The sequence below is a fragment of the Hevea brasiliensis genome, unplaced genomic scaffold (genome assembly GCF_030052815.1).
Source record: "Hevea brasiliensis isolate MT/VB/25A 57/8 unplaced genomic scaffold, ASM3005281v1 Scaf1, whole genome shotgun sequence".
NCBI classification, from domain to species: Eukaryota; Viridiplantae; Streptophyta; class Magnoliopsida; order Malpighiales; family Euphorbiaceae; genus Hevea; species Hevea brasiliensis.
Window position 1 is genome coordinate 7,867,336 of NW_026614585.1, and position 65,007 is coordinate 7,932,342.

The 65,007-nt window shown below is 32.5% G+C and overlaps 2 protein-coding genes and 1 pseudogene across 4 annotated transcripts; 1 reads left to right on the forward strand and 2 right to left on the reverse strand.

The window, feature by feature from the left end:
- The first annotated feature begins 31,154 nt into the window (after positions 1-31,154).
- LOC110633990 (uncharacterized) lies at positions 31,155-34,140 on the forward strand. Its single transcript, XM_021782851.2, has 6 exons — positions 31,155-31,576; positions 32,349-32,548; positions 32,697-32,837; positions 32,909-32,989; positions 33,628-33,752; positions 33,867-34,140. The coding sequence occupies exons 1-6, from the start codon at positions 31,354-31,356 to the stop codon at positions 33,913-33,915; spliced, it is 819 nt and encodes a 272-aa protein (XP_021638543.1). The 5' UTR covers positions 31,155-31,353; the 3' UTR covers positions 33,916-34,140.
- Positions 34,141-35,007: 867 nt separating this feature from the next.
- LOC110633991 (type III polyketide synthase B-like) lies at positions 35,008-36,872 on the reverse strand (annotated as a pseudogene).
- Positions 36,873-37,724: 852 nt separating this feature from the next.
- LOC110633970 (5'-methylthioadenosine nucleosidase) lies at positions 37,725-55,859 on the reverse strand. 3 transcript variants are annotated; one of them, XM_058141315.1, is made up of 7 exons: positions 55,807-55,859; positions 55,595-55,686; positions 50,103-50,209; positions 49,695-49,769; positions 49,187-49,261; positions 46,601-46,806; positions 37,725-38,037 (listed from the first exon to the last, which is right to left on the reverse strand). In XM_058141315.1, coding segments are annotated over exons 1-6 (510 nt in total). In that variant the 5' UTR covers positions 55,809-55,859; the 3' UTR covers positions 37,725-38,037; positions 46,601-46,647. The 3 variants fall into 3 exon arrangements, 2 of the variants coding, with proteins under 2 accessions (XP_057997298.1, XP_021638522.2); XM_021782830.2 differs by lacking the exon at positions 37,725-38,037 and having other exon boundaries at positions 46,402-46,806; XR_009146419.1 differs by lacking the exons at positions 37,725-38,037; positions 55,807-55,859 and adding an exon at positions 49,382-49,512 and having other exon boundaries at positions 46,748-46,806; positions 55,595-55,796.
- Between the last annotated feature and the right edge of the window lie 9,148 nt (positions 55,860-65,007).

Here is a 65,007-nt window from a genome sequence, read left to right on the forward strand (position 1 = left end):
AGCCTAGTAAGTCACATACCTACACAAGTAAATCACCAAGTAAATTATGATTTAATTGATTAATTAAAGAGTTTAATTAAGTAATTAATTAGGTTTGGTTTGCAATAAGATTGCAAAGTCCCTAACATGACTTGAAATCAAATCTAGGTTGTTGGATGTATAATATAAACAAAATGGTAAAATTAATTAATGAAGATTAATTAATTAATTAATTTGTATGAGATATAAATTAATTTGAGGGAGAAATTACAATTTTGGATTGAGAGCTCAAAATTGTAAACAAGGGCAAATGATAATTTTGCACATAGTGACACGTGGCACCATGAGATGGTGACACGTGGCACCATGAGATGGTGACACATGGCACTCATTAAGATGTACCATTTGTTTTCATGTGACAGAAGACTACTTTTTGATGATTTAACTGAAGCTTGACACTTGTCTTGATGAGATTAAGACAAGTATAAAGCAAGACTGAATCATGCATTGACAAGTGGCACTACATTTATATACTTTGTCTTATGTATATAAATAAAAAAAGAAGAAGAAAATTAATCTTCTTCTTCTCTTCTTGTTGGATGGCACAAGGGCTCTCTTTCCCTCTTCTTCTTTTTCTTCCATTAACAAGTGAGAAGAGTTTGCTTCTCCTTGAACTAAAAATACTAGAAATTGTTTCTGGTCCATATATACATCCATATACCTGCACCAAGTGCAAAAGCCCTATTATTTAAGTGGTTGACAAACAATCAAAGAGAGATTTGGGGCTGCCAAAAGGTGTCTTGTGGTGCTTGTGGTGAACAAGCTAGAGGGGCTACACTTGGAGCTCTTGGAGACAACCAAAGGGATTAAGACATTTGATTCTGTGCCTTGAAGGTTAGATATCAATAATCCCTCTTATAGTTCGGGTTTAATGAGATTCAATTCTAAACCTCAATACTTAATGGCAAATGAACCTCTTATGCATGCTAAAAGTGTGTTTTAACATGCCTATGGGCATTAGAAGTTGGCTAGTTGCATAAATCATTTGATAAATTGCATGAAACCCTAGTTGAAATTTTAAATTCCAACCTTCTAAAGGCCCTAAATCACGCTTCCCTGCCTTCAACTGGTATCAGAGCCACTATATTTTCCATTAAGATTGTTTTTGGGACTTAATTATGTGATTGGATGAGGTTTGGGTGCATTTGAATGAGATTCGGATGGAGAAAACCCAAGCAAACCCAATTGCCAAAAAGAACACAGCCTGGGCATGTCCCAGACCACGGGCCGTGTTCTGGAACTCGATGATCATAGCTCGGGCATGTAGCGATACATGGCCCATGCTTTCTCGCACCACGGCCCGTGTTTCTTTCTGCCCTATAGCGACACGAAACACGGCCCGTGTAAAAACGCGCCCAGGGGCGTGTTTTCTTCTGGCAGAGGAGTGTAACTTTACACAGCCCATGTAATTACCTGCCAGGGCCATGTAATCTTCTGCCAGGGGCGTGTTTTGGCTAAATTTTTTGGTTTTTAAGCAATTATTGTGTAATTTGTGACCCAAAATTAAGCCTAAACCTAATTACATGGTTTAATTAGGATTTTTAATCACACAAATAATGTTTTTCAAAATTGTTTTCATAAAAAATTAAATTTGGGAAGGATTCCTAAGTTTAAGATTAATTTAACGTGTATAATTATATTTAATTATTAAATGTTCATATTCACGATAGATGATCATGGACAAGAATAGACCAATGTGATTGGATTAAATATTTTTATTTTTTTTTTCTTTGGGATGTAATAATTAATTTTATTCATAGTGGCATGTAATATAAGTGTTATGTTACTTAGGATGTAATTTCATTTATTTAAAGTCCAAATTCTTATAAATTCACCTTGGTATGCCAAGGGTTACAATGTAATTGGATTGCAAGAAGAACAAGGAGGTCAAGAGCATTGGTAGGACTAGTGGGAGGAGATCAAAGTCAAGATGTTGGTTATGTACTCCTTCAGCATCTCTTGTAATATGAATGAATGAAATACACCTAGGAATGCCTTAATTCAATTCTTGGTGACTCAGAATTGAATCCGTTAGAAAGTCCATGATCATGCCATTTTATATGATTATCCATGTACGCATGAGATATGCATGGTTGAATGCAAATATGTGATATATGCATGTCAAATTGGATAATATGCAAAGTAAGACAATAATAGTAATTAAGCCGACCACAAAATCTTCAAATTAAATAATTAAGTTAGTAATGGTATAATTATGGTAATTATATCATGGCTCTCCATTGAGGTCATTGCTTAAGCAATTTTAAACACATGTATTATTAGCTATGGAAACATGGGAATAATGCATTTGTTTTAAGAGATTTCCTTTAGAGTAATTGTTAAGCATGAGATGTTGTAAGTATGTGAATGCTTGGTGGCCAATAATGGATGTGCCTGAGGTCATCAAAGTTAATTTACATGCTTGCTGGCTCAATGGGATCAACTTAACTAATGCAAGATAAACCAATAATGGATGTTCCTGAGGTTTTGAGCATTAGGGGCCAAATAAATGATTGAGCCTCATATGAGATGTGATGGGTAAGGAGTTGCTCACTTATAGTTTTATTGTGATTCCAATAATGGATGTGCCTGAGATTAATCAATAAGACTTTAAGAATTCAATCACCCACTAGAAATCCATCCAACTAGAATTTCTGTTTCCTACTTTGGAAGTGTAGAATTTGCCAAGTTAGTAGGAGGACCAATTTGATTAAAAGATCATAATCATTTTGGTTAATTACTTGATACATTTACTAATTGATCTTGTTATTTTCTGTAGTTTATATTCTGATAATAATGAGCACTCAACAACCACCACCATCCAATATCCTTGAGGGCATACTTGATCATAATAGGTTGATAGGACCTAATCTTTCTTATTAGCTTAGAAATCTTAAGCTTGTCCTGAACCTAGAACACATAGGATATGTTTTAGATTCAAAAATTCCTGGCCCCTTACCTCCAAGGGCCACTCCAGAGGAATTAAAAACCTTGGACAAGTGGGTTGTAACACCCTCCCGGTAACCACTCCGTACATCCCCCCTCTAGGTGTGGTGGTGTGTCGGTCGGGACAAACGTCGGAAAAAAAAAAAAAAAAAAAAAAAAAAAAACATAATTAACTCAAATATATATAAGAAACAAAAAAAAAAAAAAAAAATAAAAAAAAACCAACCAAGCAAACAAAAGCCCAAGCGTGGGCGATGGTAGAAGGAGGGAAGGAGGGGTCAGGAGAGAGAGAGCTAGAGAAAAAAAAAAAAATAAAATTTTAAATTGGGAAAGAGAGGAGTAGAGGCATTAGAAGGTTTAATGCCAATTAGAAAAAAAAAAAAAAAAAAATTCAAAATTTTTTTTTTTTTTTTTGTTAAGCGAAGCGGAGGCATTTGCATTTTTTTTTTTCGTTTTTTTTTTTTTTTTTTTGGCTTGTCCAGTTGATAAAAAAATAAATAAAATAATATAAAATAAAAATAAATTAAATTGAAAAAAAAAAAAAAAAAAAGAAAAAAAAAAAAAAAAGAAAAAAAATGAAAGCATGGTGATGAAAATAAATTATTCACAATTTTGGACAAATCAATCAAAATCATAATTTACTAAAAAAAAAAAAAAAAAAAAAAAAGACTAAAAATCAACAAAAAAATCAGCATCTTCCCCTCAAAAAAACAGCCATTCCCCTCCCTCTCCCCCCATCCCTCCATTTCCATGCTTCCTCAAAATTTCATGCCATTCACCCTAAAAAAAAAATCCCCTTCACACCAAAAAAAATCCACACCCTTGCAAAAAAAAGAAGAGCCAAAAGTTTAGGGAAAAAGTTTGGGCAAACAAGGAAAAAAGTGCATATTAAAACTAAACTATTAATTATACACTTTAAAAAAACTTTTATATGTTATGTTGTGAAAATGAAATGATAAAAATATGAAATGAACAAAATTGTATAAATGAATATAGAATTCATAATAATATATAATTAATGTTTTAATGTAGGAATAAAATGGAAAAAAAGATATATATATATATATATATATATATATATATATATATATATATATATATATATATATTGAAATATATATATATATATATATATCTTTATATATATATATATATATATTATATAAATGAAAGCTAATATGTTTTAAATTTTAATTGTAGGGAATTATTGAATTGTTGTTAAATTGCTAATAAAAAAAGTATTGTTAGCATTTTTGATTAATATTATTGATTTGATGGAAGGATTGATTATGGAAGGAAGGAATGACAAAAAGAAGGTGGGGAATGAAGGGAAGGTGTGTGCTGGAATGGTGATTGAGTATGGTGTGTAATTAAGTCCACCAATTGTTGTGGCAGTCCAATTTTTGTGTTAGTTTTTATTGGTTTGTTTTTGTGGACATGATATTGATTTTTTGATTAAGAAACATTGCCAAAAAAAAAGGATGAAAAAAACCAAAAAGAACTCAAAAAAAGAAACCAATGCAAAAAACTGGCAAACTTTTAGTACTGAAACTTAATTTAAGATTTGGTTAATTTTTTTGATAACTTTTATTGAAATTTTGACAAAACATACAACACTAAGTTAACAAACAAATTTACACAAACACAAAACAAACCAATCAACCCAACCCTTAATTATGGCCTGAACCTATTACTGTTCATGCACTATAGAGTTACTCTCTGCTCATGCAGTGTAGATGCAGAATGCATGAATTAGACCATATCTAGCCAGCTTGGAAAAACATAAAAAGAAAAAAAAAAAAAAAAAAAAAAAAACAAAAAAAAATCTTCAAAATAAAAAAAAATTTCACTTTCAACAGTTTATTATTCTTCACATCTCAACAGTAAAAGTGAAAAATGGAACAAATGTTGACTTGAAAAACTGAAACTTGGTTAACCAAACTGAATTTGAGCACACTTAATGTTATATGTTATGCAATGCCAAGTCAACAAGTCAATGTTTAAATTTTATTCTAACACAAACATTTTGTTGATGAATGAATTTTTTGACACCAAAAATTTGAAAAATAAAATTGAATATAAATAAAATAATAAAAGAAATAAATACCTAAAATTTGAAAATTTTAAAATTTTTAAATAGAATGGATTAGGATAGGAAGGGGCAAAATAATATTGGCATATGCAAATGATTTTTTTAGCCATTATGACTTTAATTTCATTACATTTTACATTTAGATTTATTGATTGAGACTATTTATTATTTGTGTGTTTGATGCTTGTTGTGGTAGATGGTGTGTATTTGTGGCCATGGTATTGTGCCGTGATGGCCGATATATCCGATATGAGTAGAGGCAGTACGAGTTACCCGTTGAGTGTAGGTTAATATATGAAAATATGAATGAAAAATGATGAAATGAAATGAAATGAAAAATGAAATGAAAAAATAATAAATAAATAAACATGCATATTATAATACAAATTTATGAATAAATATATTATTACATTATTTATTATTATTATATTATTTTAGCGTTATTTTATTTTTGCTTAGCGTGGCGCGTTGCCACGCAGTCTGATACCAGATCCTACTCCGTTGACAGTTCCAGTAGTCCAGATGAGTGATTACTGTGATTCCATTCTTAGGACTTCTACATTTGACATTTGTGTTGATTTTTTGATTTTTTTTTTTTTTTTTTTTTTTTTTTTTTTTTATTTTTTTTTTGATTTTTTTTTTTTTTTTATTTTTTTTTTTTTTGTATATTAGATTTTGTTTATAATTTTATGTGAAAATATGAAAATGATGATGAATGGAAATGATTATGATAATTATGAATATGAGAATGATTTGAGATGATGTGAAAATTGTATTGTTGAGAAGAAGATTTGATTGAGAATATTGAAGTTTTATATTATGAGATTTTTTGGATATTGGAGTTTGAGAAAATGGAATTTTTTTTTTTTTTTATTTTTTTTTTTTTTCCATTTTTTTTTTTTTATTAAATTTTTGATAAAATTGATAAATTTTAAAATGAATGAAATTTTTATAAAATGGTTTAAATAAATATAAATTCATAAATTATATATAAAAAGCAATAATTAAATTAATTGATTTTAATATATTTTGATTGTGTCATGGAAGGAGCATGATATGAGAGCCAGGTATTATATGCTGGCTTCTATGACTAATGAGTTACAAAAGTAGCATGAAAACATGCAAAGTGCAAATGAGATCCTTCTTCACCTATAAGAGTTATATGGTGAACATAGGAGGAATGCTAGGTATGAGATATCTAGACAATTATTCTGAATGAGGATGTCAGAGGGATAGAATGTAGGAGATCATGTCCACAAGATGATTTGGCTCATTGAGCAGTAGGAACATCTTGATTTTCACATGGATTTCCAACTATAGACAGATTTGATACTTTAGTCCCTACCAGAGTCTTTTGGAAATTTTGTGACATGTTGGTAATTGCCCAAAAGAATATGCCGGGCAATAAAAGAAAAGAGGTAGCTTTGGTTGCATTTTCTTCTTCAGTTGGAAAGTCCAAGAAGAAGGAGGGCAATAAAAAAAAGAAACCTCAAGTTCCTAGTCCTTTCAAGAAGATAGCCAAACGAAAGGGTAAGACCAAAGCTGACAAAGGAAAAGGAAAGTGTTTCTACTGCCAGAAGGATGGGCACTGGAAAAGGAACTGCCCAGAGTATCCAGCGTCTCTGAAGGACAAGAAAGATAAGCCTTCAGAAGGTATGTCTATATCTTGTTATTTAGATTCTGATAATGCTCTTAGTTTATCTACAACTTGGGTTTTAGATACTGGTGCAAGTTCTCACATTTCTTTTGATATACAGGAACCAGCAAGCAGTAACAGCTTGCAGGCACGGGATGTTAGACTCCGGATTGGCAATGGCTCAACTGTTGAAGCGTTAGCCACAGGGTCTAAATCTTTGTACATGTATGGACATGTTTTGTATTTAGATAACATTTTGTATATACCTGATGCTTTTAAGAACATAATTTCTGTATCTAGTTTGACTATGAATACAAATGATGTTTGTAATATTTATTTTGGAAATAAATATATTGGCTTGGTTTATATGCATAATGGACTTTATTATTTGGATAATAATAATAAATACAAATCTAATGCAAGCAATCTAAATGAATGTAATGCCATAATGAAAATCAACTCCAGTCCAAAACGTCTTTGGCACTTAAGATTAGGTCATATTGCAGAAGATAAGATTACAAGGCTGAAAAAATTAGGGATTTTATCTTCATTGGGTTCTGAACCTACTCCAACTTATGAATCCTGCCTTCAAGACAAAATGACTAGATCACCTTTTGTTGGACAGGGGTTAAGAGCTAAAGATGTTTTAGAACTAATACATAGTGATGTGTGTGATCCATTTAAAGAAATGGCTAGAGGCGGTTTTCAGTACTTTATTACCTTTACTGATGATAAGTCAAGATATGGGTATTTGTATTTGATGAAATATAAACATGAATCATTTGAAAAGTTCAAAGAATTTAAATCTAAAGTAGAGAATCAAACAAAAAAAATTATTAAAACTCTTCGATCAGATCATGGAGGTGAATACTTAAGTACTGAATTTGATGAATACTTAAAGGAACATGGAATTTTTTCCCAGCTGAATCCTCCAGGAACATCACAATTAAATGGTGTATCTGAAAGGAGAAATCGTGCCCTATTAGATATGGTACGTAGCATAATGAGCTATATTGACATGCCAATCTCCTTTTGGGGATTTGCATTAGAATCAGCTTTACATATTCTGAATAGGATTCCATCAAAGTCGGTCTCTTCCATGCCTTATGAGATATGGCATGGAAGAAAACCAAGTCTGAAGCATGTTAAGATTTGGGGTTGTCCAGCTTACATTAAAAAGCTAAACATTGATAAATTGGAAACCAAATAAGAAAAAGGTCAATTTATTGGATATCCAAAAGAAAGTTTTGGATATTATTTTTATTTGCCTACATTACAAAAGGTTGTGATAAGCAGAGATGTCATATTTCTTGAATAACAGTTTATTCAAGAAGGTGGCAAAGGAAGGCAAATAGAGTTAGAATTAGAGTATTCTGACCAACTAATAGATCAAATGGATATATATCCATCCAGTCAGCCTAAGCCTATTGATAACACATCTACAATAACTCATCGCAGGTCAACCAGAATATCTCACCCACCAGAAAGATATGATTTTCTTCATGAAGATGAACAAGAGTTATTTGCTCAAGAAGAAAGAAATCATGGAGATGATCCTTTAACATATGAAGAAGCTATATTAGATATAGACTCTTCTAAGTGGATCAAAGCTATGAAATCCGAAATGGATTTCATGTATAAGAACCAAGTTTGGGATCTTGTAGACCCGCTTAAAGGTATTGTACCTATAAGTAATAAATGGATTTTCAAGAAGAAAATTCATTCCAATGGAAAGGTAGAGACCTATAAAGCAAGGCTAATTACGAAAGGGTTTTGCCAAAGGCAAGGAATCGACTATGAGGAGATTTTCTCGCTTATTGCCATGCTTAAATCCATTAGGATTTTATTAGCAATAACTGCATACTAAGATTATGAAATTTGGCAAATGGATGTCAAAATAGCTTTTCTCAATGGAAACATTGAGGAAAACATTTTCATGGAACAACTTAGAGTTTTGAATCCCAATATCATTCCAAGGTGTGCAAGCTAAAACGATCCATTTAGGGGTTAAAACAAGCTTCGAGGAGTTGGAACATCCATTTTGACGAAGCTATTAAATCTTTTGGTTTTGTCAATGTAGACACCACATTTTGGTCGACCCTCAAATGCAAGGTTTTTTTAAAAGTTGAAACTTCATTATATTATCCGTTCTCGACCTATGACCCGAGCACAGGTAGCTTTTCCGAACTCACCAATGGTTTGTCTTCAGAATAAATCGATCTCACATTCAAGTTAGATTGCTTTTCGATCTCTTGGCCTTTGTCCGATGTGTCTGAATCGATATTGGACCTCCGGACCATTCAATCTTGAATGTTATTATTTTTTGATCCCTCTATGTTCAAATACCTCAAAATTCCAAATCTACACATGATATTGTGATCAAGTATCAAGTATCTCGCTCGAATTGTCCGAACATTCCTCAAGTAGAGCTAAGGTTTTATCCGATCCCTAAATAATGATTCCGACCTTAATAAGCTCAAGTCATTTTCAATTCTTTACAATTCTATCAAATCACTCTTCAAATGTTTTAAAGTTTCATTTGATATTTGGTCACGGCTCCGTCCGATCTCATATTCACATGTAATGTTTTTTCGATCTCTTGGAGCGGCTTGATGTTTTATAATTAATAATCGATCTCGGGTTTAATGTTCAACTGCATTCAATTGATTAAGTACTCAGGCAATTTGGTTTGGATGTTTTCCGATCTCATCAAGAAATTAAACATGAAAAGACTTAGATTCATTTCAAAATAAAATATACAAGTCATTCGGCTGGAGGATTTTCCCTAACCTGCTCTCTAGGTACATTATCAGTTCTATCATTCTCTCTCTCTCTCTCTCTCTCTCAGGCTCCTCCTCGCTCTCCTCTCCACCTCCAGGGACAAGATCCACCATCCAGGAGAAGTCTTCCTCAAGATAGCACCTCACGAGCTTGGCCAGAAGATCGCTATGAGCATTCACATAAGCACTAGCTTCTCTTGCCACGGCCTCTTCTTCTTTCACTTTGATCTCTTCGCTAAGGCGAGTGACATCGGTAGATCGACAGGCCCAAGCATCTTCAAGTTCCCACTCCAGTTCAGCTATCCTATCCTTATAAGACTTGATCCGATCTTCAATTTGGGCGATGTGGTCCTGAGCAGACGAAAGTTGGGCTCTGGCTGAAGCTGCATCCTGGACCACCTTTAGAATTTCTTGTCTTAAGAGATGGGCCTTTTCCCTAATTATATATTGGTTCACAATGCTCTCTACACTTAAGCTCATCGTCTGAGCCAGGAGATCGTCAATGCTATTCGAAACCAGTCTATTCCGATCTTCCTGAAAGTAGATAGTGGCACCCAGGACCTTGGCCAAGTCAGGATTCCCCCAAACTGAGCGATTCTTTTCCAGGGAGTGGATGAGGACCTGAGCACCACGAGAAAGGGTCCTTACGGTTGGTCGAGAAGATCCTCCTTCTGCACTTGAAGAAACCAGCGGAGGCTGTTGTTCAACTGAGGAGGGGAAGGAGTGATCTTTACCTCTGGGATTGGCTATTCTGGAGGTCGGAACGAAGAGCCAGGCATTTCTACCGAGTCCCGCCTCGGCATCTAGGAGGCAACAGCAGTTTTTATTTCTCGCACTTTTCGGGCGACCTCCCTTTTTTCACTTACGGCTCTCCTTCGCGCTCTCGCCTCCCGCCATACCTGCACAGAGAATAAGTTAGTGAGATCACCAAAGTTAGGAGACTGAAAATTTAGGTTGTACCGATCCTGGGTCCGAGGTCAGAGAGCTATAGCTCATAATCCTCACGGGCGATCATTTGCATTAGCCACCACTTCAGTCCGGCCATAACCGCATCCAAACATGAATACTTGTGAGTGGCTGCTTGACCCTTCAATTCCTTTACCATGGCATCCTCGTACTTATTAAGGGCGATCTTCTTTGGAACTGGAGGAACCAGGTACTGCCAACTGCGCGGGATACCCTCAAAGCCATTCGGGTCCTTACTCCTCAATATGAAGAACCGATTTTTCCAATTCTTCAACGAAGAGGGGAGATCGGTGAAAAGCCCGCAGTTCGGCTTGGCTTGGAAAAACCAATATTCATCGTCCTTCCATCGAGTGAGCCTATGCAACTCAGCAAAAACCTTTGCTGTGGGCTTGAGCTTTTTGGCCCGGCATAAACCTCTGAAAGCCACTAGAGTTCAGATGCACTTGGGCTACGCAAACCTGATGAAATTTCAGGACGACTCGGTAGAATCCATTTAAGGAAAACCGAAGCCCGGCTTTCAATTGTTCCTCATAAACTATGATTAGGTTAGTTTCTTTAAAGAAATGATCAGCTCGGAGATCGCTATGACATTTGATAAGCTCAAAGGAGTTAGTTCGAAGGTTGTATTCTTGGCTAATGGACTAGAGATCGATCTCCTTGAGAATCGATGGCAACTCGTCTACGGGTAAGTTCTCTTTCCCTGAAGAAGACGCTTGTTTTGATTTAGTTGCCCGACTATGGGCTGGGATAGAGGTTGTAGAAGGTTCGGGTCGCTCACTTGGTCTGGCCACCTCACCTTCGTCCAATGTCCATGAAATATGAACGAAAGGAGGACTAACAGCTCTTTGACCGTCGGTATTGCTCATTTCAGAAAACAAAAGTGAAACCAATCAGAAAAAGATCAAAATTCTTACCAGAGTATAAATCGACGCCGAAAAATTCTAAAAAATAAGGGAGAGTGTCAAAGTCGCTAGAGGAAGGTTTGAAAATGACATAAGGGAACAAATGGCTAACCTCGTCCTTATTTATACCCGCCCAAGCATTAAATGCTCATGAAGCCCCAAGTGACGTATCGGTTAGCGGAACCAGGCTGTTTCAATAACACGTCAAAAGAAGATTCTAGAAACATAGTAATAGGTCAGACAAATGAGATCGGTTAATGAAGGTCATCAGATCAAATAGGGTTCCGAACCAACGGATCGGCAAATGGCGATTCGTCTAGGGATCAGATTGAGCACATTTATCATAGATCAGAATAATAATCAATGCAATAATAAAACAAAAACATTCAAGTAAAATTTCATTTCATTTCCAAAAGATCAGATTACATCATTTGGGCGATCTCTCAAGATTAGATTACATCATTTGGGCGATCTCTCAAAAGATCAGATTACATCATTTGGGCAATCTCTCAAAATCAGCACTACATTCTAACTTAGACCACTCTTGAGCCTAGAATGTTAGCCTATGTCAAAGCCTAGTCTTGTGGCTGAATCAAAAGATGTGTTTGATCAGAAAGCCAGCAATAAATACTAGGCAGATGTATAGCTCAAATGGAGTTACTATGAATCTCATGATATTGAGCGGCGTCATTGTCGATGTCATTGACCAGAACCGAGCTGTGATCGAGACCCTCGAGATGGTGAGGAGCCAAATGAAATTCAAGAGGCGGTCACCAATATTAAGATTAAAATTAGCTATCCTCTTGTCAGAGATCGGTTTGCAAGCCATACCGATGGGCTGACCTGAGATTGGAGGGGTAGTTAGTTTTGACCTTGGTCAACCAATTAGTCTAGTTCGCTCACCGTCATCAGATGACACCCTCATGAACCTCTGATCACTAGAATTGCTCATTTTCAGGAGATCAACAAAGGAAGCATTCGAAAAAAGATTAAAGTGGTTGTCATGAGAAGAATTCTTTCTGGAAAGGCCAAGAATTGAGAAATAAAACATTGAAGATTCACCGGAGAAAGTTGTGAGTATGCAAAGGAAAATTCGTCAGCATATATATAGGGCCTTGGCATTTATTACATACAAAACTCAAAGCGGATGCATCAGTAACTGAAGAATTTATTGCTTTGACCGATACAGGTCAGATTGAAAGGAGAGATCAAAAAATAAGAGAGATCGGGAAGTAAGAGGGATCAGATGCAAGAGATAGAGATCGGAATAATAACCCTAAAATTGGTCAGTCACAATGGGAAGATCGAAAAAGCGAGGGATGACCTATAGAGATCAAAGAACTTAGGGAGTTGAATAACTTCTGATCAAGACCTTTAATTAGCTCCCTTCACCGTCAGATCCGAGTTAGTTAAAGCATTGTAGACATTATCTAATCCTCATCACACATCTCATTTGTAAGGATGCACTCCTAGCCGCCAGATTCCAAACGGTTAAAGTAGCCTAGTACATCTCGATCTATACCGTTGATTATAATTGTAAGGATGGATTTGGAGCCTTCGAATCAAAAGCAGATGACAGATTTAGTACTTTTTGTTCCCAGCCTTTGGATCCATTTTGTAAGGCAAGCCCCTTGAGCATTAGATTAAGGGGTGAAAGGACAAAAATTTTGAATGAAATCCCGACCCTCAATTTTGATTCTCTTTAATTCCCAGACATCAGATTATGTCCTTTAGAATCTAGGCCTTCCATCTCCTCCTGATGAGATCCTGACCCTCCATTTTGAGCACCCATTCCCTATAAATACCTGTATGCAATACTGTAAAAAGAGGGTGGTGATTATTGTGAAAAGACTCTGAACTTTGATATAGTCTTATAGCCTGTCATTAAAAGCTCTCAAAGCTTTGAGAAACTTTAGAAACCAGTTTTCTGAAGTATCTCATTTAAAAGAGCTTTAAATCCTGTGAGTCTCATTTTTAGTATCTGTGCATTGCCCGACGAGCTCAACTTCACCCCACTTCATCCCCATCACCTCGGGTTAGCTCAAGTTTTTCGGCCATCTCAGTCTTCAGCTCCCTAGGATTTGCTAATACTAGTGTTGGCCCACCCATCATCCTAACTTTTTACAGGTAAGCATCTAACCTGTCGTTTGTTGAATACCCTGGATTCGTTTTCTTAAGTTTTTTTTAAGTGTCTAGTCATACTGAGTCTTACAATAGGTTGTTTTAGCTCGTAATCATTATCTTTACTTTTTTTTATCATTCATGAATTTCATTTTAATTGTCGCCTCATTTTTATTTCCCTAAAAAATGAATGATCAAGTCATCGACAACTCGTAAATACTCTAAAGAGTATAGGTAGAAGTGCTGAAATGGTAGTTTTTAGTCCAAATGAATAAAAACAATAGGAAAGGGAGTGTAACTCGAGTAATCATAGAAAGGGTCAGAATAGGTTGGAAGGGGCGAAATGAGAAAATAAGTTATGAGATAAGGTCCTAGAGCGAGCTCAGACGATAAGACAATCGATCGAAAATCAAGACAAAGTCTGGACCTCGGGCAAGCAACCAAAAATGGACGGAGTCTAAAACCAAAGAGTTCGGATAAAGCAATCATGCGGAAGATCGGTAAGGAGTTCGGCTCAATGCCCGCCATCCAGTTATAAAATCCCATAGACCTGGAAAAGCCTTTTACAAGGATTTTCGTGTCTTTGATAATTCTTTCCAATATGAATGGGGTCGGGAGAGAGCCCTTACCCGAATTCCCAGTTTAGAATTCTAATAAAACACCGTTCTTAAAAATATGGGAGATCGGGAGAGAGTTCTTACCCGAATTCTCCACTTAAATTTTTAACAAAATATATTAAGAGTTCGGGAGACAGTTCTTACCCGAATTCTTAGTCTAAACTTTTAATAAAATATATTAAGAGATCAGGAGAGAGTTCTTACCCGATTTCTCAGCTTAAATTTTCAACAAAATACATTGAGAGATCGGGAGAGTGTTTTTACCTGAGCTCTTAGCTTAAACTTTTAATAAAATATATTAAGAGATCGGGAGAGAGTTCTTACCCGAGTTCTCAACTTAAATTTTTAATGAAATACACTAAGAGATCGGGGGAGAGTTCTTAATCGACTTCTCAACTTGAACTTTAACAAAATATATTAAGAGATCGAGAGAGAGTCTTTTCCTGAATTCTCTAACAAAAATTCTAATAAAATGTCTCAGATAAGGAGGGAACCCTTTCCCCTTCTAATCCTAATACTTTTATTATAAAACCCTTTATATGTTCTAAACAACGAGTCTGCGGGAGAGTTCTTCCAAAGTATCTCGAATATTATGTTGAGGCCCAATGGAGAGTCCTCCTCGAGGCACTCATATTTATTAGGCAAAATTTCCCAAAGACTATCACAACTTCAGTATTCATATTAATCCACAAAATACCCATTATAAAACACCTATTCACTAAAGGGTCATCTTATGTACTCGTGTCCTTGAGCGACCCGTAATAGTGAAATATTAAACATTCCTTTTATCCATTACAAAGGATTAACATCATCATTTTACCCCCCCCCCAATTATTAATTTCAATTTATAAAGAGCACATCATTAAATCTGCTTACCCTCATCGAGGGACGAGGTGGGGTGCCTAACACTTTCCCTACCCGTATATGGACTCCGAACCTAGAATCTCTATTTTCAAAGTGGTTCTTAATTTTACAGACAGTTTTCTTTAATTTTCCTTAAAATTAAAGTGAAGACTCCTCACTTTTTTCCACTTCGGTGAGAATCATCCTGCGATCACAAAGTGCTTGCGACAATAAAAAATGAGGATGATCCATGTGTTTATAAGAAGGTTAATGGGAACGCCATCACTTTTCTTGTCTTATATGTAGATGACATATTATTAATAGGCAATGATATAGGCATGCTTACAACTGTGAAGGTATGATTATCAAATACATTCTCCATGAAAGAGTTAGGGGAAGCAACCTATATTCTTGAAATTCACATCTATAGAGATAAAGCAAAAAGAATAATTGGTTTATCCCAAAGTCTATACTTGGAAAAGGTATTAAAAAGATTTAACATGCTTGATTTCAAGGGAGGATTATTACCAGTAACGCATGGTATTCATCTTTCTAAGGACATGTCTCCTAAGACACTTAAAGAAAGAAATAAAATGGCTAGGATTCCATATGCTTCGGCTATTGAAAGTTTAATGTATATAATGTTGTGTACTAGGGCGGATATTGCATATGCTGTTAGTTTGACTAGCAGGTTTCAATTTAATCCAGGCTATAGTAAGTTTAACTTCTTTAACAAGACAGATTATAGTATCAAAACTAAAAAAAGAGACATTCATATTACAAAGCCCTTTGAAACCATAAAGCTTTTAACTCAGTCTTCTTTAAACAAGCATAAAGCCAAAGGATACAATTATGTCCACATAGTATTAGTACAAGTAGGAATAAAGCCTTTAACTAAAGAAGGTCTAAACACCTCAATTTTAATTGTCTTAAGAGATGCATGGTTTTACGACTTTTAAGATTCTTTGCTTAGTTCTGTTGAGTATAGTTTATGCCCTGGTCCAATTTCTTTTGAGTGTTATCCAAATTTAACTATACCTTTAAATGATAAGAATTTGCTTGATAGTCTCATTTTACAAATAAAAACTCATAATTACGAAATGCTTCCTGGATCTATTCTTGTTGCTTTAATTTTTAATGTTTATTACAAAGCCATAATGACTACTTTTGCTTCTAAAGCTCTTATTCACAGTCAGAAAGGAGAAACCCTCCTCTGCCAAACTAACCTTACTAAAGCCAATGCTATCATTCCTAAGTCTATCAAATGGAATGAAGTATCTTTCTTGGAAGAATGGATTTTAGAAGGGGCCTCAAAACCCAAACTGGTGTCTCCCCAAGCCCAAACATACAACTTAAACAAACCAATTTTACGAATTTGTTTAAGTTGTGTGTTTAGGCTTGAAGGACACACTGATTTGGGTTTTGAGGCCCCTTCTAAAATCCAATCTTCTGGGAGAGATAATTAATTCCATTTGACAAACTTAGGAATGACAGCATTGGTGTGTGTATGTGTGTGTGTGTATATATATATATATAAATAATAGATTTTATTTGGATTAAGGTGAGACTGAAAATTATAACATGGTTAATTTTTATATTCATAAAAATTTTATTAATATCAAAATGATTCTAGTATGATGAGAATGTTGGGTATATTTAATTAGTGCTTATTTTAATTCTTAAAGTTTTATAAAGTTATTTTTTTAATATTTCTTAAATTTTTTAGTATTTCATTTCATTGTAATAATTTAAGAATTACAAGTCTTAAAAATTAGTAAAATTTTTAAAATTATATTATAAAAAATAAAATTATAAATATATTATGCAGCACAAGAGCATAACGATGCTAATTAAGTGTAGCTTAGGTCTGTGCTCTCTGGCTAGTTTAATGACAGGTAGTTAACGGTTAAGCACTGAATGTTGACACCTATATTCAATTTCACAAAATAAAACTGAAAGTTATAATTATTTTTAAATAAATTAAAATCCGTAAGTATACTCTTGAGCCTTTAGCTATTTACATAAATCAAAATAAAAATAAATTTAAATATTATACTATTTAAATAGAGAGTAAATATTTTAATTGTATATAATTTAGAGGTCAAAGGCCCAAATAAGCAATTAATATATGTACATGGGATCAATTCAATCCAAAAGTTTTTAATTCTAACATAGCTCAGACCAAATATAATTAAAACTTTTTTTTCTTACAAATGGTTCTAATTGAAATTTAAATTCAAGAGTTTGCAACCCTTTAAGGTCCTCCAATACTATTGAGCTAATAGATTATTGGTACAATTAACTTATTTTTTACTGCCTAAGATTAGATTTCACACAAGTAATTTATAATCTCATGCATGATCTCATGCTCTCAGTTATTTTTTGTTTTGTATGACCTCAATAAAGGCATGTCCACATTTAAATTACTTCCAATTAAAAATTAAAAGTAATTGGTATGGCTCATGCTAGCATTCATTGTGTACCTTACTCGCAATTTGAATTTATTTTAAAAATTAACACTTAGAAAGAAAATTAAAAAATATAGGCCACACATTTTTTATTTTAGTTGGGCCAATAAAATAACCTTTTAAATTATTATAACATAGGCTAATTAAATTTTCTATTTAATTTGGCCAATAAAAAGTCAATATTTTAATAATATTAAAATTTTTTGTGCCAAACATGAAAGTACATTGGATACATACTCACATTTAAATTACTTCTAACTAAAATTAAAATTAAAATTTTAGAAGGGTGGCAATGCCTTTCAGTTCCTTTAAGTCTATCATTGGCAAGTGGTAATAAACAAAAAAAAAATTAAAAAAAAAAACTAAAATGAAAGTTATAGACCTATGATAATTTTATAAATTATTGAAAATTGTAAATTTCAATTTAATTTTATTAAAAAACTAATTCAATATAAAAATTAATTAAATGAATTCTTTTTAATTATATTATTTTTATTTAGGATCTTTTGCCTAATATATCTCTTTCAATAGAATAGTGAAAATGAATTTTATTTTTATTATTTTATACTAAACTTTTTTATTGATTTAATGCAATTATTTTTGTTTATTGACCACATTTTTGTACTTATTTTAAATTGATATGTATTAGTCCATTGTTGATGCGGCTTGCATCAAGGCTTGATACAAAAAGAAAATACAAATGTTGCTGATCTTTGATCTCTAGAGCAGGCATTAATTTTGCTCTTGGTGAAATCAAGGTGGCATTGCAATTCTTGGTAGCTACGATAAAATTCACTAATAATAGCAAAAAGTTTGTCAAGTTCTTCAATTGATTTAAACAAATGAGGTCCCTTTGGTTCATCCGCTTAGGCGGTGGTTGTTGTTGTTGTTATTAGTTAGGTACCTAAAGAGCAATAATTATGAGCTCTTGTGGTTTGCCAAAAGAGTAATTTTGAACTCAATGGTACAATTATTGTGTTACAAAATATGACTGGTTTGATAGAGATTCGATTAAATGGGAATCAATTCATAGGTCCTTTATTCGAATTTATATTAATAGGTTGAGAGATAATCAATTCATAGGTATTGTTCTAGCAGAACTTCTTGTGGTTGTATTTTGTTATTATTTATTTTGCAGTGATAATTGGTGTTGGAGGGGGAGCGACCATCATCGTCAAGTGAAATACTTTACAAATGTTGCTGATGTTTGATCTCTAGAGCAGGCATTAATTTTGCTCTTATTGAAATCAAGGTGGCATTGCAATTCTTGGTAGCTACGATAAAATTCGCTAATAATAGCAAAAAGATTTTCAAGTTCTTCAATTGATTTAAACAAATGAGGTCCCTTTGGTTCATCCACTTAGGTGGTAGTGGTTATTGTTATTGTTGTTGTTATTAATTAGGTACCTAAAGAGCAACAATTATGAGCTCTTGTGGTTTGCCAAAAGAGTAATTTTGAACTCAATGGTACAATTATTGTGTTACAAAACATGACTGGTTTGATAGAGATTTGATCAAATGGGAATCAGTTCATTGGTCCATTATTCGAATTTATATTAATAGGTTGAGGGATAATCAATTCATAAGTATTGTTCTAGCAGAACTTCTTATGGTTGTATTTTGTTATTATTTATTTTGCAGTGATAATTGGTGTTGGAGGGGGAGCGGCCGTCATCGTCAAGTGAAATACTTTACAAATGTTGCTGATCTTTAATCTCTAGAAAAGGCATTAATTTTGCTCTTGGTGAAATCAAGGTGGCATTACAATTCTTGGTAGCTACGATAAAATTCGCTAATAATAGCAAAAAGATTGTCAAGTTCTACAATTGATTTAAACAAATGAGGTCCCTTTGGTTCATCCACTTAGGTGGTGGTTGTTGTTCTTGTTATTAGTTAGGTACCTAAATAGCAACAATTACGAGCTCTTGTGGTTTGCCAAAAGAGTAATTCTGAACTCAATGGTACAATTGTTGTGTTACAAAACATGACTGGTTTGACAGAGATTCGATTAAATGGGAATCAGTTCATAGGTCCATTATTCGAATTTATATTAATAGGTTGAGGGATAATCAATTCATAGGTATTGTTCTAGCATCACTAGTGAACCTTTCCATGCTTTCTGTTCTTAATTTGACTGATAATCTAATTCAAGGGCAAACACCAAAATTTCCTATTAAAGTTAGCATGGATAACAATTATTGGTTATCAGATGAAATGAAATGAATATAGATAGACAAAGAGAGTGACGGATAAAGAGACATTACGGAGAGAGAGGGCAGAGAGATGAATGAGATGACAAAGACAGAGAGAGTGTTCTCTCCACATGGAAGAAGAAAGAGAAATTTTTTTATATTTTTTATTCCACCAAAGCATGCATGTACATGCAAGCTTTTGGTCAGATATACCATCGGAAAGTGGCCTGAGGGAATTTGAATTGTGGTAAATTGAAGTTGAGCACTTTTTGTGATATAAATTGAAGTTAAGGGACGATAATGAAATAACTCTCAAAGTTGAGGGACGATAGATGAAATTTAACTAATTGTGAGAGTTTATTCAAAAAATGCTCATATTTAACTACTCCAAATTAAAATTAAAATTTAGGAGAGCGTTGGGCCTGTTAGCATTTAGATCTAAGTATCTTGTATACCTTACTCACAATTCAAACTTTTTTTAAAAAAACAAAATTATTACTAAGAGGAAAATAAAAGTATGGGCTATTAAATTTTCATTTTAGTTGGCCAATAAAATTAATCTTTTAAATTATTAGATATAGGCTCACTTTGCATTGATACTTGGTTAATAATTTTTTAATATTATTTTAATAAATAAGCCAAAGTTTTTTTTGGATAAAATTGGAAGTAAAATAGAGATATTAGTTAGAAATCTAAGGCACACACAAATCTACTACTTTGATTGTAATACTCTTCCCAATCACAACCGCCTTTAAAAAGTCAAGTTGGCCCCATAAAAACTTCAACGGTGCAAATTGAAAGATAGTTAGGTAGGCTTTATGTACAACCGCTAAGATCAAGGCTTAAGGTTCATCATTAGCAATGATATAAATACAGATGCCTATGCATTAGCCTTGATGGACCTCAAGTTCATGTCCAACATCGAGTTTTCAGGGTTTATTATTAAAATAATGTTAATATATGGTGTGCTAAAACACACCACTTTGATTAATGTTTTCATAAGCAAGTTATCCCATCATTTGAGAGAGAAAAAAAAATGCTCAAGAAAAACCACTTCAATTGGTGCTTTCATAAGCAAGTTACAAAATGCTCAATAAAATGCTACTTCAATTGGTGTTTTCATAAGAAGTTGTTACATCATCACATAAAGAGAAAATACTCATGAAAATGCCTGTCAGATGGATAAATTTTGACAATTGTCACTGAACTTATCTAGTTATAACATTACAGTCCCTTAACTTAAAAATGTAACATAAAATCCCATCAACTTTTAAATTTTGCACAGTAAAATCCCTCTAACCTCCAATTATCAGTTTTTTAGTTAGACTCTGACCTGGACAGTTCCAGCATAGAGCTTAGTCAGTATTTCTCTTTTCTCTCTCAAGCTATGTGTAAATTGAATCATTTTTCTCTTTATAGATAGAATAATTTTTCATGCCTAAAGAGAATAATTTTACACTTTGTATAAGAGATGAGAGAAAAATGTTGACTAAGCACCATGCGGGAGCTATTCACATCAGTTTCTAACTGAAAAAGCAGTAATTGAAAATCAGGCAGATTTTACTGTGCAAAATTTGAAAGTTTAGGAGGTTTTATATTACATTTTAAAGTTAAAGGACTATAGTGTTACAACTATATAAGTTCAAGGACAGTTATTGAAATTTATCCCTATCAGATTGCTATTTTCTTAAGTATTTTCTCTCTCTCTCTCTAGTGATAGGACAACTTCCTTATGAAAACGTAAATCAAAGTGACATTTTCTTAAGCATTTTTTTTTAGCTTGAATAACTCGTGGGAGGGAACTTTTGTTTCACAAGAAATGCCAGTCAAAATAATGTTTTTTTGAGCATCTTTTGGACTTGACTAACACATTGAAGACAACTTTTATGGCACAAGAAAATAGGATAAATTTTAACAACTGTCCCCGAACTTATATAGTTATAACACTAAAGTCCTTTAACTTTAAAATGTAACATAAAACCTCCTAAACTGTTAAATTTTACACAGTAAAATCCCTCTGACTTTCAATTACAGATTTTTCAGTTAGAAACTGATATGAATAGCTCCCGCATGACACTTAGTCAACATTTCTCTCTCCTCTCTTATGCAAAGTGTAAAATTTTTCTCTTTACGCATGAAAAATTATTCTGTTTATAGAGAGAAAAATGATTCAATTTACACATGGCTTGAGAGAGAAAAGAGAAATACTGACTAAACTCAATACTGGAACTGTCTAGGTCAGCATCTAACTGACAAACTGGTAATTGGAGGTTAGAGAGATTTTACTATGCAAAATTTGAAAGTTGATGGGGTTTTATGTTACATTTTTAAGTTAAGAGACTGTAATGTTATAACTAGATAAGTTGAGGGACAGTTGTCAAAATTTATCCCAAGAAACTATTAGTCAAAGTAGCAGTTTTTTGGGATAAATTTTGACAACCGTCCCTGAACTTATCTAGTATAATATTATAGTCTTTCAACTTAAAAAATGTAACATAAAACTCCTTTAACTTTCAAATTTTGCACAGTAAAATCCCTCTAACATCTAATTGTCAATTTTTGAGTTAGACGCTGACCTGAATAGTTCTAGCATTGAACTTAATCAATATTTCTCTTTCTCTCTCAAGTTATGTGTAAATTGAATCCTTTTTCTCACTGTAAACATAATAATTTTTCAGGTGCAGAGAGAATAATTTTACAATTTGAATAAGAGAGGAGAGAGAAATGTTGACTAAGAGCCATGTGGGAGCTGTTCATATTAGTTTTCAACTGAAAAATCAGTAATTGAAAGTTAGAGGGATTTTACTATGCAAAATTTAAAAGTTTAGGGGGTTTTATGTTACGTTTTAAAGTTTAAGGACCGTAGTGTTACAACCATATAAGTTCAGGGATAGTTATTGAAATTTACCCCAGTTTTTTGTGCTGTCAAGCAAATATTGTATTTGAAATTAACATTATGCTTAAGGAAATTTAATATAAATATTTGTTATGATATAAATTTTTGAAAAAAAAATAAAATATGAAAATAATATTTTTAATAATTTTATTAAGGCTTGTTAGCTAAGAAAAGCAAAAAATTATCGTGCTTTGGCAATTTTATGCAATTATTTCATTCTTGGCACAATCGCCAAAATTTCAAAATGCATAAATTTTTTATCAAAAATTGAAATTAGATTTGTAGGATTGTGTCCCAATCTTACGTGGCACTCCAGCTAGCGTTTTTTTATTATATATTAGTGGTCCCACTTAACCCATAAGCTAACTTAAGCAGGGTGTGCAGTTTTTTATTTGAATTGAAAAATCAAATGAAATCAAACTAATTCAGTTCAATATCATTCATAAACCAAAAATCTAACCATTCATCTAGTTTGTATAGAATTATGTAACTAATTCAGCCAACATCTCTCAGCCATGCTAAAACACTCATTCACCTAACATCTCTGCCATTACCAAGACACCCATTTACCCATTCCCATTTGCCTTACCTCACCCAACTTCATAAACCTAGTAATGTTGCTACCCCTACCCTCCCTAAACCATGCTAGAACACCTATTGTTTCTCCCTTGATCCCTTTCTTAGTTTTTGTCGATTCCTTATCTGGGGATAAATTTTAAGGACTGTCCCTGAACTTATCTAATTGTAACATTACAGTCCCTCAACTTAAAAATGTAATAAAAAATCCCATTAACTTTCAAATTTTGCACAGTAAAATGTCTTTAACTTCTAATTACTAGTTTTTCAGTTAGACGCTGACTTGGACTTCCAGCATGGAGCTTAGTCAGTATTTCTCTTTTCTCTCTCAAGTTATATGTAAATTGAATCATTCTTCTCTCTACAGATAAAATAATTTTTCATGCGTAAATAGAATAATTTTATATTTTGCATAAGAGAGGAGAGAGAAATGTTGACTAAGTGCCAAGCGGGAGCTATTCACATCAGTTTCTAACTTAAAAATTAGTGATTGAAAGTCAGAGAGATTTTACTGTGCAAAATTTGAAAATTTAGAGGGTTTTATGCTACATTTTAAAGTTAAAGGACTGTAGTGTTACAATTATATAAGTTTAAGGACAGTTGTTAAAATTTATCCCCTTATCTGGTCATTCTTTTATCTCCACTCTCCATAGATTATCGCTTCTCATGTCTTAGTTTTAATCTTGCCTTAGGCTCAAGTCTTTGACAACTTCACTGCACTTCATTGCCATAATGGCTACATCATCAGCTTTAGTTTTAATCTTTTATCTTAATTTCTCTCACACGTCATGATTCCATAGCTCCAATCTCGAATCCTTCTCTCTCAAATGCTTGCATGTTGAATTGATGGCAGTAATCTTGCTTGTGTGAGCTTGGGTATTGCATTTTAATTAATGAGTTTAGTTTATTATTCTTCATATTGGAATGATATATTATTTTAAAGACAAACAATTTGTATACATATATAAAGATAAACAATTTATAAAGTAAAAATAATATGAAAAAATGTCAATCCTAAAATTGAAACGTTTGGAGTGTGAATTCTATACAAAATGTCTATATACTTTTAACTCATTAAAGAAAATGCTGATATATCACTTATCAGTTAATAAATCTTATTCTCTTGAATTGGATTAGTTGATGGATGGGATGACACTCTTATTCAAAAAGTGTAAGCAATTTTCAAAAAAATTAAAAAATTAATGGAACAATGCCAATCCTAAAATTGATCGTGTGTAAAATTTAAATTCTATACAAAGTATTTATATGGTTTTGACTCTTTGAAGAAAATAAAAAAGTTAAGATATCACTTTTCAATTGATAATTGATGTTAATTATTTTGTAAAAGTTTGTGAAACTATTGTTTAATATTATTTGTTTTTCTTGATATGGTTAAATTATTTCTATAATTGCAATGTCATTGTGTAATTTGCACTTTGCATTATTAAATTTAAGCCCTATTGGCTGAAAAATCCAAACATTTACGTTTATTACTCATTTTATTCAAAACTTTCAATTTTAAATAATTTAATCATAACTTTTAAAATTGAATAAAATTTTATCCAAAATCCAAATTTTAGTTTGTGATTTGGACTTTTGACACCTGGGTAGCCAGATGACATGCCATTTAACATTTTCTAATAAATTTAATTTACCTTATCATTGACCTATTAGCTAGATAAATCAAATTTTTTCGTTTGTTAATTATTTTATTCAAACCTATTAATTTGGGCAATTAAACCAAAATTTTCCAAATTAAAGAAATTTCATCCAACACCTAAATTAGAATTTGATAAATTATAATTTAGTCTCTAATGTTTGATGAAACCTTACAACTTAGTCTTATATTTTCAAACCAAGCAATTTAATCCTTGAGATTTGACAGAACCTATAACTCAGTCTCTTAATTTAACTTTTATAGTTAAATAGCATAATAAATATATTATTCTATCCAAATTAATTCTTCTTTATGTCAAGAATTTTCTAAAATTGTTTTGGAATCTTTCTTAAGTTTTCCCATATTTATTTCTTGTTTAAGATTTTATTCAATGAAAATTTGATGTGCTGATGAAATAAAATTAAAAAAAAAAAAAATTCTTGCACCGGAAGAACAAAGATCTAGTTAGATTGGGTTTATGAGTTATTACTCGACCCACGAGATCTCTCGCTGTAGCTTTGATCTTGGTATTGCCAATGACAATGGATTTGTCTGAGGATATGTTGGCAAATGGAGGTAGGTCCCGACTCGATCATAGTCTGTAACGACTCAATCGGGGTAAGGAAACTTGTGGCTTCTCATTTCTCTCTTTTAGAAAATATATAAAGTTAGGGGTATTTTGGCCATTGTTACTATAATTAACAATCAATTGGATAGCGGGACTAAGTTGTAGGTTTGTCAAATTTCAGAGGCTAAATTACTTAATTTTGAAAATATAGTGATTAAATTATAAGTTTTACCAAACTTGAGGACTAAATTATAATTTATTTATTAGAATTTGAGGATAAAATGTTTGCATTAGATAAAATTTTTCAATTTTGAAAGGTTTGATTTAATTGTCTAAAATAATAAAAAAAATTGAATAAAATGAGCAATAAACGTAAAAGTTTTATTTTTTAACCAATCGAGTTAAGTAATGAGGTAGAATAAATTTATTAAAAAAAATGTTACATGACACCACCGAGCTATGCAAGCAGGAAAAGTTAAAATCCACAAATTATATTATAGGTTTAAAATAAGATTTCTTTAATTTTGAAAGTATTATTAAATTATCAAAAATTAAAAGTTTTGGTTAGAATAAGTAATACATTAAAAGGTATGGATTTATTCTGTCAATCCGCCTAAATTTAAAGAAATATTATTGATTTATTTTTAATTATGTTTGAATTAAGATATATATTATAAAATTTTAAAAATAATTTAAAAAAAAAAACTAAAGAAGAGTGTTTAGGGGTGGGGTGTAGTGCGTGGTAAAGTCGTAGAAGAGAAAAAGCTTTGGATAAATTAGCACTCTTGTACACATTAACAATCCTCAAAAAAATTTATAAAAAAATAAAATAAAAATAACAAAGTAAAAAAATTAGTTACTATTTATACAAAATATCTATTTGCTTTTCACTATTTAAAGAAAAAAAAATTAAGATGTCACTTATTAATTGATAGTTGATATAATTTATTTTGTAAAAGTTTGTGAAATTATGTTTTAATATTGCTTGTTTTTGTTAATATTTGCCATTTGCATCATTAAATTTAAAGAAAATATTATTATTTATTTTTAATTTTATTTTAATTAAAATATATATTATAAAATTTTAAAAAAAATATCTAAAAAAAGTATTTAGGAGTGAATGTGGTGCGTAGTAAAACCATAGAATAAATAGGCATTGAATTAAATTGACATTTTTAAATAAATTAACAATCTGTACAAAATTTATAGAGAAAATAAAAAAAAAGCATGAGTTACTGAATAATAGTAATAAAATAATAAACAAAATATTATTAAAAAAAGTTTTTAATAAGAATTAAAATATATAATAATTACCGATAAGTGATCGAATTAGCGGTATAGAGCTGATCTTTAGATGAATTTTACTTGTAAAGTTAAGAGTTTAAATTTTAAAGCTCTCCTTGTTCGAAAGAGATTTACCTGAATATCACTTATGGTGTGAATGTAAAATACAAGGTAATTAAATTAAGAAATATAATAATTTATTAAAAAAAATTAAATTAATCAAGTTTAATTAATCATACTAAAATCGTTTTCATAAGTTATTGAATTAAATATTAATAAAATTAATTAAAAAAATCCAAATTTTGATGAATTTTGTGGTCCCATTTGTTTAAGTTGACAATTCATGCTACATTTTTGCGCTGACTTAAGCCCACTACATGGCTACACCCTTTTAAGTTTTAACTTTCAAAGAAACAAGAATATAACAAACTTTTAAAATTAGCAGAAGAAAAAGAAAATTATGTTTATAAATTAATCATATTATTATGTTTTTTAATTTTATCGCGATTTAATGAAATTGATGACCTAAATGTTGACATAACCAATTAATGGCAATTTGAGTTTTTCACTTCAATAATAATAATAATAATAATAATAATAATAATAATAATAGTTAATTTAATTTATTATGTTAATTTTTTCTGAATTGATTTAAAAATAATTAAAATTATTGATTTATAAAAAAATTAATAAAATGACATTTGTTAATCGGTCTCTTTGCTCTTCCTCTCCTTTCCCTAATCATCTCTTTCTTCTTCTCCCTCGGCTCTCTTTCTGTCTCTCTCTCTCTATTTAGCCCCACCCCCAACCCTTTATCTATCTCAGCCATGTCGATGTTCTTCAGCCCTCCAGGCACCTCTTTTATTTCTCCCTCGCTTTCTCTCCCACCCCACCCAAAAATTGTAAAAGTTATGTTCCGGAGATAAGTATCTGAATTAATCCAAGCTTCATCACAAATCGCACAAAAAGGTTGACAGTCACCAAGGAAGCACGATAGGTTCAATTTAAGCCTCTGTCTGGAAATTCTATCAGGCTTTGTATATTAATAATTTTGGCCTTTATCTGAAATTTCTTTCTGGCTTTGTATATCTTAAAGGAATTTGCCATTAACCCAGCATAATCTGGACATAATTTTCTTAAGTACAATTATTGCGCATTCAAAGCCTTTTTTATTCATTTCTTTTTCTAGCAAAATCATATACTAAAATGGTAATCTCATTTTACCTAAACAAATAAGAGCACAATTGGGTTTGATTTGAGCTTGAATTAGCTAAGAATTAATGAGAGTTGCGCGGCTGAAGCTAGTGGAATCATGTGAGAAGAAAAGCAGTATACATTGCACTCAAGGATAGGTCTCCATAATTTAAGTTTGGGTTGTCGATGAGGAAAGATGAAGAGAAGTAGCACGATCTAAGCTGGTGAGGAAGCAAAGAAAGATGGCACCCACTACAAGATTGAGCTTAACTTGAGCAGCAGTGTGGCAGGGTGGATTTTGCGAAGGAGAGGACAAGGATGGGCATCTCTGTCAACGTAGAGAGAGAAGCGGCAACGTGGATGTGAAAGTAAGGAACAACAACAATATCATGAGATTTTGAAAGAGACAAATGAAAAATGGATAAAAATAAAAATATTTTTTAAAAAATATTACACTGAAATTCTGTTTTATAATATTATCACGTCATTAACAAATATCATTTTATATGTAACATTTTACATTAATATATAGCATATAAATTATTTAATAGTTATTTTATTAATATTAACACATAATATTTTATACGTAATATTTTGTATTGATATATAATATATAAATTATTTAATAATTATTTTATTAATAATACAATAAATAATTATTATAAAATAATTTATAATATATTAATATATATTAATTACATATATTTATATCTACATTATATATAAATTGATTTTAATTATTTTTATGATGAAATATTTATTAAAAAATTTAAGTGAGGAGAATAATAAAAATGAGATTTAAAATAATTAATAAAAAAATTCAAATATTATATTATTTTTATATATTAAAATTAAAAATGTATATATATATAGATTAAAATTATTAACAAATACATGTATTTGCACAACTAGTGTACTACTATGGCCGGAGAAAAGAGATGAAGTAACTGAATTTTATGGGCTTTTGTATTTTCTTTGGACTTTGGATACAGATGAAGAAGAAAGGAGAAGAAGGGCTCTTCGCCAAACAGGGCGATCTGTGCTAAAATTATTATTTTTTGCACCAATGACTAATGTCAACATTGCAGCCTAACTTTTCAATGGAAATTAGATTTATAATAAAAAAAAAACAAAAATTAATGTGACATTTTATTGTCAAAATTAAAAGTAAGTGATAAAATGGAAAAAAATAAAGTGCAATTAAGCTAATTTATTTACCCTTAATGTTTGAACTTCAAAAGTTAAAAGGAAAACTGCAAGTTTAGAGGAGGATGTAAAGAAATGTTATATATATATATATCAAATTATTGTAAAGTGAAATTAAGATATTATTAAATTTACTAATATAATAATTTATTGGCTAAATTTGAAATATATTTTAATTTCAATCTATAAGAATTAAAATATATTATAAGACGTTTACAAGAATTAAGGCATATTATAAAATGTTTTAAAAGTTTAAGTGCTACAAAAAAATTTTGATAAAATTTAGGAATAAACTTATATATTCTGTCTATATAATTTTGGATAAGCTTCTTAACTCTATTAAAAGGGTTGCTAATAAAAAAATTAAAAAAATATATTTCTATATAAAAAATAAAGCATAAGATATATCATTATCATGTTTATTACAATTGAAACTAATTAAATTTAAAAATATATTTGTGAATGTAAAGTAAACAATAAAACATAATAAATTTACCAGTCAAGATGGTGACCTAAAAATAAAAATATGTCCACTTACTTGATCAATTCAGATTCAATCCTTTTTATCTGTATTTTTTTATGTGCTATTTTTTAATATTAATTTTAACACTGTTTATAATAAGTTTTTGTAGATAATGGAAGATTTTAAGCTAGGTTTTAAAACTATATAATTATATTGAGAGAATTCGTAATTTTTTAAAAAAGAGTTTCAGTTTCTACGTTACTCCAATATGGCAATTGTCAGAATTAAAAAAAGTTCTCTCTCCTCTCTCTTTCTCTCCACGAAGTGAATTATACCCACACCATATACTTATATCTCACTTACTCTCCCTCTAATCTAACGCCCAAGCTCTTTCCAGCTTATTAAAAAAAATTACTTTTTTAAATATATTAATAAAAAAAAAATATTAAAAAATAATTTAAAATTAAATTTAATAAATTTTAATTATAAAAATATTAAAATAATAAAATAATTTTTTTAAATTATTATTATTTTTAAATAATATTTAAAATAATACTTTTATTTTAAAAAAATAGTTTTCATCCTTTAAACAAAATACTAAATACACACTAACTCAAAGCTCCATCCCAATAAATAAAGAAAAGAACATGTCAGATTCTAGCTATGAACAAATTAAATCAGACTTCAAATTTTCAATTCAAATAAATTTTGAAAAAAATCTTACAAATTTTTCCATAAAATCACATGGGTAGTATTTGATATAAATAAATTTCATGAATTTTGTGTAACTCATTTATAAATTTAAAATTTTAGTATTTGATTTAAATAAAAATTTATTTAGAATTCTTAATAATTAATTTTATAAAATTTTTTATAATTAAACTAAATTTTGTTAAAATTAATAAAATTTATAAATAAATTTCAAACTTAACATTTTATATATTTTAAGTGATAAAATTATTCTCCTATTATATATTATTTTATTTTATTTTATTTATTTCAAATATAAAATTTATTTTATTTAAAATAAATTTTATATTTAATATAAAATATATCAAATAAATAAATTCATTCACAAACATATTTTATTCAAATAAATAAATTCATTTACAAATAAATTTTATTATTAAATTCATTTATAAATGAAATGAATTTCACTATATAATTGAACCAAACATATTCATAATTTCAATTCAAATAACAACAAAATTAATGCAATTCAATTGAACACAATAACAGAACAAAATCTTTAGGGGTTTAGGAAAAACAAATATAAATCCTATCAAGTTTCATATGTTAGCCATACTGGGTAACGAAAAAATATAATTGAAAAATAATTAAAAATATAGATTTAATTGATAATTTAATTAATAAATATATATAATTAATAAGTTAATATATATATACATATTATAATTTTTCATTTTTAAATAATATTATATATATTTTAAAATTACAAAATTACAATGATAGATAATAAAGAGAAATGCGATTATTATGAGAATGAATTTAAAAATAATTAAATTAAATATTTATATATAAATTTATATATTTATTATATATTTTTTAAAAATTTTATATAAATTTAAATGTAAATTAAATATTTTATTTATTTTTTTTAATATAATTAAATAAAAACTCGTTTTCTCATATTAACTCATAAAATTTATTAGGAAAAAGAAATTCTATTCTCATCCGGACATGTTTAACCCATCAAACCCGCCCTAAACCAGCGGTCTACGGCACTTCCATTTCAAAGCAACCTATTGTCCTAAATATGTAAATAATTTCACACAACCCAATAAGAGATTCTCTTCATCTTCTCTTTCTATATTAAAATTAATCAACTCAAAACCCAAATTTCCCTCACTTTTCATCCTTCAGGGGAAAATCGATCCATTCCTCCAATGAGATCACAGAAAAGGCCGATCCACGCCGTCACGACATGGGTGCGACGACAGCCGCCCAAGGTCAAGGCTTTTTTGGCCGTGGTGTCGGGGATGGCGGCTCTCGTCTTGCTCAGATTCATCGTACATGACCATGACAATCTCTTCGTGGCTGCTGAGGCTGTTCACTCTATTGGTATCAGTGTACTTATTTACAAGCTTATGAAGGAGAAGACTTGCGCTGGTAAAAAAGATGAAAATTTTTTAGGTTTTCTTTCTAAATGGTAATTATAGGAATTAGAGAGAAATTTACGACTTAGCACTGATTTTTGGAATTTTGTTTACTGGTTCTTCTGATTGATTTTGATCGTTTTATGTTTGTTATCTTTCGTTGGGTTGTCAGTTTTTATTTTTGTTGTTTACATGAATGAGAACTTCTGAAGAAAAGTGAAATCCTTGTTAAACCCTTCAATCATCTAACTCCACGCAGGATTTTCTTGTCTGAGTGGCGAACTATGCTTTTTTGGGAATTTAAAATTTAAAGGTCAATTCTTTAGTTGAATGTGTGCATATTACAGCTTGTTGGAGTGAGTGGTTTCCATTGGATTGGATCATGCATTGAACATGCAATGCAAAATTTTTCATAGTTTACTTAGGATGGGCTAAGATTGGCATCATCTTGGTAATATGTGAACCCAATTGTAGTGTGAATTTATTCTGATCATCTCTATGACTGATTTCCTCTGGATGCTATGTAGCTTCATTTGGTGTCCAATGGACAGCTTTTACTGGTGGATCCTATTTTCATTAGATGTTGTTTTATTAAGGCTCCTTCTAGCTAATCTTGTTTAGCTTAAATGGGTATTTCTTGTAAAATCCAAGCAAACTAACAGATCGATTTCTGACACTTCACATGTCTCATTGATTGATAAATAAGGGTTTCCTAGTTCCTTATGGACTTTATTTTCATTGACTGATTTCGGCTCTTTTCTAACCATCCTTTGATTGATTTGTAGGACTATCACTCAAGTCCCAGGAATTGACAGCTATGTTTTTGGCTGTCAGGCTGTATTGCAGCTTTGTGATGGAATATGATATACATACCTTACTTGATTTGGCTACACTGGCAACGACTTTGTGGGTTATTTATATGATCCGTTTCAAATTGAAGTCTAGTTATATGGAGGACAAAGACAACTTTGCAATATATTATGTGGTGATTACCCATCTGAAACTGGCTTTTTAGTGTTTACCTGTCCAAGTCCTTTCATGTCTAGTGTGATTTTTCTTGTTATGGAATGATGTTTTATGTCTGATATTCATATATTTTTAACTCAAATCCTTGTTTTTGAATTTGGATGCAGGTGTTACCCTGTGCTATTTTAGCATTGTTTATTCATCCATCTACATCTCATAATTTATTGAACAGGATTTTATGGGCATTCTGTGTATACTTGGAAGCTGTCTCGGTACTACCACAGTTGCGGGTCATGCAGAATACAAAGGTGCTGTTGCATAGGATTTATGTTTAAAAGGTTTTCAAATTGAAACTCAAATCTTGGTTTTGTACTTTCAGATAGTTGAACCATTCACGGCTCATTATGTATTTGCGTTGGGAGTTGCAAGGTTCTTGAGTTGTGCCCATTGGGTTCTCCAGGTATGTTCTTGCAGAATTGAATCTGTATAGATTATGTCTAAGTTAATTTTGTAATTTGCTTTCAAGTTTCATGATTGAGTCCTTTATCTAACATTAATCGTAGGAGTGGTGATGATGGTTGCTTTTCTGAATTTTTGTGAACTAATAACTTCAAGTATGCAATTGACTTGCTTCTGTCTTGGTCTTGAATCTGCATGAGATACCAAGATAGAACTTGAACTGCTGTAGAGTTGTTGGTTGTTGCTTCTAAATTTTGCTGATATGATTGTTCAGTTAGCCACCATTGCAGTGATATCAATGCTATTTGGGTGATTACTAAGAATAATTTAAGCAAAATGTGGAACAATTTTATCAAAATTTATACAACCTGTTGTAAATTGCAAAATGATAAGGAATTCATGTGGAAGTATTAGGTGATTGTGAATGTGCAAGCTTCTTTTCCGGCAACATGTTTTATATTGCTAATATGTTGGCACCGAATTTTATGTGTTTTAAGAGTATGTATTGTATTTAAACTGGTTGGTTAACTGGCACCAAAGCACACCATGTTATTGTCAATTAAATTTCGCATTGTTTGTTATTCTCTACCTTTTAGATTCTAATCTGCAATAATCCATTGTTGCTTTTACGCTGAACAGGTTTTAGATAGTCGTGGACACTTGCTGGTGGCCTTGGGGTATGGATTATGGCCTTCAATGGTTCTAATCTCAGAAATCGTCCAGACTTTCATCTTAGCAGACTTCTGTTATTATTACATCAGAAGGTATGCAAATGTCTGAGCATATTTTCTTTTAAGCAAGGACAAAGTAGATGTGTCGTTACTTTTTTCAGGACAATACTGTCATTTTTATTATGAATTTCAATTTTGGGTTTGCAGTGTGTTTGGAGGACAGCTTGTTCTTCGCCTGCCCTCAGGAGTGGTGTGACTAAAGATCCTCTTCTGCTGTGGTCCATGAGCAACATTGCCTCCAAAATTAATGTTTTTAGGCAATGTTGTTGCAAAATTATTTTTTTCCCCACACAGGGTTGTCCCTTGCTGTTATGACTGGAAGTAAAGTAGGCCGATTGTAAATTTGGCGATGCAGAAACTTTGATGGATGATTATATTTGGAAAACATAATTTTCATAGTTGGATTAACTTGTTTTGTCAATGCTGATCCTTTACTGAAGTGTATAGACCAGTCCCTTGCATTGTGATGTGCTTTTTTTCTTCTTATGAATAATCCTTGTCGATGCTGAATCTAGTTGGATTACTTGTGTGTTTGGTATAGAATCCTGGACATTTTATCCTGCGTCTCTATACTGGTTTGCTCGAGAGTGTTTGCCCCTTAATGAAGGGGTCGATAGGTTGATCGGTATCAGTAGACATGCATCTGGGCAATGTTGTGGACATTGGAAATTGCCATTAGGGACGTGGGGCGACCTTCTATATGGACTTTGCCTATTGCATGTGATATATGCATGATTAAAGCAATGGCTGCCAATTTTGGTCAGCATATTCTAAAAGAAATGCCAATCATCTGCTGGTTAACTTAACTGCTGCCACAATATGACTGCTGTTACGGTTTAAGCTTTTGTTAACAGCATGTTTCTTTTGGGTTGATGAAACATTTGTGTTCTCTGAAATTTGAAAAAATCTTTTGCAATCGTTGGATGCCTCACCATTATAATATTTTGCACCATCAACATTCAACATTGAAAGATAAAATCATGAGAGTTTGGCAGGGGACTGGAACTTGGGTCTTTGGTTTAAATGAGAGCTGTAGTTAATTCCAAGAGCTTGAGTTGATCATTATTTTGCATTTAAGTGCAAGGTAAGTGCTCCGGATGCACTGCAGCTCAATGGAACACATCAATGTCGGATATCAACGAAGACCTGACGAGAGAGAGAACAAAATGGATTATCAAGTTGCAAGAATGCGTTTTCCTTGACTAAGGAAAATTCAAGTACGGGCATTTCTGGGACGATATCTAGAGAGCCCAAGTTATTACATAAGGGTTTAGACATGACATCATATTTAGACGGTGAGGTTCCTGGCAAGAATTCCCTTGAAGGTAATTCCAGGTCCAAAAGCGAGCATCAATCCCCATTAACAGTTCTCATTATTCTTCTTGATCTTCAAGCTCTCCTCTATCATGTACTCCAGCACATGCACAATGGTATTGCTGCTAGCATTACCATAGTCCATCAGAGCTCGTCTACTAGCATTTAATTTCTCTGGCAGCAAATCTAGTCGCTTTTACATCCTATTCAATATTGCAGGTCCTCCTGGATGAACTGCCCAAAGCAACTTATTGTACTCCTTTCCAGCAATTCCCATTAATTTATGACAGAATCCCTCGACATTCTCTTCAATTAAATGAGGAAGCTCCCTTGCTAGCTTGAAGCTGATCCCCTCTTCTGTGAGCCTGCCATCAATTATCTTTTCTCTTTCAGGCAAGAAATTCTGGATTGCTGTGTGAAGTTCGATGAGAGGATGTTCAATGTCTGAAACTGGGTCTGTTCCCATTATCATGGCTCCAGCACCATCCCCAAAGAGTGCAACTCCAACTAGTTCATATGGTCTGTCTGCACTCGGTGGTTTGAATCCAATAATGGTGGTTTCAGAAGTGGCTAGCAAAACTCGACTCCCAGGATTGTTTTCGGCAATATCTTTCACGACACGGAGACCAGCCACACCTCCAGAGCAACCCATGAAGTAAAGCATGACACGCTGTGCTTCAGGGTTGAGTCCGAGACCTCTTGCAAGGTAAAGATCACCACCAGGCAGCCTAGCTTCGCTTGAGGAGACATAGACCAAGTGAGTTATGTCTGACATAACCCTGCCCCAGTTCTTGATGCAATTTTGTGAGGCTTCAATAGCCATCAGTGTCCCAGCAGTATTACAGATATCCAATCGCTGCTTTACAGTAGGGAGGCCTTCAATGGCCAGTTCTGGGTATTTCTTTAGTATTTCCTCTAACATTACCACATACATTGTTTTGACGGTTGTTGTCTTGCCTGTGAGAACCATAGAGGGAAAATGACAGTTAATTTGGTTAGGAGAGTCCATACAACAATACATGCCCATCTCCAAAATGTACATGCTATATTTAGTTCTAAATTATGCCAAAACCATTTGCCAAGACAGATTCGGAGGGAACTTGCAGTCCCCGTAAAATTTAAATGGAAATTGCTCAGTAGTCATGAAAATGTACCCTCTTTCATGAGTTCAATGGCTGGACCTAGTAATATATAGGGATGTCTATCGAGCTTGTCTGAATCAGAATTGATGGTTCTAATTTAAGTTTCATGAGATCTGAATTACAAAATCTTATGGATTCTGATTCTAGTTTGATTTTAATTTTGTTCAAATCCAACCGTTGAAATTATTTTTAATTTTTTTATTTAAAAAAAAAAGATATTGAACTGAACCAGGCAGTTTAGGTCCAATTTAATGCTAATTTTGGTCAAACCGTTTTTCCCAATTTTGACTCCAAATCAGACGATCTGGTTCTGATTCCAAACTAGACAATAGCCAAGTCCACCTATAGCCCCTCGTGTCCCTTCATTTTAAGCTAGTTTCCGTAGATTTGCATACATTTATTAATTATAAGAATGGATGCAAAAACACTACAGAAAGAGAAGAAGTTAGAAGAGTTACAGAGTCTAGCTAATTTCTGCTTGAGGCCTGGATCATCACAATTGGAGTTCTTGAAATACCCATCAACCAGAAACTCCTGCATGACGAGCTGATGAGGGAATGCCTTGCCAAGAGCCAGAATTGTAGCTTTGCCGGGGTTGGCCTTCTTCAATGAACTTCCTTGTATAATCTCTTCATCCTCCATTCCTTCTCTTCAAAAAAGATACCAATAAACTTCCAGGGTCTAGAAGAGAGTATTTGAGCTTCTTTGTCTTGCAATGAAGCAAAGCGAGGAATACATACATACATATATATATATATATATATATATATATATATATATATATATATATATATATATATATATATATATATTTATGTATATATATACTGCACTGCATGCATTAGGCATTGAAATAAACTTAAAGGAAGCCAATGTATTTTAAATTTTCATTTGGATGTGAGACAGAAGCATGTTATTCTTACATATAAAAAGCAGTTGTGGAGAAGCAAGCCTTTCATGCAGGCTATGTTTAAAGATCTTTGTAAATATTTGGTGCTTGGTCCAAGATAGCTCAACTGTCGGTGCTGCTATTTATATTTCAGATACGTATGCCCATACCCTCATCAATATAGGGATTAAGCTTCAAAGACACCAATCTCACCAAATTATGGTAAAAGCCTTCCGGGAATGTGCAGACAAGAACGAGGATATGAAGTTCAAAAAAATTGAACTAAAACAGTGTCTGTTAAAGTTAAGACAGGCTGCTGCCTCCAAAACAAAGACTAATTTTATTTATGTTTATGATTTGCCAATAAATATGGTGCAGAAGTATTCACGTTTGATTTGTGAAACATTCGTAGGCATATGTGGGTCTTGGAAATGAAATGATAATGAAAAATGATTTCTAGATTCGAAAATTCTCACAGAAAGCGTTGTATTACTCAACCAAATCCACTGTATTATGGCAACAAGAAGAATCCCAACCAAAACTATCACACACAACTTTGGCATGGACTAAACACTCATATAGTGTCTAACAAGGTAAGTATGCATTCATAAATTGGCTAAAATTAGTAAACATCTTTTATCAACATTCAACTTTTAAGCTGCTTAATCATATACCTTGAAGTAATAGTTGTTTTACCCTAAACATGATATTTTTTGAAAACACACTATCCTTTCTCACATAAATCTCCAGATTAATCATGAAGTGAAGAGTCATTTCAGAGTTCAGCGAAAGACTTTCCATTGATGACAGCAACTACTTGGGTGATTGCGCGGTCAAGTGCAGCAGTCACTGCAGCCAAATTCTGCAGGAATTCCTCTGCGGTTGGCTTATCACCATCCACAATATCAGTCACTGCTTTTACAAATATTGCAGGGACTTTTAAAAGATCAGCAACATAAGCAACTGCAGCTCCCTGAGACAATTTTTAGAAAAGAATTTAATATATTGTAGAAGCAGGAGAAACATGCATTGAGGAATGTAATCATTCTTGAAAGTAGTATTCTAAGATCATTTTAAGCAACTAAATTAACATAACGGTGGCGAACTGAATGTAAAGGGCAACAAAGTTCCAACCAGGAAGCCATGCACCAAATGCTCTGTGAAAACCATATACAATTATTATTTATTATTATTTTATTTTAATTAGTTAACAATAATTCAATATATAAAAATATATATATATATATATATATATATATATTTTTTTTTTTTTATTAGATGGTCTGCTTATTTTTTTTTAGATATATATATATTATTTTTGAAATTAAATATATATCTGCAATCTTAACAACCCAGTTCAATAATAACTCTTAGCCCATTCTATACCTAATAGAACTCTTGAAATATATATATATCCTAATAATCTCTTCTGCTAAATTTTGCTCTCAAAACCTATTTGTCACCTCATTTTCTATCAAATACTCTCAACAGAGAATCCCTAAATTTTTACTTCTCCATTCATCACATTGGATTCTGTTTTCAAGGTAAGAATTTTAATTCCTTATTCAGTAATGGGTGAATTTAATTTTATTTTATTTTATTGATCTGTTACAACTACTCTAAAAAATTTATTTTCTTTTTGACCATTGATATTGAATTGGGTTGATCATGATTAATAGTAACATTGAATTTAGATTTTGTACATACATCTATATATTCACCGAATCATTATATATATATATATATATATATAAAACCTTTGTCTGTCATTGTCCCCTGTCATTGTCCCCTGTTCATCCACATCCACGTCCTTGAATTTGGAAGCGTCCCTATTATCCACGCATTATCCACGCATTTGAATCCCTTCGTCCACGCATTTGAATCCCTTCGTCCACGTCCGTCCAACGTTTATATATATATATATATATATATATATATATATATATATATATATATATATATATTTGAATCCTCTTGTATCCACGTCCGTCCAAGGTTTATCTATATATATGTATATTAAAATTATTTTATTTTATTATTATTTAATATTTTTCTTTTAATATTTTGGGTATGTAGGAGATTCGAATATTCAATTAGCCAATTGAAATTGTCTCTCTTCCATTGAAAATAATTATTGTCTTGGAGGTTCCAGGTGAGTGGTAATTATAGTACATGGCACCGTTTTAGTCCATTTCAAAATTTCTTAGCATTAAGTTTATTATTAAATGAAATTTTAAATTAATATTTTAACAATTATTTTATATGTGATTTTCTACAGTTTTATTTTATTATTGAATTTTATTTCGATTTTGATTAAATAATTGATTTTGTCAACTATCTCTGCATTAGACCCATTAGGATTCCGGGAACAGGCTTTTAATGTATTTATATTGATTGATATTTGACTATAAAATTTACCGATGTGTTACTGAATTGATTTGAGATTGATTTGATTTTATTGAATTGATTTGAGATTGATTTGATTTATTCGACTCTCTGAAATTATTGAAATACACTATTGGAATTGCACTATCAGTTATTATTTGATATCTGAAATTTTTTATTGATTTTGATTGATTTGTACAAATTGGTTTTCTGTTTTGAATTGGTACCTGTGCCCAGTATCTGTTTCTGTTATCTGGCCCCGCCGTGTGGACTATCACGGTATTAGGTTGCATTGTTGAGTCATGCATCATTGCAGTTTATGGTTGCATTAGTATCATATGCATTGATATCTGTGAAGGAGGAGAAAAGTATCTGATATCTGGTAGCGCGCTTACCATCTGACCTTTGGTGATGTGGGGTATCATCACCCTGGTGCACTGTACCATAAAAATTTTATTGAATGAATTTCTTTTACTTATATGCTTTATGAAGTTATTTTATTGATGATTTTGACAGTATGAGCATGATTTTATTGAATAGAAAATTTATTGTGAAATAAATCAAGCGTCTGCCTGTTCCTATTCCGTTGTGTGCTATAATTATCATTCACTGAGCATCTAGCTCAAACCACGTTTTCCCTGTCTGTTATCTGTTTCATATCAGTAGAATTCTGCAGCTGATCAAAATATTCAGTCCATTTTCTGGAGAGGGACAACTTTGATTTGTTCTCATGGTATGCCCGAATTCATGTTTTCACGGGCTAATAATTAGTTTAGTTTATTGAACAGTTTAAGTTTTTATTTGAAATCTGTAGAGACTCATGATTTACTTATGGGATATTTATGATGTTTATTCAGCATTTCGTTTATTTGGATTTTGTCTATTTTTGGGATTAGTAAGTGACAATATATTCATTCAAGATACTCTGATAAGGCTTGCATGATTTAAGAATACTTAAATTATGCGCCGGTCACGGTTCAGAATTTTGGGTCGTGACAAAGTTGGTATCAGAGCTCGGTTGAGGTCTAGTAAATTTGCGGAGCATAGGATCCTTAACGTCTTTTCAGTTTATCATTGCTTTAGATATCTGCGTCCTTCGTACTTTTTCACCTGTCTTAATTTGGCTCACATTTTCAGATTCAATACTTATTTATTAAAATGATTAGGTGTCTGAGTCTGTTAAACATAAGAGGAGAGCTTGGGTCAAGGGTCTTAATGGTGCAAACCTTGATCCAACAAGGGAGGTACCACCTCAAGCTATTAATCAGACATCTGAGCAGACGCTTATGGCTAAGACTGAGGCACAACCATTTTTTTGTTTCTCCATACTTTTCCATGATATTTAGTACACCACCTACTTTGTTAGAGTATCCTTCATCTGTATCAACACCTATGAGGAACGCAATAGACACTGATATGGTGCATAGGGGATGTATAGTTCACATTGGAGATAGGGAATCAGTTCCAGATCTTGTTTCTTTGGATATATTCGAGTTTGATGTGATGTTAGGCGTGGATTGTTTAGCCACTTATCACGTTTCATTGGATTATCATAATAAAGTTGTACTCTTTAAAATTCTTGGGGAGGCAGAATTTCAATTTCAGGGAAATCGCAATATAGCCTCTAGTAATCTTATCTCAGTAGTGAGCGCTAGACGATTATTGTGAAAGAGGTGTAAGGTGTATCTAGCTTATGTTAGAGATGTTCAGGTAGAAAGTGCAGGTTTGGAGAATATTGCAGTGGTTAAGGAGTTTCCTAATGTGTTTTCATAAGATTTATTAGGTTTACCCCCAGAGCGAGAGGTAGAGTTTAGTATAGACTTAGTTCCTGGAACTGAGCCCATATCTATGCCACCTTATCGTATGGCACCCGCAGAACTTAAGGAGTTGAAGGAGCAACTACAGGACCTGCTAGATAAGGGGTTTATTCGCCCTAGTGTTTCTCCATGGGGTGCTCCTGTGTTATTTGTACGGAAGAAGGATGGGTCTTTGAGAATGTGCATTGATTATAGGCAATTGAATAAGGTAACTGTGCGTAATAAGTATCCTCTTCCACGCATAGATGACCTGTTTGACCAACTTCAAGGTGCAAAGTGTTTTTCCAAGATTGATCTTCGATCTGGGTATCATCAATTGAGGGTCAAGAAAGAAGACATACTCAAGACGGCCTTTAGGACTAGGTATGGACACTATGAATTTCTTGTAATGTCTTTTGGTCTTACCAATGCTCCGGCCGCTTTTATGGATCTCATGAACAGAGTTTTCAAGCCTTTCTTAGATCAATTTGTTATAGTATTCATCGATGACATTCTAGTGTACTCAAAGAGTAAGGAGGAGCATGAGCAGCATTTGAGAATTGTCCTTCAGACCTTACGAGAACACAAGCTATATGCCAAGTTCTCAAAATGTGAGTTTTGGTTAGATAGTGTGGCTTTCCTAGGCCATACAGTATCTAAGGATGGGGTGTGCGTTGATAAGAAGAAAGTTGAGGCAGTGCTTCATTGGCCTAGACCCACGACTGTGTCAGAGATTCGTAGTTTCTTGGGTTTAGCAGGGTATTATAGACGGTTTGTTCAAGACTTCTCTCGTATTGCAGCACCTTTAACTAAGTTGACACAAAAGAATGTGAAATTTCAGTGGTCTGAGGCTTGTGAAAAAAGTTTTCAGGAGCTTAAGACTTGTTTAACTCTGACACGATGTTAACCCTTCCATCTGGATCTGGGGGTTATGTTGTATTTTGTGATTCTTCTAGGATTGGTTTAGGATGTTTTTGATGCGGCATGGGCGGGTTATTGCATATGCTTCGTCGATTGAAAAGACACGAGCGAATTATCCAACTCATGATTTGGAAATGGTGCGATAATTTTTGCTTTGAAAATCTGAGGCACTATCTGTATGGTGAGACTTGTGAAATCTTCACTGACCACAAAAGTCTCAAATACATTTTTGACCAACGTGATCTTAATCTTAGGCAAAGAAGATGGGTAGAATTGCTGAAGGATTATGATTGCACCATACAGTATCACCCTGGAAAAGCTAATGTAGTGGCTGATGCTCTAAGCAGGAAGTCTTCTGGTAGTTTAGCCCATATATCTACCAAGATGAGGCCTTTGATTGGTGAATTACATGAGTTGCTAGATCAGGGAGTAGAGTTTGAAATCATAGTTGGATCATTCTTAGCACATTTTCGAGTTAGGCCTATCTTGATTGATCAAATTAAGGCTGCTCAAAAGAAGGATTCTCAGCTGTGTGAGATTATAGATAATATTCATAAAGGCCAAGCTCAAGGATTCATGTTGAATGATGATGGAGTTCTTCGTTATGGCACTAGACTTTGTGTCTCCAATGTTGATGAGTTGAGAAGAGAAATCATGGAGGAGGCACACCATTACACCCGAGTTCAACTAAGATGTACCGTGATTTAAGGGAGCACTATTGGTGGGGTGGCATGAAGAGGGATGTTGCGGACTTTGTTGCTAAATGTTTGACTTGTCGTTAAGGCGTAACATCGAGACTATCGTTACTTTTGCCTATTCTGAGTGGAAGTGGGAGCATATTGCCATGGACTTTGTTGTGGGTTTACCTAGTACACGAGGTGGTTACAATGCAATATGGGTGATAGTGGGCCAGTTGACAAAATCTGCTCATTTCCTTCTGTGAAGACTACATATGACTTTGCTAAACTTGCGATTGTATATAAACAAGATTGTTAGTCTTCATGGAGTTCCAGTTTCCATTGTATCCGATCGTGGTACTTTACTTCTCGATTTTGGAAGAAATTCCAAGAAGCTTTAGGAACACGAGTAGACTTTAGGCTTTTCACCCTCGAGACGGATGGAAAAGGACCATACAGACATTAGAGGACATGCTTCGTGCATGCGTTATGGATTTTGGTGGTGTTGGGATCATCATTTGCCTTTAGTAGAGTTTGCTTATAATATTATCGTGCAAGTATAGAGATGGCTCCATATGAGGCATTATATGGTCGAAAGTGTAGGTCGCCGGTTTGTTGGGACGAAGTTAGAGAAAGAAGGCTTACTAGATCAGAGTTGATACAATTAACTTCAGAGAAGGTTCGACTAATTCATGATCGACTTTTGACTGCTCAAGGTCGACAGAGAAGTTATGCTGACCCTAAGCGTAAAGATGTAGAATTTATGATTGGTGATCATGTATTTCTGAGAGTTTCCCCTATGAAAGGAATCATGAGGTTTGGGAAGAAAGGGAAGCTTAGCCCTCGTTTTGTTGGTCCATTTGAAATTTTGGATAGAATTGGAGCAGTCGCTTACCGTTAGCCCTTCCACACAGTTTTGCACATGTACATCGATTTTCCATATTTCTATGCTTAGGAAGTATGTACCAGATCCATCTCATGTTTTACAACCTCAAACCATGCAATTTAGGGATGATATGTCATATGAGGAGCAACCAGTAAAGATTTTAGATCGACAAATTAGGAAACTCCGGTCTAAGGAAGTGGCTTTGGTCAAAGTCTTGTGGCATAATCACTCAAGTAGTGAGGCCACATGGGAGGCAGAATCTGAAATGCGAGCCAAATATCCTCATTTATTTGATTCTTCAGGTTAGAATTTTTGTCTATCCAAATTCGGGGACCGAATTTTTTTTAAGGGGGGAAGTATGTGAAAACCCATATACAATTATTATTTATTATTATTTTATTTTAATTAGTTAACAATAATTCAATATATAAAAATATATATATATATATATATATTTTTATTAGATGGTCTGCTTATTTATTTTTAGATATATATATATTATTTTTGAAATTAAATATATATCTGCAATCTGAACAACCCAGTTCAATAATAACTCTTAGCCCATTCTACACCTAATAGAACTCTTGAAATATATATATACCCTAATAATCTCTTCTGCTAAATTTTGCTCTCAAAACCTATTTGTCACCTCCTTTTCTATCAAATACTCTCAACAGAGAATCCCTAAATTTTTACTTCTCCATTCATCACATTGGATTCTGTTTTCAAGGTAAGAATTCTAATTCCTTATTCAGTAATGGGTGAATTTAATTTTATTTTATTTTCTTGATCTGTTACAACTACTCTAAAAAATTTATTTTCTCTTTGACCATTGATATTGAATTGGGTTGATCATGATTAATAGTAACATTGAATTTAGATTTTGTACATACATCTATATATTCACCGAATCATTATATATATATATATATATATATATATATATATATATATATATATATATATATATATAAAACCTTTGTCTGTCATTGTTCCCTGTCATTGTCCCCTGTTCATCCACATCCACGTCCTTGAATTTGGAAGCGTCCCTATTATCCACGCATTTGAATCCCTTCGTCCACGTCCGTCCAACGTTTATATATATATATATATATATTTGAATCCTCTTGTATCCACGTCCGTCCAAGGTTTATCTATATATATGTATATTAAAATTATTTTATTTTATTATTATTTAATATTTTTCTTTTAATATTTTGGGTATGTAGGAGATTCGAATATTCAATCAGCCAATTGAAATTGTCTCTCTTCCATTGAAAATAATTATTGTCTTGGAGGTTCCAGGTGAGTGGTAATTATAGTACATGGCACCGTTTTAGTCCCTTTCAAAATTTCTTAGCATTAAGTTTATTATTAAATGAAATTTTAAATTAATATTTTAACAATTATTTTATATGTGATTTTCTACAGTTTTATTTTATTATTGAATTTTATTTCGATTTTGATTAAATAATTGATTTTGTCAACTATCTCTGCATTAGACCCATTAGAATTCCGGGAACAGGCTTTTAATGTATTTATATTGATTGATATTTGACTATAAAATTTACCGATGTGTTACTGAATTAATTTGAGATTGATTTGATTTTATTGAATTGATTTGAGATTGATTTGATTTTATTGAATTGATTTGAGATTGATTTGATTTTATTGAGTTGATTTGAGATTGATTTGATTTATTCGACTCTCTGAAATTATTGAAATATACTATTGGAATTGCACTATCAGTTATTATTTGATATCTGAAATTTTTTATTGATTTTGATTGATTTGTACAAATTGGTTTTCTGTTTTGAATTGGTACTGCCGTTATCCGCCCCGCTGTGGACTATCACGCTATTAGGTTGCATTGTTGAGTCATGCATCATTGCGTTTATGGTTGCATTAGTATCATATGCATTGATATACGTGAAGGAGGAGAAAAGTATCGATATCCGTAGCGCTTACCATCGACCTTTGGTGATGTGGGGTATCATCACCTGGTGCAACTACCATAAAATTTTATTGAATGAATTTCTTTTACATAAATGTTTTATGAAGTTATTTTATTGATTATTTTGACAGCATTATCATGATTTTATTGAATAGAAAATTTATAGTGAAATAAATCAAGCGTCTGCTCCTATTCCGTTGTGTGCTATAATTATCATTCATCGAGCATCTAGCTCAAACCACGTTTTCTCATATCTGCTTTGCATCGTGAGAATTCTCGGTGATCAAAATATTCACCCATTTTCGGAGAGGACAACTTTGATTTGTTCTCATGGTATGCCCGAATTCATGTTTTCACGGGCTAATAATTAGTTTAGTTTATTGAACAGTTTAAGTTTTTATTTGAAATCAGAGACTCATGATTTACTTATGGGATATTTATGATGTTTATTCAGCATTTCGTTTATTTGGATTTTGTCTATTTTTAGGATTAGTAAGTGACAATATATTCATTCAAGATACTCTGATAAGGCTTGCATGATTTAAGAATACTTAAATTATGCGCCGGTCACGGTTCAGAATTTTGGGTCGTGACATGCTCCCATCATTTGTTGATGTCTTATATATGACTGATAAGAAAATAAAAGGCAACAAGAATTTCCCAAGCCTCACATCTAACATAGCTATATTACAGAAAGAAAAGGGTTAATGTGCACACATTTATGGAATAATAGATAATTCCATTCTAACAAGAAAGAATTGTACAAAAGTCTAATACCAATTAAACATTTGGCATGTGGCTATTACGTAGAGTTGACATTTTGACTCATATTTTCACCAGTGTGGCCTTCCATGTCAAGGCATAAGTAAATAATTATGATGCATTATCAATATGTAGAGCTCTTTTTACATGATAACCTTAATAATATCAACTGCATCAGCTTAAATATCTAATCTGTAAGACACTAAAGTCCGTTAACACTGTCCATTCGATGGCAGGGATACCATGACTCGATGTTTTTCAACATTATCTCCATATCTTTAACTGAAGCATCATTTGCAATTATTGTTGCTTCGTCCTGAGGGGACATGTCCAAAGAGTCTCCAGTAGACAATTTGCCAACCTGAACCATGAAGATATTGCATATTAGAAGTATGGCTGATACTGAAGGCTCTAAATGACTGCATCAGAAAAATTTCCGTTATGCCACATGATCAGCATAAACCAAATATTGGAGAAAGTACAAAAAAGTACCTTGACATCTCGTGGTTTCACATTTTAGGACATGAGATGGTACATTGAGCTTTACTCCATTAGCACTTTAAGCTTTAAGGACAAATGTTTTAACGCCATTAATTTTGCTGATGTGGCAGTGTGAATAGAATAAAATAGTATTTTAAAAAATGTCTTAGGTCCCACAAATGATATGAAATTTAAAAAAAAAAAAATTAAAGAAACAATTTTAAATGGAAAGAAAAAAGTTTATTTTATTATTGCACACTGCCACATCAACATAATTAACAGGGTTAGAATATTTTTCCTTAAAGTGTAAACGGAATAAAGTTCATAGTACCATTTTGCAAAAATTGAAACACAGGTCCCTAAATGTCAAAATGTAAAGCCTCAAGGTACTTTTCCGCACTTTTCCCCCAAACATGAGTGCTTTTCAAACAGAACTTAAATTATTTTTCATGAAATTCAGATGATCCCAAAATATGTTAAAGCCTATCCTTGTTATATGAAGAACCCTACCTATATATAATTCAACTTTTTAAGAAATACTATTTGATTAAATGCATTATGAAACATTAAACCTAAACCACTAGAAATTTTGTTAACCGACGCTGGCAAAAGCACAAAGGACAGACAAACTGCTTGTAAAATAGATGATGCACACTTAACACTACATTCAACTGCAAGGCCAGTGTGCAAAGTGAGTTGTTAAAAGGAGTAATGGTCTAAATGTTAGAAAAATGGAGATTCAAGCTCTAAAACAAAAGAAAGCTCAAAAACACAACTTAAGAATAGAAAATAAAAAATCAAGTTCTGCAGAATATGCAGCAGAAAAAACAAGGAAGAAAGAGGTGGATTCTTGGCTTTTACAAAGACATTATAGAAACTTAAAATTAACATAACAAAAGAGATAAGTTGGAGAGAAGATAAACTCAAATTTCATTGAAAAAAAAAACAGAGGGTACATAAACAAGCGCAGATCTTTTTTTTCTTTCCCTTCTTCCTCATTTTCTCAGCTCTCCAACTCTCACAATTTTCATATTATCTCTCCACACTCTTATATCCAGCAGATGCTTCTTTTTTATAGGTAAAGGAATGCCTTTTACCAGTCAACAAAGCCCATACTTACACCATGCTTAGGTATGGCTTAGTTGCTTTTCTTGTACTCAAACTAAAAATATCATACTTATAACACTAAGTCACTATCATTAAAATAAGTAAAGAAAACCAACAGAAATACGGAATACACATCAAATGCACCTTTTTCCGGCAGGGTTTGTTTACTGTGAATTTTGAGCAGGCCTAAACTATACTCTGATTATTGAAAAAATAGAATATCATCTCTTCACACACCTATTAAAAAGAAATAGCAAGAAGCCAGAATTATGTTCACTTTCTCTAGCACCGAAAGCAGTATGAGGTTGCCCTTTTAACAGAAAAAGTTACCAAGCAAAGCAAAATATCCAGATCTTTTTTTTTCTATGACATCCATGCCTTATTGAAACAATGGAAACTATTTCAAATCAAATGCAGAACCCGTAGTAAGACAACTAACCACAGAACTTGATAACTTGCCAAAAAGAAAAGCAAATCATGAAGTTAGGGCCCATGAAAAAGAAGATTCATCACCACATCCAGGCAATAATTATTTGTTAACCAGTTTTTAATTTGCACGAACAAGTATATTTCCACTCTAGTTACTCTATAAGATTAGCAAAGAAGTCAGGTTGAACGCACATTACGCTTGACACTCCAGAAAAATCAGATGAATGATACTTTTGTGTTGCCTCCCCTTGTTGTTGACTAATACAAATCCTTTTTGCTTTGTAACATGAAAACTAACAGAGCCTACAACACACACACACACACACACACACACACACAGAGAGAGAGAGAGAGAGAGAGAGAGAGAAATGCAATACATGCTAATTCCTATAACACACACACACACACACACACACACACACACACACAGAGAAGAAAATGCAGATACGTGCTAATTCCTAGAATTCATTATTGAGGTCATATAGGTTTATTAGCCATGTTTAATTACAAGTAGTCAAGACAGATTAATGAGTTTGCTGTAAGGATTTTTAGCTTAGAATGTCCCTTTTTTTAACCCTTTCGTTTTTTGGGATTGGGGGTTTGCGGACTAGTGCTAGACATCTAAGATTGCAACATACTGAAATCTATTCCAAAGGGAAAACATTTACAACACACAAATAAGGGACAGAAAAACAAGAGGATTTCCTGGCATTCAATGTAGTTACCTTTAAGTTAAGGTCCTTCGGCAGATTAGGCGTTGAGTAAGCCTGCAACAAACCTACTCCATACAGATCAAAAACCTACAAAAGGTAAAAGAGGCAGACATAAAATTGAGGGGAAAAAGTACAAAAATCCATTACAGAATACTATAGAAATTTTCTTTGTAAATCATCCAGCAGAATTGAAGTTCTTAATTCAACCTTAGCCATCTGCTAGGGAATGCAGATGTTTTCCTTGTCTTGTTTGAGATTTGTTGCTTACTATGAGATTTCATTAGGACCACCAGTGATCTTTAGCATCTACAGAGATCTAGTTCTAGGTCCAAACATAACTGTTAAAATAAGCAATTTGATTCAGCCACAAATCATGATAAAAGAAAATGACTGGGTCGCTAGCTTTCAGATATATGCTTTGGCAAAAAGAAAGTTCTATATGAAAACAAGAATAGAAATACATAAATTTCAAGTTCTTTTGCCATAAGGAGTGAATAATGGAAAACTGAGGAATACTTACAGGGATAGGGATTCTTCTGTCATGGAAAGCAACATCACTTACAAGGTATACATCACCAATAGATGCACCTTTTGCCTGGAAACATCAAATTTAAATGAAAATGCATTATTTGCTTCAAAGGGAAATATAAACATGCTCTAATCTAACTCACTTATTGCTTCTATTAAAAGGAGGGGTGCACTCATTTCAATACAAGAAATTTCTAAATTAGCATCTTGGACACAGAAAATTGATATGATACATCATTATTACTAAACCATAAACAATTAAAAATAAATTAAAAAAAAATCCTCACTCTAGTGAAGAAATTTCAGTATAAACAGTAGAAAGTTAGATAAAAAGGGATAATTTGAAGTTTATTCAAGATTTTGAAACAATCTAATCAACTGTTCAAGAAGATGAACAAACCTTAAAGCCACCAGCAGTGCCTGCATTGATGATTAAATCTGGCTGTAATGCTTGGATGGCAGCATATGTCACAAGAGATGCAGAAACTGTGCCTATGCTATCAACCCCTGAAAAGAGATTATTTAAACAAATAATTGAAGGACTAATCCATGCAGCTGGAGTTGGAATAACATCTGTTCTTTGACGTTCTAATTAGTTCAAGTATTACAGTAGCACAGAGATTTGGATGCCCATCCCATTTCCCATAGGTTCAAAAAATGTGCATCCAACTACTAGTACTACTTATGTCATGATTTGTGTGATGTAGATGTACTAGTGGAAGTGTATATCTAAAATACATAAATTTTCTTGAAGAATAATTATAAAACAGACTGAATATTAACTTTTCACAATTGCAAATATCAGCATAAGAAAAAATGAAAGTGAAGCATTATTTGTTATAGTAATCTTATATTCAAAGGGTGAATTATAAAACAGACTGAATATTAACTTTTCACGATTGCAAATATCAGCATAAGAAAAAATGAAAGTGAGAGGCATTATTTGTTATAGTAATCTTATATTCAAAGGGTGAATTACACTTCTCTTTTTCTTGTTTCCCTATTGTTCAGAGCTGATTGATTATCACGGAAAGACAACAGAAATCCCTATCACAGAACCAACACTCCACATTATTTGAAACTAAGAAATCGAGGAAGAAAACTTGCAAGTGATAACAACTTGTTGAATTTTGAGTAGAAAAATGAATTCTCAAGAACAGAGAAATAAAAGCCAAAGCAAAACAGAAGAAAAAACAAAAATCTTCTTCAGCAGAACCCCTTTACACTGAGAGCTAGAATTTCATTCATAAAATAGGCATGAGAGAGTTGTTTACACTGATTACAAAAAACTAACTTCTCTAGCAACTAAAAAATAAGCAAAACATGGCTGGAAGTATGGTAAAAAGTTACCTAACACAGCTGCAAAAATACATCAGTAAAAAATGCATTTTCAGTACAAATTCCAGCATAAAATTAAGCAACTAAGTATTAAGGAAAAATCACATTTCAGTCAACACTCCTCCTTGAGATTTTTCCTTGATACTCCAAGCTTTTTCCTCAGCTCTTCAAACCTGTTCTTGGTCAAAGCTTTAGTAAGTATATCAGCAAGTTGTTCTTCAGACCTACAATGCAGCAGCTTAATCTCTGAATTCTTTACAGCCTCCCTTAGGAAATGAAACTTCAACTTGATGTGCTTAGTTCTTCCATGCTGAACAGGATTATTTGCAATGGCAATTGCAGATTTGTTATCACACCAAATAACCGTAGGCTCACATTGCTCTATTCCCAAATCTTTCAACAACTTCCTAAGCCAAATTGATTGGTTTGCAGCAGCAGCAGCTGAAATATATTCAGCTTCTGCAGTAGATTGAGCCACCACCTCTTGTTTCTTAGAATTCCAAGAGAAAGGACCTGAACTTAGAAAAAAAAAAAACATAGCCTGATGTGCTCTTTGAATCATCAACACACCCAGCCCAATCACTATCCACATAGCCTTCAAGTTTGACAGATCTTCCTTTTAGAAACCATATACCATAATCAGTAGTACCTTTTAAGTATCTCAACACTCTTTTAGCAGCAGCTAAATGCACTTGACTTGGTGAATGCATAAATCTGGATAATAAGCTAGTTGAATGCATTAAATCAGTCCTTGATGCAGTCAAGTATAGCCGACTACCAACTAAACTTCTATACATTGAAGCATCTGCTTTCTCAGCTCCGTCTTCCTTGCTAAGTTTCTCATTCACAACTAGAGGAATTGCAATAGATTTGCATTTATCCATATTGTACCTTTTTAATATTTCAAGAGCATATTTTCTTTGAGAGACAAAGATTCCTTCTGTACCTTGCTCAATTTCTAGACCAAGAAAGTAACTCATACTCCCCAAATCAGACATTTCAAACTCAGTTTGCATTTTCAGTTTAAAATCATTCAATAACTGAAAATTTCCACCTGTCACTAACATATCATCAACATAAAGTGACACTACCAGCTGAGAGTCATCTCCATCACCACTCACATACAAGGTTGGTTCATTCTCACTCCTCCTGAATCCATTTTGGATCAAATGTGAGTCAATTCTTGCATACCAAGCTCTAGGAGCTTGCTTCAGGCCATAAAGAGCCTTTTTCAGCTTATACACTTTGTCTTCTTGACCCTGCACCTCAAATCCTTCAGGTTGCTGCACATAAATTTCTTCAGTTAACAAACCATTCAAAAATGCAGATTTGACATCCAAGTGAAACACTTGCCATTCTCTTTGAGCTGCTAAAGACAACAATAATTTAATGGTATCATGCCTACCAACTGGAGCAAATGTATCTCCATAATCCACCCCTGGTTGTTGAGCATAACCCTTAACAACAAGTCTAGCTTTATATCTAAAAATAGAACCATCAGGATTAACTTTAGTTTTGTAAACCCATTTTACACCAATTACATTTTTTCCTTTTGGTTTGGAAGTCAATTCCCAGGTTCCATTCTTCTCAATTGCTGTAATTTCTTCCTTCATAGCATGTTGCCATTCTTCAACTTGTGAAGCTTCTTCATAGCTGCTAGGTTCTGACACAACTAAATTACAACTTTCATAAATCTCTGAAAGAGACTTGAACTTAGGAACATGTGCTTCACCATCAGAGTTGTACTCTTTTTCAGACTCAACACATTCATTGCTAGAACTTTCTGAATCAACTCTTTGCTGAACTGAATTTGTTACTCCAACAACCTGCTCTTTTTCAAAGTTCCAGTAGGCTCCTTCATCAAATTTGACATCTCTACTAATAACCACCTTCTTTGTTTTCACATTGTAAATTCTGTAACCCTTGGATGTGGCTGCATAGCCCAGAAAGATGCCCAATTCTGCTTTATCATCCAGCTTGATTCTCTTGACATCAGGAACAAGCATGTAACATATTGATCCAAAGACCTTTAAGTGACTTGTAGAAGGCTTTGATCCAAACCATGCTTCAACTGGAGTTTTTCTTTCCACTGCTCTAGTAGGAAGTCTATTCAACAAGTACACAGCTGTGTAAATAGCCTCAGCCCAAAACATCTTTGGTAGCTCTTTCTCTTTCAACATACACCTAGCCATCTCAACAACTGTTCTGTTCTTCCTCTCAGAAACTCCATTCTGTTGAGGTGAGTAAGGCATTGATAATTGATGTTGTATTCTAGCTTCCTCACAAAATTTGTCAAATTCATTTGAAGTGTACTCCTTCCCATTATCAGACCTCAAATTTTTAATAACATAGCCACTTTGCTTCTCAACCAAAGCTTTAAATTTCTTAAAAATACTGAAAACTTAACCCTTGCTACTTAGAAAATACACCCAAGTCATTCTAGTCAAGTCATCTATAAACAACACAAAGTACTTGTTTTGGCTCAAAGAAAGCACACTTATAGGGCCACATACATCAGTGTGTACAATTTCTAATTTCTTAGTAGCTCTTCTAACTTGATTCTTGGGAAATGATTGTTTATGCAATTTTCCAAATTGACAACTAGAACATACCTCATCACAATTAGAAATAACAGGCATGTCTTTAATCATATCGTGAGATTGCATAAACTTCAAAGAATTCAAGTTATAATGCCCATATATTTTGTGCCATAGCCAAGAATCATCAGATGCAGTCGTAAATACATGATCAGTACCATTGCCAGACATTAGAGGAAAGCTATTATCAACCATTTTAACCTGCATTACTTTAGAATTATTGGAATCATAAATATGACACCAACAATCTTTGAAAGACAAAGAATAACCTTTTTTCATCATCTGAGCAACACTCAATAAATTTTGATCTAAGCTAGGAATGTAGAGAACATCAGAAATATGCTTAGTACCTTTCTTTGTTTGCATAGCAACAGTACCCTTGCCCATAGCCTGAACCATCTCTCCATTTCCCATCTTGACACTTGTTTTCACTGATCTGTTTAAGGAGGTAAATAAGCTTTCATCTCTAGCCATGTGACTTGTACAGCCACTATCAATGAACCAAATAAACTTATCAATAGCTCTATATGATTGAGAAACCATGAACAAATGATCTTCTTGCTGCTTTGGTTGATCATTAGTAAAATTTGCTTGCTGGCCCTGTTGTTGTTTTTGAGCTTTACCTTGCTTGATTCTGCAATCTCTTGAAATGTGGCCATATTTTTTGCAATAGTGACATTGTATGGGTTTTACACCATTCTTCTGCCAACAATCCTTCTCTAGATGATTTGTTTTTTTACAAGTTGGACAAGGTGGAAATCTGCTCTTCTTGACAGCCTCACTTCTACTTTCAGGTTGTTTCCCTTTGTTGTCTCTCTCTTTTGAACCTTTCTTAACCTCCATCACTTGCTTCCCTTTCTGTTTGGCAACAAATGCCTCCTCAGAAGCATCTTCTTGTCTAATAATTCTTCTTTGCTCAATGGCTTGCAAGGAATTTATAAGTTCAGGTATGGTGATCTTACTCAAATCCTTTGAATCTTCTAAGGATGAGATCTTAGGCTCAAATCTATCAGGTAGACTTACAAGAACCTTCTCCACAACTCTTTTATCTGGTAAATCTTTACCCAATAATATGATTTTATTGACCACAGACATTAATCTATCTGTGTGCTCCTTAAGAGTTTCAGATTCTTTCATCTTTAAAACCTCAAATTCCCTCCTTAAATTTAGCACTGACATTTGCTTTGAGCTTTCACATCCATGGAACTCCTCCTTAAGTCTGTCCCAAGCTTGCTTTGCAGTTTCACAAGCCATAATTCTTGTAAAAATAACATCAGAGACAGCAGAATGTATATAAGACAAAGCCTTAAACCCTTTAGCACACTCCTCACTATGTGCTTTCAACTAAGCAAGAGTGGGATCTTCCCTTAAGGGACCTAGTTGCCTTCCAGTTTCAGTGACTTCCCACAGGTCAAAGGCTTTGAGATAAGCCTTCATCTTCACAGACCAAATAGAGTAACCTTCTCCAGAAAATACAGGAGGAGGTGGAGCAAAGTATCCACTTGAAGCCATCTCTCTCAACTTTCTAGTGTTTTGGTTCTTTTATAAATGGGATTCTCACTTGTTTTCTCTCAATCACAGGCCCTCAAAGATCATGAGAAGCTCTGATACCACTGTTGAATTTTGAGTAGAAAAATGAATTCTCAAGAACAGAGAAATAAAAGCGAAAGCAAAACAGAAGAAAAAACAAAAATCTTCTTCAGCAGAACCCCCTTACACTGAGAGCTAGAATTTCATTCATAAAATAGGCATGAGAGAGTTGTTTACACTGATTACAAAAAACTAACTTCTCTAGCAACTAAAAAATAAGCAAAACATGGCTGGAAGTATGGTAAAAAGTTACCTAACACAGCTGCAAAAATACAACAGTAAAAAATGCATTTTCAGTACAAATTCCAGCATAAAATTAAGCAACTAAGTATTAAGGAAAATTCACATTTCAGTCAACACAACTTACCCAGATTTGAATCTTTTCCAGGCCATACAAAATTGATATGGATATCTTTGTAAATACCATAATAACGAACCCAAGGCACCCCTTTTGGAAACCTACAACATCAGACATTGACTAATCAGTCTCAAGCACAACTAAGAACATCTATGACAATTAAACTGAAGAGAAAAACACATAAAATTCCACCAAAAAAAAAAAAGGGTAATCATTGTTACATCTACACTAAGGATAACTACTTTCACATTAAGCACAAAGCAGAAGACCAAAACCAATCAAATACAACTAATTAAAAAATCTCAATTTATGAAGAAAGTTTTTTAACTGAACTACCAATCAAACTTAGAATAGTCACCTTAGAGAGAAAGAAGAGAAAAAAGAGCTCTCTACTGTGGATACAGAAAAATAAAGAGCAACCAACAAGGTCTAACACAGATCTATCAATATTCCATAAATGCATTTAGCCAATGAAAATGAAACAATCAGATTACTACATTTAGCCAAGGAAGGAAAAAACCCAAGAAGAAAAAGGAAAATTTCCAGGGCCACATACATTGAACATGCATAAAAATAATGTCATCTAGCTATCTGATTGATTATACCAATTACAACACAGAAATTCCACACAAAGACAGGAAAGTAATTTTTTTACTTCTTTGAAACAAAAACAAGAAAACCCTGAACTACCTATCAAGCTTAAATTGATTTTTTACGCAAATATAAGAGAATAAAAGGAAAAGGAGAAAAAAAATTGAAGCAAGGCTATGTTTAGCAGGGCTTAATGTGATGTGATATAATGTAATCAAACATTACATTTCATTATATCCTACCAAATGTCAGCTAAGGGTTATAGGCTGCACAAACTCAACTCAACTCAACTCAATTAAGACTTTATCCCAAAAATTTGGGGTCGGCTATATGGATTCGCTTTATCCACTCTAAACGATTTTGGTTAAATCCTCAGAAATGTGTAATACTTGTAGGTCATGTTGTACTACTCTCCTCCAAGTCAATTTAGGTCTACCCCTTTTTTTCTTTCTATCCTCTAACCTAATGTGCTCTACTTGTCTAACTAGAACCTCCGTATGTCTACGCTTCACATGACCAAACTACCTCAATCTCCTTTCTCTCAACTTATCCTCAATCGGCACCACTCCTACTTTTTCTCTAACACTCTCATTACGGACTTTATCTAGTCTAGTATGACCACTCATCCATCTTAACATTCTCATCTCTGCAACTCTTATCTTATACGCATACGACTCCTTCAGTGCCCAACACTCACTACCATATAACATAGCCGGTGGTATAACTGTATGGTAAAATTTTCCTTTCAACTTATTAGGAATCTTGCAATCACATAAAACTCCCATGGCACGTCTCCACTTCAACCATTCGGCTTTAATCCTATGATTAACATCCTCCTCACATCTCTCATCTACTTGAAGGACTGGGCCGAGATATTTAAAGTGATTACTTTGGGATAGTACCACTCCATCCAAATTAACTCCTTCCCTATCACCAATTTGGCCTTCACTGAACTTGCAATGCATGTATTCTGTCTTCGTTCTACTTAACTAGAGTACTTCTCCAAAGCTCTAGCTTTCTATTGACTCCTTCTCGTGTCTCATCTATCAGAACAATATCATCCGCAAATATCATGCACCAAGGAATACTCTCTTGTATATGTTTCATCAATTCATCTAAAACTAGTGTAAAAAGATAAGGGCTTATAGCTGATCCCTGGTGTAATTCAATTGAGATTGGAAAATCTCTTGTGTCCCCTCCCACTGTGCGCACAATAGTAGTTGCTCATTCATACATATCTTTCAATACTTTTATGTACCTAATAGATACCCTCTTTTGTTCTAACACACTCCATAAGACATCTCTTGGAATACTATCATAAGCCTTCTCCAAATCAATAAAAACTATGTGTAGATCTTTCTTCACATCTCTATATTTCTCCATCAAGCTTCTAATGAGAAAGATCACTTCCATAGTTGAACGACCGGGCATGAAGCCAAATTGATTGAGAGAGATAGAAGTATCATGACGTAGTCGATGCTCCACAACTCTCTCCCACAACTTCATAGTATGGCTCATGAGTTTAATTCCCCTATAGTTCGAGCAATTCTGTATGTCTCCCTTATTTTTAAAAATAGGTACTAAAATGCTCATCCTTCATTCATTAGACATTTTCTTTGAGTTTAGAATCTTATTAAATAATTTAGTTAACCATGCTACTCCCATATCTCCCAAACACTTCCACACTTCAATTGGTATTCCATTGGGTCCACAGGCTTTACCCACTTTCATTCTCTTAAGTGCTTCCTTTACTTCTAAAGATCTAATCCTTCTAGTATAATTCACATTCTTTTCTATTGTTCTATAGTCTATATTCACGCTATTACCATTTTGACTATTATTAAAGAGATCATTAAAATAATTTCTCCATTTTTCTTTAATGTCCTCATCTTTCACCAATAATTTTCCTTCTTTATCCTTAATGCACCTAACTTGATTGAGATCTTGACATTTTCTTTCTCTCCTCCTTGCTAATCTATAAATATCTCTCTCCCCTTCTTTAGTTCCAAGTTTCTCATATAACTTTTCAAAGGCTTGTGCTCTTGATTGACTAACTGCCTTTTTTGCCTCTTTCTTTGCTATCTTGTACTGTTCATATGCCTCATTATTGTCACATTTAGGTAATTTCTTATACCATTCCCTTTTTCTCTTCACTGCCTTTTGTACTTTCTCATTCTACCACCATCTCTCTTTTGAGGGTGGTCCATGTCCTTTAGACTCTCCAAGTACTTTTCTAGCTACTTTTTTAATCTTTGATGCTATCTGTATCCACATATCATTGGCCTCCATATCTAGTTTCCATGCTTCGGACTCGAGAAGCTCATTTTTAAACTTCACTTGCTTTACTCCTTTGAACTCTCACCACTTTGTTCGAGCTACATTATTTCTTCTGACCTTACTTGAATTATTCCTAAACTTGACATCCAAGACTACTAACCGATGTTGACTTGTTAAAGCTTCTTCTGGAATGATCTTACAATCCTTGCATAGAGCTCTATTTGTCTTCCTGGTTAAGAGGAAGTCGATTTGGCTTCTATGTTGCCCACTTTTGAAAGTCACTAAATGTGACTCTCTTTTTATAAAGTAGGTATTTGCTAGTATTAGGTCGTATGCTATAGCAAAATCTAGGATGCTTTTTCCCTCCTCATTTCATCTGTCAAAACCAAAACCTCCATGAACATTCTCATAACCTTGCCTATCACTTCCTACATGTCCATTCAAATCTCCACCAATGAAAACATTCTCTTCATTCGGTATGCATTGCATTAAATCATCCATATCTTTCCAAAACCTTTGTTTACTCTTACTATCTAGTCCTATTTGTGGGGCATAAGCACTAACTATATTTATTGTTTCTCCTTCTAGTACTAGCTTTACTATTATAATTCTATCTCCTACTCTTTTCACAGCTATTACAGGGTCTTTCAATGTCCTATCTATAATTATACTCACTACGTTCTTATTTCTCTCCTTTCCGGTAAACCACAGTTTGTACCTTGAATTACCCACTTCCTTGCTTTTCTCTCCTACCCATTTAGTCTCCTGAATGCAAGCAATATTTACCCTTCTCCTTTCTAAGATATCTACAAGCTCTATTAATTTTCCTGTAAGTGATCCAACATTCCAAGTACCAACCCTGATCCTCCTCCTATCCTGTTCCTTCCTAATTGGTCTCCTTCTATGATATCTTCTATTGTTTTCTATGTCTATCTTGTGTTCTATTCCACTATCTGTTCTATTATCTGTCTTATAGACTAACTTCTTTACCCACATCCGTCCATGATGTGCGAACCCTTGCTCACTTAACACCACACCTAGGGACTGGAATGGCTCGTCGCTTTCGGTGAATGCCCTACACCCTTGCATATTTCTCACTACACCTGGGCTTCGATGCAGCGCATCGTAAGTAGAGGACGCCCCAATGTTTATATCATTTGAATCCATATCATAAGGTGTGACAAAATTTTTACGCTGGTTGTCACCTATCGCAACCCTCCTCCTTTATTCGGGCTTGGGACCAGTTAAGCGCAAACTACTTAGGCGGAGTTATAGGCTGCACAAACAATAATATTAATTACTGAAAAAACACACGACAATGAAAGAAAGAATAATATAATCATGACAATATCAATAAATTCAAACTAATTAAAAAAAAAGGCTAACCTCAGAGTTCCCTCGAAAGGTTAAAAACAAAAAAAGGATTAAAGATTCAGGAAACAAAAACTCACCCAGGCTCTGGTTCCTTCGTGAGCTGGAATTTGTTAACCACAGGCATCGCTTCATTTGCATAGCTATTTACCCCATCAAAACCATCACAAAAAAAATTTATAAACTTATTAACAATTTATGTATATCAACAAGCATATACACACTTATACAGACATAAAAAGAAATGAAAACCAGAAAAAGAGAAGAGTACCGATGATAATGAGGATATTGGAAATAGGTCATTGAGCAACATGGCTTCATCTGAAGCGTCTGATCCCTCACCGTCAGGAGCCATGGCCTTCGTTTTCTATGTCTCTCTCACCCTTCAATTGAAAAATATTTAAACTAGAGAACTAATGAAGTAATGGAAGTAGTCATTTTCTAGGAAAAGTAATGAAGTGAGGGAAAGCGCGAGAAAAGGCCAAGAGAACTATTTCTCATTAGTTTCTAAATTCTTCTTCCTTAAATTCTATGTCACCCAACCTCCATTCAGTTTCACTTTCAGTTCAACCAATAGAAGACAACACAGATATTTATATGGAATAAGGTTCAATTTGGCCCCTGTACTTATTGGGGAGGTTCAATTTAGTTCATTTTTTACTTTTGGTCCAATTTAACCAATAAGTTTTGATTTATGCTCAAATTAGCCCAATTAACAAAAATGTGCAATTATTTAATTATTTAATTATTTTTTTAAATATTAAAATATTATTTTTATATTGTATAATTAATTAATAAAAATAAAAATATTATTTTTAATATTCAATATTATTAATCAAACTGAAAATATAAATTTTTTTTATATTTTCATATAATTAATTAAAATTAAAAATTATTACTATTCCAATTAATAATATTGAATAATAAAAATAATATTTTATTTAATTAATTATACAATATAAAAAATAATATTTTAATATTAAAAAATAATTAAATATTAAATAATTTATTTAAATAAATTATTTGATATATAAACAAATCAATTAATTAATTAATTATACAATATAAAAATAATATTTTAATATTAACAAAAGTCATTTTTTAATATTATTTAAATAAAATAATTAAATATTTTAAAAATGATATTAAAATATTATTTTTATATAGTATAATTTGTATAATTAAAATATTAAATAAATTATTTTTATATTATATTTTAATATTAAAAAATGATATTTTTGTTAATTGGGCTAATTTGAGCATAAATCAAAACTTATGGGTTAAATTGGACCAAAAGTTAAAAATGGACTAAATTGAACTCCCCTAACAAGTACAGGGGGCAAATTGAGCCTTATTCCATATTTATATTGAATTGAACCCGCTATTGATTATGCAGCCAATGACAGGTGGATCCCCAGCTAATTTTTTCCCTGATTTAAGTTACTGATTACTAAAAAATATCAGATAAATTTAAACCGTTTCCTTTATCGTTCGATTTATTAAAACCTTTTAATTTTGTATAATTTTATCAATCTTCCAAAATCAAATAAATTTTATCTAATATTAAAATTACAATTTTAATAAATTATAATTTAATTTCTTAAATTTAATGAAACTTTATAACTTAATATTCATAATTTTAAAATTAAGTAATTTTTTTTTTAAAAAAAAAGTAATTTAATTTTTAAAATTTAGTAAAACCTATAACTTAATTTAAAAAGTATAACAATATATTATTCTTTTTAAAACTAATTCTTTTTTCTATTAATAATTTTTAAAATTGTTTTAGATTTTTTCTTAAGTTTTTCAATACGTGTTTTTAAATTTGAATAAGTGAAATTTTCATTTTTTAAAATAAAATAAAAATTTTTACCTAAAAAAAATAAAAATTCTATCAAATTGAGTTTACAGGACATGACTTGACTTGCATGCCACATCTCTCTTTGTACCTTTGATTTTTGCCTTTTTAGCAACTTAGATTTTAAACTCTTATTTTTATTTCCTATGAATTCGTATGGGGATAAACTAGTGGACGAAGGCGGATCCTAAGTCGATTGCAGTTTGTGGTGGCTATATTAGGGCAATAAAGTTTATGGCTTCTCATTTCTCTCTCCCATAAAATATATCGGTTCTGTTCAGTAATATTGACTATTTTAATAGTTATTAGTTATTTTAATAGCTGTCAACTATTTTACTAGCTGTTAAAGGTTAGTGATTAGCTATTTAAATAGCTATTAAAGTAAAAGTGTTCAGTAAAAATAATTATTAGATTAGCTATTAAATTTAAAAAAAGTGATAAAATCTTATTAACCTTAGTTAAAATGCTCCATCAACCTTTAACAGTTAGGAGGGATAGTTTTTCATGAACCACTCTCTCAACCTCTAAATGCTAGTATGAACACTATGTCACCAAACAGTTTAAATAAGAAAAGTAGTGTTTTAACTATAGTCAAAGCGCTAAACGCTACTATTACCGAATAGGATCATAGAGTCAAAGGTATTTTAGTCATTTTTTATATAATTAATGATCAATTGTATGGAGAGACTAAGTTATAGATTTTGTCAAATCTAAAGTACTAAATTACTTGATTTTGAAACCATATGGACAAAATTATGGGTTTTATCAAATTTTAAAGACTAAATTATAATTTTAGGATAAAATTTAGGTGTTAGATAAAATTTCTTCAATTTAGAAATATTTGATTTAATTGTCTAAAATTGAAAATTTTGGAATGAGGAACAAATGTAAAAGATTAAATTCTTTCAATCAATTAATCATTGAAAAAATATAAACATTTTTGTATAGGTCTCCTTTGATCCTTAAATTGATATCATATGATTAATAAGACTCAAAACAAAATTTATAGTTAAATAGCTTAGCTTAGCTTAGCTTGGTCTAGCTCAGAGATGGAGCCGCTCATGGGTCAAGGAGGGCATTGGTCCCCATATAATTTTAAAAATTTTAAAGGGTATAATAGTAATTTTACAAAAATTTTACTATTACCCACTAAATTTTTATGGGCACTGGACCCCTTAGAATTTTAAAATTTTTTAGGAGTATAATAATTTTTAAAAATTTTGTATTTTTTACTATTATTTATCAAATTTTGATGGAGCAGTGGCTAAATATTTTAAAAAATTTTAGTAGTTTATTAGTAATTTAAAAAAAAAAATCTAAATCCTTTGCTGTTTTATTGAAAGAATGAACACAAATATTTTTGCTAAAAAAATCTCTAAACATCATTGCCTTTTAGTATCTCTTTTCCATTAATTACATTTTATCATTTTACTTTTCCAACAAATTCACAAATACCGACTTCTATGCTTTGAAATTTAATTTATTTGACAACATTATCTGTCACACCTTATCCCTGGTAAGGCATGACATGATCCTGTAGCATACCTAATGAATTACCGAACTCCACCTACCGATAACCCATTAGTTATGCTACAAAGGATTTTAAAACAAATCATAGCTTTTTATCTTATAAATTCTTTTGCGGAAAACTGCATGAGAATAGTTAAAATTCCATATAAACATTCATTGGAAATAATGATAGAATAAATATTGCAAAAGTTACATTTTCATAAGTCTCAAAGTGAAATACAAAATAGTTACAATCTCAAAATGTAATAGCAACGCCGTGCTTTTAAATACAAACTGCTCAATGTTCGTACATCTATACATATAGGTACAAAATACATCAAAAGGAAATTACAAGGGTATACCTACGATATATACCCACAATCAATACCAAATGCTGCTTCCAAGTCTCTCACTTGATAGCCTTCTCCTTTCCCTTACCTGCGATAGCATAAAGAAGCTATTGCTGAGTATATCACTCAGTGGTGCACAACTAATAACTTTAAAACTTAAAGTAAAATAAAACTTGTTAAGGCATAATAAATCACATCTTTCCTAAGCATTTAAAACATCACGATAGTTCATAAAAGCCATTTATTGGAATAACATTTCAAATGAGAAATCACACTTCATAAATCATAATTCACAAAGCATTAGTGTTGCCAACATCAACACACAGTTTAGGCCATGACACAAAATTTTACGATTAGTGCCATGTTGTACACCACGACAAAGCAATCTCAACCTCACTAACCGTTATTAATGAGGGAAGGGCTAGCTAGCTAATGAGTACTCATGTAGTCTTACCCCACTAACCGTTATTAATGGGAGACATAATCAATATCAACTATCAACCCCAAGTAGCCATTACTACTAAGGAGTTCCGAAAGGGACTGTCATGCTAACTGTGGTTTCAAAATAGTTTCCAAAAATTTTCCATTCAACAATCACATTTATAAACCAATAAACACATTTAAATTCATCATAATATCCAAATAAAGGTGGCAACATCCAAATTTCTCAAATGAAAGAGAAAAACTATATTCCAGTCAAAGTAAACTTGTTCAAAGCAAAATCATTCAAATAAACACATTCCAAACAATTTACAAGTTTAAAAATGAAGAAAATGTTAGTTGTGCACAAACCGTCAATGCTCTCTTTTCTCTTTACTCACTATTCCTTGTCCATCCCAACCTCTTTCTCTACTGAAAATACACAAATAGAATGTCTCAATACGCATCTCAATTGCTGCCAAGAACTCATTACATGAATGTCTAATGCATCCCAAATTAGCCTTGCAAATTTTTGAAAATTTTGGTTTTGGACAACTTGGTGCCCCAATCTTTGAATCCAATTTTTACCTAGTTTCGATCATAATTTGGTGAGGTGTTCTTTATGAAAATTGTTCATCTAGGTCTTAAATTTATTTTCCTTTTTGAATTGCCTAATTCGGAGCTGTGTAGCTCAAGTTATGCCCAAAATACGATTACTATTCACGTCACTATTCATGCTGCAGATTTAGTTCTGGCAGATTTATCGATCCAACTCTGTTCAGCAATTTGATCAAGTTAAGTCCATAATTTGGTCTAATGTTCTTCATAAAAAAATGTTCTACTATGTCTTAGGTTTCCATCGGTTCAAGAATCGCCTAAATTGGAGTTTTCTAGAGAGAGTTATGGCCATGCAAAATTTACTGTTCATATGGTAAATCTGCAATTCTGCAGATTCAGTAATTCAAATTTGCTCAGTAATTTGATTGGGTTAAGTCCATAATTTGGCCTCAAATTCTTCATATGAAATGTTCTACTATGTCTTAGGT

Excerpts from the sequence above, each read along its gene's own strand:
- LOC110633990 (XM_021782851.2), top strand. The coding sequence starts at position 31,354 with ATGAGATCACAGAAAAGGCCGATCCACGCCGTCACGACATGGGTGCGA. Across the intron at positions 32,838-32,908 it reads GGGTCATGCAGAATACAAAG|ATAGTTGAACCATTCACGGC; the intron begins GTGCTGTTGCAT and ends TTGTACTTTCAG. Across the intron at positions 32,990-33,627 it reads GTGCCCATTGGGTTCTCCAG|GTTTTAGATAGTCGTGGACA; the intron begins GTATGTTCTTGC and ends TACGCTGAACAG.
- LOC110633970 (XM_058141315.1), bottom strand. Across the intron at positions 50,210-55,594 it reads TGGAAAAGATTCAAATCTGG|GGGTTGATAGCATAGGCACA; the intron begins GTAAGTTGTGTT and ends ATCTCTTTTCAG. Across the intron at positions 49,262-49,694 it reads ACAGAAGAATCCCTATCCCT|GTTTTTGATCTGTATGGAGT; the intron begins GTAAGTATTCCT and ends TACCTTTTGTAG.